The following is a 60,948-nucleotide window of genomic DNA, read 5'->3' on the forward strand; positions in this document are numbered from 1 at the left end:
GCTTGTTTGCCTCAGAAAAGAGTGAACCCCTCCACGAGAAATATGAACCCAGATGAACCAACACCCTAAAGACCTTCTGGCCCTGACCAAGTCACATGCAAAAGCATCATCGCTCCAGAGATGCCAGCAGGCAAGGAGTAAGAGTCACAGCTGGGCTCCTGGGTAATTCCTGGTCATCACAAAGGGACTGGACTGGGAGGGAATAAATGACACTTGGGTACGATCACCCGCCATTGTCATTCGAATTCAGTGTGGCTTAAGACAAAGCACATCAAAGAGGTAAAATCATCTTCCAGGAAGGACAAGCGGCAAGATTCATCCAGTTCCAAAAATTTCAAAAGGGCCCCCCCCTTTGCCCTGTATTCAGGCATGCTCCCTCCAACCCCACCCCACCCCACCCCGGTGATGCTCATACTTGGTTCCCATCCAGTCCAGTTCCCAAAAGGACGAGAGTGATGGCTGCGTGCGGGTTTCTCTTAACACTCTGGAGCGCCAAACTGTATTTCCTGATCTGGATTCCGAGCTCCGGCAACGCTGCGCGTTAGCACTAGGGGGCATAGCAGACCGTCACTGAGCATCGTCTCTGCCCGCTGGGTATCCCCTCGCACGGCACTTGTTGCTGCATCCCTCATGCTCAGTTTGTGCAAGCAAAGGGAAACCCAAAGAGCGCATAAAAGAAAAGTAAACGCTAGAGTGGACTTGGAAACGGGAAGGTCTTTCTCCCAGACAGACACTTTTTAAAGTGGTTCGGCTTGGACTTTCACCTGGCTGGAATAAAAACAGAAACCAGCTCCCTGCATTTGTCCACCGATCTGCCACGCAAGCACAAATTCTTGTTTGGGGATGACATCCGGAGGTGCTCAGGGCTACGCCAGTTTCAAGCTAAGGGGACCCAGTGTTGAGGATGGAACCTGAGTTCCTCGTGCAACGCCTGTGCTCCAAACTTTGATCCCTTTCTGACCCCAAACACAACTCTTGTCTTTTCTTATTTGAAGGTGGGGGAGTTTAGTCCATACCTAGACTAGACAAAGATCACTCATGATTGTGCACTGGGAGAAGCCCAGATAGGAAACAAAACTGGGGCTGGCCACATGCAAGGCCAGCTCCATTTCCACCCTTGCACTTTCTCCAGCCGCCAAATTTTCTGGGGGAAAAATGGTTTCCCCCAAGTTAATCTCAGACATCTTTTTTTTTTTTATTGTGGTCAAAATGAATTACAAATCTTTCACAATAATATTTAAGATACATAGTGACAATGAATCAGAGGGTATTCCCACCACCAGTATTGACCTCCCTTCACCGGTTCCTAGCATGCATCCCACATCTCCCTCCTTTACTCCCCTACCCCACGTAATGCTAGTGCAACTGTTCCCCACTTGTACAGCTTGTTGTAGACTGGGTATCCATTCTGTTGTCATTCACTTTGGATTTGGTATTCAAGTCTGATCATTTTTTGGTTTTTTTTGGGGGGGGCCACACCCGTTTGATGCTCAGGGGTTACTCCTGGCTAAGTGCTCAGAAATCGCCCCTGGCGTGGGGGGACCATATGGGACACCGAGGGATAGAACCACAGTCCTTCCTTGGCTAGCGCTTGCAAGGCAGACACCTTACCTCTAGCACCACCTCACCGGCTCCCAAGTCTGATCATTTTTATTTCCACCAAATCAACATATGACAGTATGTTTTTTCCCCTCAAATTATGAGGCTGATCAGATGATTCCAGTTATGTGGTTCCAGATATGGGAGAAGAAAAGGAAAAAAGGGCAAACAAAAATGGTGTCTAGGTGTAATAAATATCCATTTAGAAGATGAAAGGGAATAAAGAAGAAAAAGGTAACAAAACAAAACAAAACAAGCAAAAACAAAAAACAATAAGGGAGTAACAACAAAAGTACAAAAATAATATAAAAAGAATAAACCAAAAACCAAAACCATCAGCTATGAAAAAAATAAGCAAAAATAGGGAGGGCAGTGAGATAGCATGGACGTAAGGCATTTGCCTTGTATGCAGAAGGTCAGTGGTTCAAATCCTGGCATTCTATATGGTCCCCCCAAGCCTGCCAGGAGTGATTTCTGAGTGTACAGCCAGGAGCAATCCCTGAGCACTGCCGGGTGTGACCCAAAAACCAATTAAAAAAAAAAAAACCAGCAACTTTTTAAAAAAGGATTGTGAAACTTTTTTGTTTTTTGTTTGTTTGTTTGTTTGCTTTCACATAGGCACAATAAATATTAGGAAAATTAGAATGGGAATTCCCTTAGCCTAAGAGATACATGGTTTCTCCACCCTTGAAGCATACTGCCATGGGAACAACTACAGGCCCCATACTCACTCATTTACACACCCCTAAGGTCTTTTTATGGTGTCAAAAAATTTTCCACTCAGATGTGAGTGATGACATCCCGCCTCTGTAGCTGGAGATCTTGTTATTTGCATAGGTCATAGGGCAAAGGCTAGGAGAGAGTTTTTCTTTACGGTTCTAGGAGTTCTGTTTCATCACTGTTGTTGTAATCAGTCTTCTGTAATTAGTGGACTTGTTTTTTGCTCAGATCCTAGGACAGAGCCGAGGCTATAGTCTTTCAGCATGTTTCCAGAAGTTCTGCTTAGTCGCAGTTGTCAAAATCAGACCTCTGGGATTAAAGATCTTGGTTTTGTATAAATCCTAGGCCGAGGCCTAGTCTAGGAACTTCCTCGTTGGTCCCTTGATAGGTTCTGTCCAGTCCATGTTTGTCAAAGTCAGTCTTCTGTAAATAGCGATTTTGGTTTTTGCTTAGGGCAAAGGATGACATGTCTTCTGGTTGCATCATACCATTAGGTGATGAGATAGGACAACCCTCATTTAGATCAAGTTGTTGCTGTTCCCTCATCTCAGGATGTCATGTTAAAATTGGTGCAAGTTGGTGCCAGGACAGTATTCAGAGTTTCTCCGGGAGAAGTCTGGTTCCTGGTGTTGGGACCTGTGTTAATTCCACATCTGGGATCTGGGGTTCTGGGTTGGACGGTCACTTTTCAGTCACCTGGAGTCTAAGTTGGGTCCACATGACACATTTCAGGGTGGGAGGTGTCCCTGTATTATAAGAAGTATTGGGGCCAGAGAGATAGCACAGCGGTAAGGCATTGCCTTAGATGCAGAAGGATGATGGTTCAAATCCTGGCATCCTATAGGTCCCCTGAGCCTGCCAAGAGCGATTTCTGAGCATAGAGCCAGGAGTAGTAACCCCTGAGCACTGCTGGGGGTGACTCAAACCCCCCCAAAAAAAACAGTATGGGTTCTTATCCCTAGTAGATAAGAGCTTGTTTCTGTGTATAACATTTCCCTTTATTTAGAGTGCCTATGCAAAAGTGTATGGTGATATATTATACTGCTGGTGGATTTGGAGATGAGAATGCACAATCTCTGTGCCCTGGTTTTTACCTCAGCTTTTATCCCAGGCAAGACTTTTCTTGTAGGTTTTCATACCAAGCAGAACCAAAACAGGTGAGATTGGAGAGAGAAAGAGAAAAAGAATGTGTATATAACAGAATAAACAAATAAAAATACATTTTAAAAAGCCATTAAAGGAAAAATGCGGACAAAAACGGAGGTGTAGGGAGGACAAATTGGTGATGGGAATCCCCCCTGATTTTATGTAAATATGTACCTAAAATATTATTGTCAACAATATGTAAGCCACTATGATCAAAATAAAAATTATATTAAAAAAAAGAAAAAATGCTGTTTATGAGACTTACTTTTGGGAATAAACAGACTAGGAGTTATTATTATGGAGGTATTAAACACATAAAGAAAGTATAGTCTTCCTCCATTGAGTCTTTTGAGATATTCTTGTGGGGGGTGGAATCCAGGGCAGTTTTTCATCACACATTGTGTCTTGTTGGGTTTGTAAAGTTATTTGTAGCCATGAGGGAAGTGTCCTTGGGCTAGGGTCCTTCTTGGGCTAAATCGGTAGCATGCAAATTCCACAATTAGGAGGGTAAGAAGGAGGACCATAAAGCATGAGTCAGCCGAGGCATGTGATGTGGGGCTGAGAGAATGTCCTTTCGGTTTGGGAGCTTGGTGGTGGTTTATTGGAGCAGGAGGTTGGTCTTGGTATCTAATGGGTTAATAACTGAAGGTAAAGAGGGTTAAATAAGGAAGGATAATGAATCAGGATTAGGGGATGAGAGGATAGAGGGATTTCTGAAGGGGGGAGGAGGAGGAGTATCTAAGAGGGGCTATATACATTTTAGGCATGGCTTGTTTTCATTTTAGGTTTGGCAATCAGAGAGGAGTCCACTGAACAGAGGAGTACACTGTCATACCCACATAAAGACAAACATTGGTGTTCTATTCTTAGGTTGTTGTTGGAGGCCTGACCCTCATAGGCTGGGACTGAGCTCTTAAGATATGATTGAGTGGGCCCGGAGAGATAGCACAGCGGTATTTGCCTTGCAAGCAGCCAATCCAGGACCTAAGGTGGTTGGTTCGAATCCTGGTGTCCCACATGGTCCCCTGTGCCTGCCAGGAGCTATTTCTGAGCAGACAGCCAGGAGTAACCCCTGAGCACCGCCGGGTGTGGCCCAAAAACAAAACAAAACAAAAAAGACATGATTGAGTTAAGAAAAGATAATTGGTTAAGACATGGCCTAGGAGAGAAAAGGAGGGAAAATAAAAGATGAGAGAAAAGAAGAATAAATACAGTAAAAATAAGATAAAAAAAAAAAAGGTTGGGCCAGTGTGTTGGTATTGAAGGGTTTTCCTCTTTCGAGGCTCTTCATCACTGACAGGGGTGGTCTTTGCTAAATAAAGATTTCAGGATTATACAGTGGCTGGAGCTTTTTATGATAAGCAGTTTTCACACCTAGAGTACTAAGCAATGTGGTGGTGAGGACTATAGGATGTGGTTGCCCTATGTAGTATCGTCTGCTGCATCTAAATATAGAGGTATCTTTTCTAAGGAGCAACTTACAGTGAGAACTTTTCTTTAATAGACTGAATTGATGAGGAAGAATAAAGGAGAGAAGAAAAAAGGAATTAGAGGGAAGAAGAGAAAAAGAGGGAAAAAATGAAAAAATAAAGGAAGTAGTGATTTGCCAAAATGTGTTCAATGAATAGAAGCTGCAACATAAGTCTTTGGTTTGCCATTGACTGTTCCAGTGGTATGAATGATCATATGCTTTGGGTCCTAATAGAAGACATAAACAAAAGAAAGTGGGTAAATTAGAGTATTTTATCAAGACACTGACATAATGGGCACTGTGTATGGTAACCGGTATGATGGAACGCCGAGGTTTAAAATTAGGATGTCCACCCTTTGTTTCCAAGGCCCCCTGTAGACAAAGAAGCTGAAGGGTTATTTTATACTTGGTAAAATTAAGGCATTAAAACATATTGTTAGTAATCACTGCAGCAGGAGTCCAGGCTTCTGATCGTATTCTGTGCCTGGTTCTGTGGATAAATACATTAGGACATTAATATAGACCTTTGTGGTTAGAGGTTGATTGCATCCCTGTTCACTCAAAACTGCTGTTTCCATTGTTGCTGGTTTCTTTAGGTTATAATGGGTATTCTCATCTTTGTGTTGCCCCCCCTATCCACTTCATTTGAACATTTCTCCTCATCATATGCTAGCACCTATGGTGTTCGGAGTTTTTATGCTTTTGACCCTTGTATTTGTTCATGGATTACTATAGATGTGATTATGTTCTAAATACCTCAAAGAAGTGCTATCATTCTGTATTTATCCTTCTTCTGGCTTACTTCATTTAACATAATACTTTCAAGATCCATCCATGTTGCTGCAACATCCATGATTATATCATTTCTAACTGCTATGTAGTATTCCATTTTGCATATACACCACATCTTCATGATCCATTCATCTTTTGTTAGACATTGAGGTTGGTTCCAATTCTTGACTATTGTGCTGAGTGCTGCGATGAATAGTGGAGTGCATGCATACTTTGGGATGAATATTCTTCCGTCTTGGGGGTAGATACCCAGGAGTGCGATTGCTGGATCATATGGCAACTCAATTCTGAGATTACTAAGCATCCTTCATACTGATTTCCATAGGGGTTGGACCAGGCAGTATTCCCACCAGCAGTGGATGAGAGTTCCTTTCTTGCCACATCCTCACCAACAGAGATTGGTCCCATTATTTTTGACACGTGCCTTCCTCACTGGTATTAGGTGGTATCTCATTGTTGTCTTAATATGGATTTCTCTAATAATGAGTGATGGTGAATATGTTTTCATGTGTCTCTTGGCCATCTGTCAGTCTTCCTTGGAAAAGTGTCTATTATTTTCTTTTCCCCATTTTTATGGCTTTATTGGGTTTTGTGGGGCTCACCTTTCTGAGTGCTTTGTATATTCTAGATATCAATCCTTTACCTGATATGTTGAGTGTAAATGTTTTTTCCCATTCTGTTAGCTGGCTTTTAGTTTTAGCCAGTGTCTCTTTCACCATTCAGAAACTCTTTAGTTTCATGTAGTCCCATTTATTTAAGTTTAATGCTATTGCCATTGGCATTCCAACATCAAAGACTTTTTTGAGGTATAAGTCTTGTAGTGTTCTGCCTATTTTTCCCCCAATGAACTTTATAGATCTGAGTGATTTCCAGGTCTTAAATCCATTTTGAGTTAATTTTTGTGTAGGATGTGAGGTATGGATCAATCTTTAGTTTCTTACAGGTGGTTATCCAGTTGTTCCAACAGCCTTTGTTGAAGAGACTGTCAGACACTATTTCTGAATACAAAGTACAGCGAGGTTTCTCCCTAGTCTATTCACCTTGGTCACCTAGAATCTTTCCAGAGTTTGGGGGGTCAGGGAGGGCTTCATTCTTGGAGTTTCCAAAGGTATAGAACTGAGTGTCTGCCCCTCTTTATCTGGAGGAACCTGTTGTTACCAGGGCAGCTGGTAGCTTAAAGATGCAAACCCTGACCCCCGCCCAGCACAACTCATGCCAGAGTGCTCTTCAAGAAAGTTCTTAGGGGCCAGAGTGATGCACAGTGAGTAGGTTGTTTGCCTTGCACATGGCTGACTCAGGTTTGATTCAGCATTTTATATGGTCTCCCAAGCCTGCCAGGAGTGATTTCTGAGTGTAGAGACAAGGAACCCCTAAGCTTCATTGGATTGGCCCCATTCCCACCAAAAAGAAGAGGTTCTGTCTTGGGAGATTAGCTATGCATTTATGGCCCAGGACTCTTGCTCTTTTTTGGGAGGAGGGAAAATTTATTTTCCTGCCTCCCAGGGTCCTGGATCCCCATTACCCCAGGTAGGGACTGTGACCAGGCTTCCCAGAACCCCCTGAGCACAGAATCAGGAGCAAGCCTTAAGCACGTGTGGCTTAGGTATAGCCCAAAAACCAAAAACTAATCAAGAAGTCATTCCAACCACATTTAGTAGAACTAAAACAATGTAAGTAATGTTAACATGCCCCTAACTTTAGTCTTTCATTTCTCCCTAACCCTTTATTTTGTTCTTTTTGTTTGGTTTGGTCTGGTTTGGTTTTTGACCATATCTGGAGGTGCTCAGGGGTTACTCATGGTTCTCACATGCATCACACTCATAGCTCAGGGGACCACGCAGTGCTGAGATCACACCCAAAGATCCCCATGCATATGCTCCAGTCCTTTGAACCCTCTCCAACCCTTCTAGAATCACTTGGGTATAGTAACACCAGTTGTTTTCTGAAGCAATACCAGGATGCATTAAACATACACGCATACACACATATATAAGCACACACATGCATATGCAGGCATGTACACATGGACACACTCAGCTGCTAAGCTGATCAAAAGGCCCATAATGCCATCCTAGAGAAAGTCCAACATGCAGGACACAGCTCTGGCTTCATGCCTTGCAAAAGGGCAACCTGAACATGAGCTGGTTCATATGGTCACAGCAGTACATGGACCTACCTTCTGGGATTTGAACAGGATTCATCAGACAATGAGAAACAATTCATACTTATGCCTGGCTGGCATGACTACCAGAGTTCTAACCCAGAAACAAGAACAGGAACTGAGCGCCATTCACAGGTCACAATCCCCTCTGATGTGGGTCAGAAAGAGTCAAAGGGCCAGAGCAAGAGCACAGCAGAAAGGGCACTTGCTTTGTAATGTGGCCAACCCAGATTCAATATCTTGACATCCTTAAGCCAGCTAGGAGTGAACTCAAGCACAGAGCCAAGAGTAAGCCCTGACCATTGCCAGGTGTGGCCCAAAATTTAAAAAATAAAATTTGGGGCCAGAGTAATAGCACAGCAGGTAGGGTGTATTGCCTCGCATGTGGCTAACTTGGGTTTGATCTCCAGCGTCCCATATGGTCCTCCAAAAAAAAAAAAAGAAAATAAACTGAATAACTCTATTGAGAACTATCATAACAATGTGAATGAATGAGGGAAGTAGAAAGCCTGCCTAGAGTACAGGTGGGGGGGTGGGGAGGAGGGAGATTTGGGACATTGGTGATGGGAATGTTGCACTGGTGAAAGCAAGTGTTCTTTACATGACTGAAACCCAACTACAATCATGTTTGTAATCAAGGTGTTTAAATAAAGATATTAATTTAAAAAAATAAAGAAAATAAACTGAAGGACTAAATTTAGTGGCATGTTAAAATTTCCTAATTATTTCCACAGGAATTGACACTGATAAATACCTTTGACTAAATAGCTTTGTATAAAACTTTAGTTCTAAGTCAATATATTCAGCTAAACAATTTTTTGTTCAACAGCTTCCCAGACACTCATGCCAAGGATTCATGGAATACAAATTACACTCAATTCACTTTTAATCTTTATTAAAAATGAGGAAAACAGTAAAATAATTAATGTACAACTCTACAACATTTTGAACAGCTTTCTTATTCTTTTAAAGCTTTCAATTTATTTTTTCTACATGATCTATACTTACAAGGGCTCTAAACCATCAAACTTGACCACAGACATGAAATTAGCAGCTTTATTGCACATGACCCCCAGGCACAGTCTGTTTGTTTAGTTCAGCCCATGCCATAAAGTGCTATTCAGCGGTGCGGAAGGAGCAAAGGTACTTACTGGCAAATGGACTAGAATTCCCCATGATATTTTCAACTCAAGTTGAGGCAGAAAAACTAATTTAGTATTAACAGCCTGAATAATAAATTCACATTAAAACATATAAACCCCTTCCTACCAAAGGAAAAAAAACCCAGCAAGACATATCTAAGCATTTAATGAGTCTATGCTGACAATATCCCAAAATATTAAGTAGAATTAGTGCTAAAGGTAAAACGGTCTAATTTAGGAACACCCTACCTTTAAAAACGGTGGGGAAGGAGTTTAAATAAAAATGAACCCAGAGGTTGGAGCAATAGCTCAGTGGGTAGGGCATTTGCCTTGCATATGACCAACCCAGGTTCAATTCCTGGCATCCCAAATGGTCGCCTGAGCACTGTGCCAGGAGTAATTCCTGAGTGCAAAGCCAGGAGTAATTCCTGAGCACTACTGGGGTGGCCCAAAAACAAACAAACAAAAATGAACCCAGACATAACATCTTTCTAAACAAAGGTAAAATCTTGGAAGCCAGAGCAATAGGTAGGTAGGGCATTTGCCTAGCACACTGCCAACCCTGGTTTGATCTTTTTTTTTTTTTTTAATCTTTTTTTGTTTTGTTTTGTTTTGGGGCCACACCCATTTGACGCTCAGGGGTTACTTCTGGCTATGTGATCAGAAATAGCTCCTGGCTTGGGGGGACCATATGGAATGCCGGGTGATCGAAATCGCAGTCCGTCCTACGCTAGAGCTTGCAAGGCAGACACCTTACCTCTAGCGCCACCTTCCCGGCCCCCCTGGTTTGATCTTGAGTCTGCCATGAGCAATTTCAGAGCACAGAGCCAGGAGTAACCTCTGAGCACTCCCAGGTATGGCCCAAAACAAACAAGCAAACAAAAATCTAGGTAACATGTTCTTTAGATTCAAAAATGCTTACCTTTTTAAGGGGATACATACCCATTAAAATTATTATTCCTAGATAATTTAATTTTTATCTTTACTTGCATATAATAAAATTATCAAGAATAAACCAGAAGGAGGATTTGTCCACTCCCCGTGAGCCACCAAATATTGTATAATCTTTAATGATTCTAAAACCAGATCACAAATCTTTCATTACACATGTAAACGTAAACCAGGACAACTGCAATATTTGTGCCCCCAACTGAAAACTATAAGACAGAACCTAGATTAAAAAAAAATAAATATGGGGACAGAGATCTAGTAGAGTAGGTAGGGCACTTGCCTTGAACACACCTGGGTCAATCCCCGGCACCCCACATGGTCCCCAAAACCCCACCAGGAGTGAATGATCCCTGAGCACAGTCTAGTGTTGCTAAACCCAAAATAATAATAATAAATATAACATAAATGTGTCTTCATTGATATTTATAATAAAATATTTGAGGCAAAGAGGGCTGGGCATTTGTCTGGCAGGCATCCAATCCAGATTCAATTCCCAGCATCCTCTATAGTCCCCAGAGCCTGCCAGGAGTGATTTCTGAGTGCAGAGCCAGGAGTAACCCCTGAGCATCACAGAGCATAGCCCAAAAAACAAAAAAAAAAAAGAAAATATTTAATTAAGTTATTTTTCTGAAGAAGAAAAAAATAATAATACCTGGCAGAAGTGCATATAGTTCTCTGAGTGCTGCTTCCTGTAAGAAACCACATTTATGATAGGCAGGTGTGGGCACCCAGCCAAGAAGAATCTTCCAGTCTCCTTAAGCAAATAATTTCTGGTCTCGAGAAACCCTAGCAGTATTCATTTGGCCAGCATTGTACTTGTCATTTAAAATGCATAATTCCTCTTTTAAATACGCTACCATATCTATGGCTTTGTGTGTATGTTAACATATCTCTGCTTTTGTCTTCCTATTCAAAACAAACACAAGACACAGTGCTCAGTACTAATTCTACAATAAGGCATTTCAAAGAGATAGTCTGAGGAGGCCAACAAACAATGATGCAAACATAAAAGACACACACAAAACATTCTGTATCCCACCAAAGGCAGTGGCAACTCCAAAATGTCAGCTGACATTGAGGGACTCAGTTTCCTGGGTCTAAAAGGAGACCCATCCATGCTCATTTCATCACCACTGAGTATTGAGAGGAAGACAGGTACATGCCAGAGGTAAGGGGGCCCCTTGGGGTTTCTGCATTCCCACAAAAAAGCACACACAACAGACCAGGTGGAGGACAGATACTTAGATGATCTGTAATCAGAGTAGCAAACATTAACACTGAGGCCTTATTCCGCTCGTTATTATTTTTTTTTTATCCTAAATCACATCCGGTGCTTAATCTACACATCGTCTTGGTAGTCGAGGTACTTGGCTGTGATGGGTTCTTCAAGCTGGATTCCACCGCTGCCCATGAGCGCGAAGGCAGGGTACATGGTGTGAGAACAGTCCAAGGAGCGCTCATACAGGCATCGCATGTGGTCCATGTCGTAGAAACTCACCTGGCCTTGATCACAGTCCAGGCACACCCCGATGCTGCTGGGCATAGGCAGGACTCGGTTTTCCGTCCCATTCGAAGAAGTAGGTGACTTGGGTATGAAAAATTTCCTCATGCCTAGAGTGACCAAGGTGAAAGGCTGGGACGAATCGAAGCAGGTCTCCTCACTCCCACTGTCGTGCCCACTGTCTTGTTCATACCTGAAACACAACAGGTGAGAATCTGACCTGCACCATGGACATGGGCTCTCCAGGGCCCCACTAGCCCTCCCAAAAGCCAAACTGATCCTCGCCTCTAGATGTTCTACCAGGCTGGCTGGCTGTGTTTTCATTTTCTCTTTCTCTTCCTCTTTTCTTTTTTTCTTTTCTTTCTTTCTTTTTTTTCTTTCTTTCTTTCTTTCTTTCTTTCTTTCTTTCTTTCTTTCTTTTTCTTTCTTTTCTTTCTTTCTTTTCTCTTTCTTTCTCTTTGTTCTTTCTCCTCTCTTTCCCCTCTCTTTCCTCATTCCCTTTTCTCCCCTTTTCTCTACCCCTACCCCTTCTCTTTCTTTTGGTTTTTGGGCAACACCTGGTAGTGCTCAGGGCTTTCTCCTGGCTCTGCATTCAAAGATCACTCCTGGCAGGCTCAGGAGACCATACGAATGCCAGGAATTGAACCCAGATTAGCTGCGAGCAAATGCCCTCCCCGCTGAGCTATCACTTCTCTCACTGATTGTTTAACCATATAGTTTATGAAATTACAAAAACGTTTCCAAAAAAGGAAACTGAGGTAGCACCAAGATCATTAAGTAGCATCCACGTGGACCCCATTTCCTCATGAACTGTTCCATCCCCGCTTTCCTGACTCCTCATCTTCAGCAGTCCCAGGATCAGAGCCACAGACCAGAGAATGTCAGCTCCAGAGCAGTGAGGCTCACACACTGTTGCTTGGCTTCACCTGGCTAACCAGTGGTATCAGTTATTGGAGAGGCCCCAGGGTTTGGGGACCACTGAGGCCCCGCTTAGCCCAGCATTGAACTCAGGGCTGGGGACATCTGGAACACAAGCTCTGGACTCCAGCTGCCCTTGAAATGCATGACCAACTCTCCAGAAATGGGCGCTACCTGGGGCTGCTGGCATCCGAGGGCGAGCGGAACCACTCCTGCAGCTTCTCACTGGAGGCGACGCCCACCTTGACGAGGTAAGAGTAGGGCTCCACCCGGAAGGCCCAGAAATGCTTCCCCGAAGTGATGCCCACATCCCCCACGATGTAGTCCAAAGTGATGTACGAGCCCGCCTGGATGCGGTCAGCCGAGAGCAGGAGGTTGAAACCAGCACGGCTCTCCACTCGGTCCCTCTTCAGGCTCAGGAGCAGGTGCTCGTTGCTGTAGCCACACTTCTCGTCAAAAAGGAAGCTGAAAACTGTAGACAGCGCTAAAAATTAATCTGAGCCTGCTGGGCAGGACTGCAGTTGTCAGACACAAATGCGTTTCTTCAAATAAACAAACTAGGAAGGGGCCGGAGTGATAACACAGTGGGGAGGGCACTGACTTTACACATGTGGCCAACCTGAGTTGGATCCCCAGCACTCTAGATGGTCCCCCTGAGCCCACCCTGAGCACAGAGCCAAGAGTAGTAACCCATGAGTGTGGCCCAAAAACAAACAACACAAAAATAAGTCAGTAATACCATTCTTCACTCTTAGGCTGGTTATTCCTCCTGATAATGCTTTGGTATTTTTAATTTTTCTTTTATCACTTTTTGGGGGGTGGCATATTTAGCAGTGCTCAAGAATCCCTAGTTTGCAAAATAAATTTAAACACAAATTCCTTTACCCCTCCCCCTCCACTTAGAGACTAAAGAAATGTCTAGATTTCTCTTCCACTTTTAGGCAGAGACGGGAGAGGAAGCGAAGACAATCAAATATTTTTGTAAGCAAACCCATCCAGAAGTGCTTTACTGGGTTTTAGTCAAATTCAAGGAAAAGAATGAAGCTAATCTTAAACATTTTACCTATAGGTTCAATTAGCTACGGTGCAGAGGAGAAACCAAAAGTGAAGAACACAGTTTGGATTAGAAAAAGGGAAGGAAGGGCAGAGAGCACAAAATATGGGTACAGAAGTCGCTAAAAATGGATGAGGAATCAGGATCTGAGAGGGGGTTGGGCCTACACCTGGGTTCCACATGCCTTCCCGAACAAGTGCCTACTGTCCCCTTGACCAAGCCTCCACCTGGAAACCAGAAGCTCTCAGCATGCAAGGAAGTTGGCCCTGAGCCACAGCAGGCCTTGCAGATCTGGGAACAACCAAGCCAAAAAAAGCACAGAGGCACAATGTGGGTGACCCCACTAGTTCATGCAAAGTAAAATGTGAACTCAGAGATAAGACAGTACAGCACCAAGGGTGTTTTCCTTGCACACAGCCAGCCCAGTTTCAATTTCCAGCATCCTACGTAGTCAGTCCTCAGAGCACCACCAGGAGACCGAACACCAGTTAGCTGTGCAAGGCAAGCACCCTACCACAGTGCTATCACTCAGCCCTGATTTTAGGGAGTTTTATGGAGTGTTCCCAATACCTGAAGCTGGAGGAGTGTGGAGAATCAGCTCACGGCTATTGGGGCTGCAGACGGAACCCTTGTATGCTCTGACCCTGAAAGCATAGCTACAGTTCTTTTCAAGATCGGAGATAACTTTACTGGTTCCGAGCACTTCTACCTCATTCCAAGACATTATTTCCTCATCTCGGGTGATCTTTCGGTACTCCAAGACATAGTTATCTGCCTTATCCTTCTCTTGATGGTCCCAACTTATCAAAGCATTGTTGTACATTTTGCTCTGTTCTTCATTGATCTCTGGAACATCTATGCCTGAAAAAAAAGAAAAAATATTCACCAAGAGAAAACAATGTGAAAATATGGTTACTGCAGAACCTCAATCTGTTCCTAAGAAATGTGGTTTTAACAATACCTGACAGCTGTTGTACTGTCCAGGAATTTTTCCAGAACATCTTGTATAAGGAAAAAAAAAGCCTGCTATGTGCAACAATGCAGATGAATGCTGAGGACCATGTTGGGTGGTGTGAATCAGGCAAAACAATAAACTCATTGTGCACCACCTAGATGCAGGATCTAAAATAGCCAGTCTTAGAAACTGGAATGGTGGGTACCAGGGCTTGTGGGGAAAGGGGAGAGGAGACAGGCATTATCAATCAGAAGGAATAAAACACCAACTGAGCAGGAAGAACAAGCTCTAGAGACAGACAGTATAAAGGCATTTTGAGTGGACCAGGATGCAAAAGAGCAGAGCAGGTGGCATGTGTGATGGCAGGAGGGGAATGTGGAAGACTAGAGAGAGAATGTCATGCTGGATCCATATGAGTCCAAGTTAGAGCCTTAGCAACACACACACACACACACACATATATTTACATCAGAACAGAGAACGAAGTCTCTCTGCTTCTCCTGATGCCCACCTCCTAACAGTGAGTCTATGAATCTGTAATGGTATGTTCGAGCACAGCACCATCATGAAATCTGACAGTTTTGCAAAAAACACATAGCTTTCATGCAAAAAGACAAGGAGCCTGCTTTGTCTGTGGCTAACTCCAGCTCAATCTCCAGCCCTGTTGGATGCAAGGCTCCAACTAGTTACATGATCATTTATAGAGAAAAGATTTCTTATATATAATATGCAGTGTGTGCTCATATATGTATAAATATATATAAATATATATATACTTTTTTATGTAAACTTGAAAAATGAGCCTATCCACCAACTAGAAGCTGAGAGCAGCGCTCATCTGACTTCCTGTTTGGCTGGTTCTACTCCTGCTGGTATAGTCTAGTTGACCCACCCCAGCCTCCTCTTCTTACCAAACTGTTTAGGGGGAAGGAGGAACTTAACTCATAAAGAAACTGGCTCGATTTTTAAAAAAATTGCTGCAGCGGGCCGGAGAGATAGCACAGCGGCGTTTGCCTTGCAAGCAGCCGATCCAGGACCAAAGGTGGTTGGTTCAAATCCCGGTGTCCCATATGGTCCCCCATGCCTGCCAGGAGCTATTTCTGAGCAGACAGTCAGGAGTAACCCCTGAGCACCACCGGGTGTGGCCCAAAAACAAAAACAAAAACAAAAAAAATGAAAAAAAAATTGCTGCAGTGATAAACACAGCAGAGATGGTATTTGCCTCGCAGTCAACCTGGGTTCAATTTCTGGCATTTCATATGGTCCCCCAGCTAGCCAGAAGTAATTCTTGAGCTCAAAGTAAGTCTTGTGTGGTCATGTGTGGCCAAAGGAAAACAGCATCAGAGTACTTTCCAGAACATCAGAAGGATCAATGCTTATGGAACATCTCTGCAAATGTAACCTCTAAATAGAAACAGAGGCTATACAGGCAAATAAGCAGATGCCTGAAGGGGATTCCAGTGTTGATCTAAAAGGAAGTGAGGTCACAGTAATCTCTGATCATTTTCAGCTTTCATCCATCAAAAGTTTTTTGGCTGAGTCCAACTAATCAGACTCAAAGGGAAGTTTGCTCAGTCACCAGGGAAGAAATCTGAGGCAGAGGAACAAGGTGGGAAGAGAAAAGCTCCTCAGTCCTGAGCGGCCAGAACTTGAACAAAAGCCCAAGTGGTGAATGAACTGTGCCTCCCCACAACTCCATCAAGATCCCTCATCCCCCACTTCTGAATGTGACTATTGGAGGGACACAAGGCCTCAAGTTCCAAAGGGAAGAGAGAAAACACACAAAGTTACAGCAGCACAAACAGCTGAGATGGCAGCTCTGGAACCTGTGACAATATCAACGAAAAAAAAAAAAAAAAAAAAGCTGTACAATGATGACGTACCACTAGAGAAAAAGGACAATTCCCCCAGAAGTTCTGTCTGCTTCGATATATTGACAACATAGTCTTCGAAAGAAGTCTGCGCTGCTGGCCTGAAGCTCTTTAAAGACTCCGTGGCTTTCTGTATCCTGCAGACAAACATACTTCCAATGAGGATTCTGAAGTCAAGTCAGGCTAAACGCCTAACAAAGAGATGAACATAAATTCTATTCCCAGCAACCTAGGGTGTACCTTAGTAACCTAGTGTAGCTTAGGGTACACTGAGCCCCTCCAGGAGGATCCCTGAGCCCCTGAGCCCCTAAGCACCTAAGCACAAACACATACATACACACACACACACACACACACACACACACACACACACACACACACACACACACACTTAATAAATTACTTCTCTAAACTTTGGGTTTGGGGCTACATTTCACCTCTCAATTTTTTTTTTTTTTTGGGTTTTTGATTTTTGGGTCACACCCAGCAGCACTTAGGAGTTACTCCTGGCTCTACACTCAGAAATCGCTCCTGGCAGGCTCTGGGGACTATATGGGATGACGGGATTCGAACCACTAAACCTCTCAAATTTTTTGATCTTTATTCTAGCTCAATACTGGATGAATATGTTAAATAAAAAATAATAAAAACATTTTTAATTTTAACAGAACAAACAAAAAAAGAGGTGGACATAAGAAAGCACCACAATACAGAGGCCCAAGAGCAATAGGACAGTGGGAATGGCATTTGCCTTGCATGTAGCTGACCCTGCTTCGATCCACAGCATCCCATATGGTTTCCTGAGACAGCCAGGAGAGATTCCTGAGTGCAGAGCCAGGAGTAATTCCTAAGCACTGTCATGTGTGGACCCCAAACAAAAACAAATCACCACACCACACGAGAGCTGAAAAGCAATTAAGATGAGAGAGAAACAAGGACACAAGCACACACAGCAGCATTTGGTGGTGATTGGACATGCTCCCCATACCTGTGGTGGAGCTGTTTTGCTGTCTGGACAAAGCAAGAGTGATCCGTCTCCTCCAGCACCTCTTGAGCATAGCCTACCAGTCCACTGTTCTCCAAGAGCCCCTGATACTCTTCCACTTGAGTCTGGAATTTGTCGAGTCTCAGCTTCTTAGATGCATCGATTGCTTTCAAAACCGACATTTTCCTCTCTTCTAGGAGCTCATGGAGCTTTGCAAACTGTTCGACTGCTTCTTCTTTCGCTCTCTCTCCATTACACTATTATAAAATGAAGCATGACTGTATCACTAGATCCAACTGTCTCCATCCTACTTCGTGCACATGCTGGCCAAAGAACCACAGTTCAATAGAACCAGCCTAAACACTATAAAGAAGAAAACTCTTGGGTTGAAGTGATAGTACAGCAGGTGAAATAGTAACATGCAAGTCAACCCAAGTTTGATCCCTGGCACCCATATGGGGCCTTGAGCACCTCCAGGAGTTATCCTAGAGTGTAGTAATGAATCACTAAAGCACCACTGGGTGTGGATGAGAAACAAAACTCAGGTTGTGGGTGTACCTCAGTGGTCCAGGGGACAAACAATCAGATCTATGAGTTCTGATTCAAATCTGAAGCGATGGAACACAATGCAAACATTTAGAATTCAAATAACCCTGTGCCACCATCTTTAACAATATTTCTTAGGCCAGAGCAATAGTATAGCAGTTAGGACATTTGCCTGGTATATAGCCCAACCTGGGTTCAAGCCCTGGCATCTGATATCATCTCCCAAATCTGTCAAGAGTAATCCTGAGGGGCCGGGCGGTGGCGCTAAAGGTAAGGTGCCTGCCTTGCCAGCACTAGCCTAGGACGGACCGCGGTTCGATCCCCCGGTGTCCCATATGGTCCCCCAAGCCAGGAGCAACTTCTGAGCGCATAGCCAGGAGTAACCCCTGAGCGTCAAACGGGTGTGGCCCAAAAACCAAAAAAAAAAAAAAAAAAAAAAAAAAGAGTAATCCTGAGTGCAGAGTCAGGAGTAAACCCTGAGTATCAACCAGGTGTAGTTTAAAAAAAAAACAAACAGTATTTCTCAAGTATTACAATCTGTATCATGTGTACATCAGTGCAGACAGAGACTGAGTGACCTGCCAACACATGTGTTCAAGCAGCAACCAAATTAGAGTATCAGCCACATCATAGAAAGTGAGACCCTCCCCATCTCTCTGGCCCCAGCCTCCCACCAGCCCCTCACTTGAGTTCCTACAGAGTCCCATTTCCTTTCTGTTGGGGTTGTCTACATGGGCACTGCTCTGGATCTAGCTCATACAAGGCTTGTGACACCATCTCTTCTGACTGAAGCTACTCATACCCTCTGCCTTATATAGTGGGTACTGGCCAGTTTCTTTTTCACAGGGTACAGAGTCTCGTGACGTGTCTCTCAGTGAACACATGTGGACCTGGACTGCTGAAGTAAACCTACTCTTGCCCACCTACACAACTTTGTCCAAGTCTGACTAACTTCGAGAGTCCAAGCTCTGCTGCCCTGGGGCTGGTTGTGATGGCCTCAGAGTAGCTGCCACAGAGAGTGTGGGTCAGTTACATGTCATATCTCCCCAAGAATATAGATTTCACATCTCCTTGTTCCCAGCTCATCGCATACCCCCAGATTCTGAGGAATTAATAAATGACTATCTAGACAGATAAATAACAAAGATACACCAGCCAGTTTTCTCACTCACCGTAGTTTCTTTCATCAGCAGATTGAGCTCAGATATTTGACTCTTCACCTGGCTCTCCTTACCAAGAAGGTAATTGATGTCCTTTGAAAGCTTCTCCTATTGGGACAAAGTAGGACACAAAGGGACAGAAGCAGAAGTTTAATGGGGGTCTTGCTGAACTGGTGTTTGAACCACAACACTCTCACTTGTGGCCCATGACTGATCAGAATACCCACCATGGTGCTTGTCTCGCAACCCAACCTGTCAGCTAACCCAAGTTCAATCTCCAGCATCACATATGGTCCCCTGAATGCTGCCAGGAGGGATTCCTCAGTGCAGAGCCAGAATATGCTCATCACTGAGCGTTACTGGATATGCTACCCCCATCAAAGAAAAAAAATTGATCATGATGCTTATCATTTTTACCCAGTTAAACAGTTTACCTGCACTCCACAGGCTCCATGTGGAGAAAAGACCCCATCGAACATAAAATGCACAAGGCGGGGTTGGAGCAATAACACAGCAGGTAGGGCATTTGCCTTGCACATGAATGACTCTTGTTCAATCTTCATCATCCCATCCTGAGCCCACCAGGAGTGAATTCTGAGTGCAGAGCCAGAAACTCCTGAGCACTGGGTGTAGCCCAAAACCCAAAAAATAAAAAAAATGTAAAGGGCACCCCCCTTATACACAAAAATGCAAAGTACAAAGCTGAACACATATACATATATGAATGCAAAGTAAATACAGGGCTAAAACTGAAGATATATTAATAAAGCTAGGGAGGAAGCAAAAATTAAAATAGGTAGCAGGCTTATAAATGAATGAATTCATCTTCAGAATATTAAAATTTTAAAAGACATTATGACAGGCTAGAAAAGTCTTACAATGGTAAAGGCATTTGCCTGGCAACCTGCAGAGCCTGGTTAGAGCCCAGCACCATATATCATCCTGAGCACCATAGACAGAACCAAGATAACTCTGAGCACCACTGGATATGCCCCCCCCCCAAATTTTGCTAAGTACCACTGTGTCACTAGCTAATTTACTCACAGATGATTAGACATGCAAGTTGCAAAGAGATCATATTATGTAAGATCAACACACAAAAATCACTTGATTTTTTTTATTCAGACTCATTCTATTCATTCAAGCAACAATAATTAATATCTTAAAATAGCTACTGTCCTGAAAAGTGTGTTTCTGAATCACCCCTCAATATTGGTCAGCAGGCTCTAGACTCATCTATGGGGTGCATCTCATGAACCCTGTCACCCCTCCTTCCTCATCAGGGTGAGAACTGCCTGGCAGGAAAATCCACAGGAGTGTCAACAGAAGAACATAGAAACACGGATACCAACTCTCCTAGGCTCACGCCAAGAGCCACGACATCTCAGGCAGAAAAAAGACATGAAGGTGAGTAACAAAGGACCTCACCAGCCCTACCTTGAGGGTTTTGTAGGCGCTGCTCATGCTAGTAACACGGTGGTTAGAATGGTTCCCACCCAGCTTACAGAGGTGACACACAGGCCTTCTGCAAAGCTCACAGTACATGTTTATTCGCTCTGTCTCATGCTCAGGGCACATCAGAATCTAGGAAAGAAGCAAAGGGTTACAGGGTGGCTGGAGAGCAGCCTGCATCACTTACATGGCAACCAAAGAAGGTTCCCACCGACAAAGATCTGTTTTATAAAATGACTAAATGGGGCCAAGAGCTATCATAAGGGCTAAAGTGCTTGTCATACATCCTGTTGGTCCCAGCCACATATGACCCCACCCCCAGGCTATCAGAGGTCACTCCTGAGCAGAGTCAGGGAAGGACCCACCTCCCTCCACACCAACTCCAGAGCACCACTGGATATGACCTCAAACTCCTATACAAATTAAAACAGATGGAATTACTAAAGCCTTTTTACATGGCCAAAAGCCTAAAAAAAAATAAAAACACATGAAAAAAATTCTATTCACATTGCTCCTCTAATCTGAGGATTCAAATGAGCCACTAAACATGTTGATATTGTTATTGTGCTAAATTTGGAGAGAAGAGGGTATAATTCCATTGCTATTAGACTAAAGGGGGAGGTAATCAAGTCAGATAGGCCCTGGGACCACCAGGACAATGCAAGGCAATTTCTTTTTGTTTGTTTTAGTGAAGCAAGATAGTTGCATTAACGGGCTGGAGAGATAACATGGAGAAGGGTGGTGGTTCAAATCCCAGCATCCCATATAGTCCCCCGAGCCTGCCAGGGGCTATTTCTGAGTATAGAGCCAGGAGTAACCCCTGAGCGCTGCCAGGTGTGACCCAAAAACAAAACAAACAAAAAAGATAGTTGCATTAAATGAAACTTGGCTTAGAAAAATGCAAGAGAGAAAAGGGGAAATGAGTTCAAAGAGAGAACATGGGTTTCTCCAAAGTAAAAATAAAATAAAATAAAATAAAATAAAGCAAGTTAAGAAATATAAAGACAAGTAAACAAGACAATTGTTTAAGAACATGGGCTTGAAGATTGAGCCTGGATGAGAAAGGTCAAATGATGACCTGTACTTTTATTATGAGAGTCCCAAACCGAGACCGTAAGCAAGAGGCTGCAACGTTTACAATAAAAACTTCCAGGGGAAGGGTCCAGAGTAATAACACATCAGGTAGAGCATTTGCCTTGGATGTGGCTGACCCGGGCTTGATCCCAGCATTTCATTTAGTCCCAAGTCTGCCAGGACTGATTTCTGAGCAGAGAGCCAGGAATAACCTCTGAGCACTGCTGGGTATGACCCCAAAATCAAAACAAACAAAAAAAAACCCAAAACTTTCAGGTGCATTTTTTTTACACATAATATGCTCACACATTAACTGAAAGTAATGTTAGGGTTTTAACTGAAAACTGAATTAACTGAACCTAATGTTAGATTTTTTTTTCTAACTTAATTCCTACCTTCTGTTTGTTCTATAATTAATCATAGGTACATTTACTACTTAAAATTCTAATTTCTTTACTCAGAGTCATTAAATTCTCACTTTTTAAAATGGTGGTCCCAGGGATAGAAACCAAGGTCTCACGCATGCGAGGCCTGTGCTCTACTAACTGAACCACATTCATTGCCCCCAAATTCTTAACTCAAAAACACAAGCTCAACACAGTAAATGAGATGAGGTTCTTTAATCAGCTAACAATATTAACCAATTTTTAAGTAAAACTTTAAAATATAAATTGATATCATTAACTTTTAAAAATCCATGACTTGCAGCTATTAGTGACAGCATACTGAGGAGGGACACTTGCCTTGCATGCAGTCGACTCGAATTTAATCCCCAGCATCCCCCATCAAACCCCCTGAACCCTGCAGGAGTGGTCCTTGAGTGCAGAGACAGGAGTAACCCCTGAGCATCACCAGGTGTGGTCTCCCCCAAAACAAGCAAACAAAGAAACCACTGGAGCCTAAGACATATTCAGTGAGTAAGTTATTTGCCTTGCACTTGGCAGCCCCAAGTTGACCACATATGATCCCCCAGAACTACCAGGAGTGGTCCCTGAGCACTTCAGGTACGTGGCCCAAAAACAAGGAAAAAAATTCCACTTGAGATATTAGACAATCTTTTAGTCTTTATTCAGAAAACAATTTGGATCAACTCAAAGAAAAATATGCAAAGAAAAAATGTTTTCCCATGAACTCTTTTAAATAATTAGGGCCTTATCGCATTAAAGCCCAAAGACTTTTTACATTCTGCTTGAATTTCTTGGACCTGCTTTGAAGCTACCTCTTGTGTCAAGCTCTAGGCTGGCAAGGCTTTCTTTGCGGACAACGTCTAACTTAGTGGGCACGTCACTCACCTTGGGCCTAAAATTCGTGGTGGGCCCCACGTACTCATGCTGGGCCTTCACAGTGCCCCAAGGGTGATAGATCTTGAAGCACTCATTGCAGTAGCTCGCGCTACAGTCCATGCAGCTCTTGGTGGATTCTTGGGGTGGAGGTTTACACATGTCACACATTATGGCTGTGGCTGCCCGGGCGGCCTGCCGGTATCGCTCAACAATTGTTTCCAACGTAAAATTCCGGAACAAACCATTGATGCCCCGTTCTCCAAGATCCACATCATGCTCACAGCCAGGGCAAGGAAAAGTGGTTGTTCTGGGAGTCAACGAATTTCGCTTCCAACCTGTGAGGTTAGTAAGTCCTTGTTCAGTTACATCAGTGGGAAAATGGACAGAAGGAAGAAGAAAGGAAGGATGGTATGTTTTGGGAAGATCCGTATTAAAAACCTTCCAAAAACAATGCTCTGTGACATCTTTTCAATCCATTAATATTTTGCATATATTTTTTCTAATTTTTTTTGGAAACTGTTTCTTGGGTACACAAAAGACAATCCTGAGTTATGACATAGCCTTAGTTTTTCTTTTCAAACTATTTAAATCAAGCCAATATTATTTATATTTGTAGTATCCCTACATCAGTGCCCTCCCCACCTTGTCACCTTTATCCCAAGATTCCCCTTCCATGCCCCCAGGAAAAGAAAATATACAGAAATCCCAACAGCCAGCTGAAGGCAAGCAAATAAATCAACAAACCATAGCACAATACTACATGGGTTAAGATCTATTAAAATTATAAAATGAACAGCTCTCATTATTTCTGAATATATTACCCCCCACTCCCACCCCCGCTGAAGAATTTGGCTTCTGTTTCCCTGAGCAGTCTTGGATTACTGCTAGGAAAGCAAAGAATCTTTCATCTGAGGTTCGTGAATAAACTTCAGGAAGATGCAAACAGTTTTACTTCAAATAGTATTTAAACAAAGTGTACATCTATACATGAATCTGTATTTTCTGATTAGGAGACTTTGTGGCTTTTAGCATCCTCTCAAAGGGCTAGGACAGGTGATTGCAAATTGTTCAGAACCACTGTAATCAAAGGTTTCCACTGTAGTATTGTTTAATCTGGGAAGATTCAGCAGGCAAAAACCATGTGTTAACTGAGTGTAATCTACAAAAAAAAAAAAAAAAAAAAAAGAAAAGGAGAAAAGGCTCATTCATAGAATGAATGAATCTAGAATCTAGTCACTTTAAGAGGGACCAACCATTTAAAATCTTCTTAGGACCTGAAAAAAAGAACCACAATTACTTAATTCAGTAAGTCAATAGCTGCCTCAGAAGCTTGAGTACAAATTACAAAGCTTTATAATATACATACTACATGAAATAATGTTAAATATCACAATTTTATCCTATCTTGTAATAAATCAAGATGCCAAGGTATAAGAAGCTTGATTACAAATAACTTTATAATATATATAAAGAAATATGTTAAATATTACAGTGTTTTATCTTGACTTTTAACAAATTAAGATGCCAAGGTAATGTGCTCTTGAGTATGGGGTGTTGCTTGCCTACAGAATAAATCCATAAAACTGAAACACAAACTTCTTAACCTAATAGCCATTGGGCATGCCTGCCTTATAGACAGGAACAAAAAATGCTGGTTTCATCAGCTTACCATTTCCGTAAAGAAGGTCTTTAAACAGCTGTACTAACGTTGCTTCAGCACTTTACAACATTTAAAAGATATTTGAAAGGCTGTCTAGATCATGATATGATACATGAACATTAACAATTAACCCAGATTACGCATTTAAGTGACTTAACAGCATGCAAAATGTCATGGAAAAGCTGATGGATATTTATGCAACTCACATGCACAATACTTTTAGTATCTTAATTTGAAGATAATTTAGCCTTCGTTGTTTTAAACATATCCCTCAAATGCATATAAAACAAACTGGCTTCGTTAAAAATAATTGGAAAATCCTACATAAAATATATTCTTGAAATATTTTTTTTTTTTTTTTTTTTTTTTTTTGGTTTTTGGGTCACACCTGGCAGTGCTCAGGGGTTATTCCTGGCTCCAGGCTCAGAAATTGCTCCTGGCAGGCACAGGGGACCATATGGGGCGCCGGGATTCGAACCGATGACCTCCTGCATGAAAGGCAAACGCCTTACCTCCATGCTATCTCTCCGGCCCCTATTCTTGAAATATTTTTTAAGAAACATGCAAAACATTTCAAGATGTTTCACAGCACATGGTGAATCAGCAGAACAGCTGCTTTTAAAACACATGCTAATAGACAAATTCTTGTGAAAAAAACAAGCCAAACCATTCTCAGAGTGATACTGTGCAGTGGTCAAGTTCAAATGGATGGAAATTCATATTCAACACATGCTCCACCGTGGCGATAGAACTGAAAATAGGTAAATAATCTCAACAGCCCATATTTTTTTAAAAAAAATGGGTTGTTACTGGCTTTATGATCTAAAGATTGTGGTAAATCCAGTAATGGAAGAAAATAGTCCCCAAATGGGCCTATTTTTATTTCTCATGGTTGACATTATACTATTATCTCATCAGAGGTACCGAATAAATACCATTATGACTGACCTTGTGTCTTTTAGAAGAAAAAAAGAAAAAAAAGAAAACAAAACTAAATTATCACAACAAAATTATGCTGTAATCTGTACAGTGGTAACACCCAGACTTTGGCAGTTTGGTTCAGAAATTTCAAAAAAGATTTAAGAAAAAATGCTTCAACTTTTCTATAACCCTCTTATTAAAAAGTAAAGTATCAGATAAAAATAATACCTTATACTTTGTAACCCATACAAACTATTCAACCAACTGATCTTGGCTATTGTCCTAAATAGATTTAAAACATTCTCAAGATTTTTTATGAATTCTGAAAATATACTTCATCTGTCTCAACATGTCTTTCACTGTTTTTATAAAAAAAAAAAAAAAACGGGGCCGGGCGGTGGCGCTGGAGGTAAGGTGCCTGCCTTGCCTGCGCTAGCCTAGGACGAACTGCGGTTCGATCCCCCGGCGTCCCATATGGTCCCCTAAGAAGCCAGGAGCAACTTCTGAGCGCATAGCCAGGAGTAACCCCTGAGCATCACAGGGTGTGGCCCAAAAACCAAAAAAAAAAAAAACAAAAAAACAATACTTGTTCAGAGCAGCAAAGAAAACAAGACCTTGGCCAAGTGGAAGCAAAGATAAACAAATGGGACTACATTAAAGCTTCTACACCTCAAAGGAAATGATGGCTAGATTACAAGGATTACCCACACAATGGGAGAAAACTATTCACCCAATATCCATCTGATAAAGAGTTAGTATCCAAGATATACATGGGTCTAGTAGAGTTTAGCAAGAAAAAAAAAATCTATCCTTATCCAAAAATGGGGAGAAGAAACAAACAGACATTTTCTCAAAGAAGAAATACAGATGACCAAAAGGCACATGAAAACATGCTCCAAATCACTCAGCAGGGAGATGCAAATCAAAACAACAATGAGATATCATCTCACACCACAGAGACTGGCACACATCACAAAAAATTAAAAAATAAATAACAAGAACAATCAATGCTGGCATGGATGTGGGAAAAGGGACTCCTATTTGCTGCTGGTAGAAATACCAACTGGTCCAGCTTTTTGGAAAGCAATATGGATAGTTTTGAAAAAACTAAAAACTGAGCTTCCATATGACCCAGAAATTCCACGCGTAGTAATATAGCCTAGGAGCCCAAAAAACACAATGTAGAAAAGCCCTTTTTAATCCTATATTCATTGAAGTACTACTCACAATAGCCAGAATCTGGAAAAAATCCAAGTGCCTGAGAAGAGATGATGAATAAAGAAATTGTAGTACATCTACACAATGGACCACTACACAACTGTCATGAAAATTGCTTATATATGGAAGGATATAGACAGTAGTATGTTGAGTGAAATGAGTCAGAGGTAGAGGGATAGACATAAAGTGATCTCACTCATTTATGGGATATAAGAAAAAAAGATTGTATGACAATAATATCAAAGACAAGACCAGTCCATGGAACAAAGCTTTCCACAAATAGCAGGGATATACAATTAGAGCAGAGAAGGGACCTCTATGACAATAATAGTTGGAAATGAGCACTTTGGACAAGAATTGGGCTGAAAAAAGATAAAGTGGTAGGCAAAATACCAATCAGTAACAATATTGCAAAACTCAGTGTCTAAAAAGTGGGGGGAGGGGGGTGAAGGAGTGAGAAAGAAAGAGAGAGGGTGGAGGGCAGGAGGGAAACTGGGGGCATTAGTAGTGGGAAAGGTACACTGGTGAAGGGTATTGTACATTGTATGACTGAACAACTATCTACGGGGAAAGAAGCCAAATGTATTAAGAACAACCTTGTATCCAGTTTAAGTAAATTAATTTTTAAAAAGAAAAGAGAACCAGACCTACAAATATTCTAGAAAGCAAAACCTAAAGAGAAAAATATCAAGACAGGGGAAGTAAAAATAAAACAAGAATATTTTCAGGCCCTATAAGTAGACTGTCTAATATAGTAACCATTGGCCAAATGTGAATTATTTAAATCCAATCAAAAACTCAGCTCCGATTCTTGAGACTTAAATGACTAATGGCTATGGAACTGCAGGGCAGAAGGTCAAGCATTTCTTGGCTGTACAATGCTGTATGGCAAGCACTGCTCGAGAACAAGATGGTGAAAAGGGAGCTGTGGCAGCTGAGAAGATAACTGCACTGGAGAGGAGCAATCATATTTGCAAATTATTTGAATTACTGGCCTCTCGGCAGGAATGACTCTTTCCCCCAGAGACCTTTTACCTCAGTGACAGCTGAAACGTCAGCATGAGTCAAGCCAATTTGGAAGTGCAGACTACCAAGAATCTTCAAATGGGCTTAAAAGCAAATTACTTCCTATGTTTCACCACATAAATCAGAAAGTAGGACTCTAAAGTATTTCTAAATCAAGACAGTGCACTCAAATCAGATCCAAACTGCATGTTCCAGCCAAGTTCTAGCCTCAAACTTCCCCACCCTGGTTACAATGCAGGCCAGGTATGGCACCCTGGCATAAACCGACCCACTATCTCTTCCACAACTGGACCCTCAACTGGACCCTTCACTGTGCCTGTGAAGTAGTTACCAGTGTAAGCCTTTACAACTGTCAAAAATCCTCTCTAGGGCCTGGAGAGATAGCACAGCGGCGTTTGCCTTGCAAGCAGCCGATCCAGGACCAAAGGTGGTTGGTTCGAATCCTGGTGTCCCATATGGTCCCCCGTGCCTGCCAGGAGCTATTTCAACAGATAGCCAGAAATAACCCCTGAGCACCGCCGGGTGTGGCCCAAAAACCAAAAAAAAAAAAAAAAATCCTCTCTCAATTACCCTGGAAGCCAATGATTTTCCATAAGCAAACTGCTCTGACCTTTTCTAATTACAAAATTTCCATTCTTACAAATAAAAATCATACAACTCCAAGGGTTGTAGGAATTATAATGTCAGGCCTGAGTAGGAGAAGAGACAGGAATACAGGAAAGGAATAACATTGATTTCACCACTAAAAGGTAAGATGTCCCCCCATCAAGTCATCCAAAAGTGGCCAATTTTACTTGAACAGTCAACTGGAGAAAAAAAAGAGTCTTTGAATATATGTCTATCTTCCACACAAAAGTGGGCCTTCAGAAGGCCTAAAAAGGCAGTGTCAGTGTGGAAGAGATCATGCGGGGTAGAGCATCCCACCAATCCTTCACACTGCATCCGGTCCCAAGCTGAAGTCACTTCAGAGTACAGAGACAGAAACAGCCCCTGAGCATCACGCAGTGGGGCCAGATCCTCACAATAAGTAAACATGCAGTCCCCATTTTTACCCACAAGTAGGCACAGTCTCAGTGTCAAAACTCTGATGCCAGAAACTTGAAAATGTGAACATGTCACATGCATAAAACAAAAGATTGAGCTAAATAATAATGATTAAAAAAACTGATTTGAGAGATAGTACAAGGATTAAGGCATTTGCCTTGTATCCTGTCAACCCCAGTTCAAATTGCCTCATGCCCCTGGCGTTAAAAATGGGCCCCAGAGCACTGTCCGGGGTCACTGCTAAATATGGAAATATGAAAGAACCCCAGAGCACCTCAGGGAAGATAGCCCTTAATTTCTCCTCCCTCAAAAAAAAAAAAAAAAAGACCTTGAAATCAGAACAAAGTACTGGCTCATCTAACCTTTCCCGGAAATGTGGCTGTTAAGGTAAGCTTAGTTCCACTAAGCCAACATAAAGGATTTGGTGGTATCAGTTAACAAATGGGAGCGTGTTTTTCTTCAAAAATATCTGCCAGGCCCACTGACAAATGCACTGATCAGAAATGATAGGAAAAAATTTCTTGCAAATTTAGTCCTGGTGACCTTTGAAATCATTTCAGCCAATTTTGTCCCCTCTCTAAGATAATTCTGAAGACTTGACCACTGATGTTTAAAGACCTTGTGGACACACACAAGACCTTGTGGACACACACAAGATTATTCTTTCTGCGGCCACACAAGCAAGAAAGCATTTTCTACCTCTCCACCCCAAAGATCTCCATGGGGAACCTGGAAACAATGAACAGAAAGCTAGATTTAGAATTTAATGTCAGAGAGAAGAAGTCATGGCTTGTTAACAAAAGAGAAAGCAGTAACTGTCCCGTATATAATACAATGATTGCGTTAACAGTTTGAAAAAACAAAACAAAAAACAAAAAACGAGATTTTCCTGGTACAATGATATTTTATAGAGCCACCAATGTTAAAAAACATTCAGCCAAACAATTTTCTTAGAGTTCCAAATTGATCACTGTTGATGCAGCACTTAAAAGAATTATATGTTATCATCATGTGAATTTATTTTTTAATTGCAGTTAATCATCTCTTTAAGTAAGTTTGTTTCTGATGACTTTTAAAAATACAAATATCACTGCAGGGGCTGGAGCAATAGCACAACAGGTAGGGTGTTTTCCTTGCACACAATCCAGGTTCAGTCATCCTATATGGTCCCCAGAGGTTGAAAGGAGTCATTGCTGATTACAGAGCCAGGAGTAACCCCTGAGTATTGCCAGGTGTGTCTCCTCGCCCCCCCTCCAAAAAAATAGCACTACAGTATCTTGTTTGTAATTCATAATCTCCTAATGGAAGTCTTTTTTTTTTTTTTTTTTTTGGTTTTTGGGCCACACCCGGTGACGCTCAGGGGTTACTCCTGGCTATGCGCTCAGAAGTCGCTCCTGGCTTGGGGGACCATATGGGACACCGGGGGATCGAACCACAGTCCATCCTAGGCTAGCGCAGGCAAGGCAGGCACCTTACCTCTAGCGCCACCTCTCCGGCCCCCTAATGGAAGTCTTAGGCCACACACAGAAGTGCTCTGGGCTTACTCCTAGCTCAGAAATTAATCCTGATAGGCTCAGTGGACCATATGGGATGCTGGGGATCGAACCCAGGTCAGACGTGTGCAAGGCAAAAGCCCTCTCCACTGTACTATCACTGCAGCACCTGATGGAAATCTTAAGCTACATCTTTTGACAAAACCATGTTACCTACACAAACCCTATTCTCTTTCCCAAGCATCTGTTGACCTCTTACAATCAAGTGACCAAAGCAATGCTACCTAAAAGGCAAATATGAGGACGGCTATGTTGGTCCCATTGCTGTTATGCACTCTTCCAGTAGCTGTGCTAAAAAGCAGAGGGAAATGAGTGCAATTAATTGAGGTAATACATGTTCTTTAGCTCAGTGTATCCAAAATGCTATCATTGCTAAAGGCAACCCGAGAGAGAGAGAGAGAGAGAGAGAGAGAGAGAGAGTGAGGGGGGGGGGGGGAGGGAGGGAGGGAGGGAGAAGGAGAGAGAGAGAAGAGAGAGGGGGGAGAGAGAGGGAGGGAGAGAGAGAGAGAGAGAGAGAGAGAGAGAGAGAGAGAGAGAGAGAGAGAGAGAGAAAGATATCAGGGAACCTTTCTCATTTCTTGTATATACTTGACTCTAACACATCTCAGCTCAGACCCAAGGTTTCAAGAAACAGCTCTCTTAAGGAGAGGCCACAAAGCGGGGAAATCAAGGCTAGTTAACCATTCCACTTTCTTATTGTTAAGGTTATGGGCCACATCCTCAGTGCTCAGGGTTTTTGTCTTTGGAGATTTATCCTGGTGTTTTTTGCAGAAGGACCAAGAGGAGGACCTGTACCATGTTGTATAGGGATCAAACCCAGATCTGCGTGCAGGTTTCAGCATGTGCTCAGGCCACTGGGCACTCTTCAGCCCTTAGTCAATCCCCTCACTAAAACAACCCAAAAGGAATTTATTAGAATCTACTTTGACCACACCAATTGTTTGGAAAAGAACATGTGGCTCCCTTCTCTAATATGTCTGGAACTGATCAGAACAAGAGGGACAGAGACAGAAATGGCTCTGTCATGTGTAGGACCAGTGATACACAGCCAGGCAGCAACAGAAAGCCAAAAGCAAAATAACAGAACCTCAATCAACAAAAATAAAATTAATTGGAGCCTGGAGCAATAGCACAGCAGGCAGGATGCTTGCCTTGCATGTGGCTGACTCAGGTTCAATGCCCCACATCCAATATGGGTCCCCAAGTCCTCCAGGAGCCAGAAGTGATTCTTGAGTACAGAGCAAGGAGTAGCCTCTGAGCACAGACGAGTGTGGCCCAAAAACAAACAAAAATAATTTTTAAATAGTCTTCCAGAAAAAAATTGGGTGGAGGAAGGGGGCAGAGAAACATTAGCCATGAATTGATCTTTGAAAAGGGAAAAAAAGGATAAGCAATGTCCTATTTGTCATACAATGACTCTCCACATGCTTTACATGTTTGCGATTCCTAGGATTTGATCCCCAGCGTGTCCCCTCTCTCTCTCTCTTTCTCTCTCTCCTCTCTCTCCCTCTCTCTTTCTCTCTCCTCTCTCTCCTCTCTCCCTCTCTCCCTCCCTCTTTCTCTCTCTTTCTCTCTCTTTCTCTCTCCTCTCTCTCTCTCTCTCTCCCCTCTCTCCCACTCTCCCACTCTCCCTCCTCCCTCCTCCCTCCTCCCTCCTCCCTCCTCCCTCCCTCCCTCCCTCCCTCCCTCTCCTCTCTCTCTCTCTCTCTCTCTCTCTCTCTCTCTCTCTCTCTCTCTCTCTCTCTCACGCACACACACACACTCTCAAATAGCCACCAGTGATGAGGAGAACGAGGGTGATGCAAAAGCCACATTCTTCGGAAAACCCCCTCCAGGAATGAGGAAGTTGCCCACATCACTCTGCATGTCACACTATCCAAGGCACATCTGCTCTGAATCTGCCATCTATTAACTTGCTCTCTCTGTTCTTGGTGAAGGACTGAGCTTTAGTCATTGCTGCTCTTAGGAAATTGTCCAAAGTTAGGCTGTATGATTCCTTAAAAAATAAAAAAAATAGAAGCAGAGCAATAGCACAGCATACCCAGCATCCCATACAGTACCCCCAGCACCCAGGAGTAATTCCTGAGTACTGAGCCAGGACTTAACCCCTGAGCATCGCTGGGTATAGCCTAACAACCAGAAAAACATTCCTTTTAATTAAAACTAAACTTAAAAGGGGCCGTAGCAGTGGCGCATGCAGTAAGGCATTTCCCTTGCACACGCTAACCTAGGGCAGACTGTGGTCCGATCCCCCGGCGTCCCATTTGGTCCCCCAAGCCAGGAGTGATTTCTGAGTGCATGCCAGGATTAACCCATGAGCGTCACCAGGTGTGGCCCAAAATCCAAAATAAATAAACAAATAAAAAAGATGACGATGGAGGCACAGCAAGTAGGGTGCTTGCCTTGCACGGGGCTGATCCTGGTTTGATCCCCAGCATCCCATACGGTCACCTGAACCCACCTGGAGTGATTCCTGAGCACAAAGCCAGGAATAACCTCTGAGCACTGTCAGGTGTGGCAAAAAAAAAAAAAAAAAGGATAAAGATGATCTTATTCATTTAACGCTTCTTAGCATTTAGCTAGGTCTGGCACCAGTATATCACAGAAGTATTTGCTGATGGAATCAATACAACCAGCACTCAATAAAGCAGAGTACGTGTTAGGGCTGTGAAAGATACATTCTTGTCAGAAAAGCAGAGGGTCCACTCCCCGAAACAGAGTTCTCCACTACAATATTTGCAAATCTGGTCATCCACTCATTGTGCCAAATGTAGATACCAAACACAGATGACCCAAAATGGCAAGGCTGGAGTCATCTAAAATGATACTTAACTATCAATAACTTTGCAACATGGTGATTAAATAAAATTAAATTAAATAAAATGCTTCAGACAGTGCTGCCCTGCACTAAACCAGCCAGGTGCTTTTAAGTAACTGAAATTGGCGATTTTTTAAAAACAAAACAAAAAAATCTGGAGTGATAGCACAGCAGGTAGGACATTTACCTTGCACAAGACCAACTGGGTTTGATCCCCGGCATCACACATGGTTCCCCCTAAGCGCCACCAGGAGTGATTCCTGAGTGCAGAGCCAGGAGTAACCTCTGAGCACTGCAAATATGGCCCAAAAGCCAAGGACAAAAAAATTGTAAATAGTTTTCACATCAAAACCACACTCATATTTGGGGCGTGGCAAAAATAATAATTTAGCATCTTCCATTTCCCATTATCACTGGTACCAGCTGGCTACAGCCCTTTGTACAAACTTCCCATCCCAGCACAAGCCAAGCCCAGTCTTCTCTGGGCAAGTTTCCTCCCTGTGGCTGAAGGAGATGCTGCAAAAGGCAAGAGCACAGGCTTTGCATGGTGGGAGGTTTGAATTAAAAAGCCTCAGAATGCCCTGAGCCAGGCACAGACCTAGAGTATCCCTGGGTCTGGCCTGAAAAGCATGGGGGGAGGTAAATAAATTATTAATTCTCTCTCTCCTCTCTCTCCTCTCTCTCTCTCTCTCTCTCTCTCTCTCTCTCTCTCTCTCTCTCTCTCTCTCTCTCTTCTCTGTCATCTCTCTCACCTTTCTCTCTGTCATCTCTCTGTCTCTCTCTCCTCTTTCTCTCTTCCTCTGTTCTTTCCTCTCTCTTCTTGTCAGAATCAATATTATGAAGCCTGGGGCCTGCCCACTTCACAAAGGTACCTATTTGGCCCCAATTGCATCTAAAACAAAATTGAGCCCTAACTTAAACAAGGCCAAGTGACAAGGAAGCTGATTTAATGAAACCACTTAGGTTTTATTTTCTCTGGGGCTCAGTAGAACTTAATCTCCCTAGTTCACCTGCTTATGGCTGGGAAACCTTTGCCCTAAAGACAGTGCCATAAAACAAACCTCACTGTCCATGTTGACACTTAGCTCCAAGTTAAACACTATCTCCATGCCCTGGTCTTCACAGAAACGTTTCGAACTCCCCACTCCCCTGGAACATAATTTAACTCGAGAGGTAATCTTAAAAATATAATTTCAGTGGCCAGATATGTTATAGCAGGTAGGGTGCTTGCCTTGCATGCAGTTGGCCTGGATTCAATCCTTGGTATCCTATATATTTCCTTAAGCACTACCAGGAGTAATCCTTGAGCACAGCTGGGTGTCATCACAAAACCAAAAGAAAAATAAAAGTTTGTGAAGTAGAATATCACTTATAAAACATTTATCTTTCTAGTAAACTTAAAAACAATTTTTTGGTGATTTGGGGTCACACCCAGTAGTGCTCAGAAGCTAGAGCTACTCGCCCATTTAGTATTTAAGGGATCCAAAATCAAACCTGGGCCTCCTACATATAAAGCACAAAGCACCCACACTACTCTTGAGTCATCTCCTGGGTGCCACAAACCAACAACTGGGATGAAATGCAAGGACATGAATGGCAAGCTGGGGAGATGGTATTTCCTAAAAGACAAGTAAAGGGAAATCTTTCTCAACAGTTTTGTAAAAAGAAAACATAGGATTTAGAAGTTACTCCTTTGGGGCCAGATCAATAACACAGCATATATAGCACCTGCTTTGCATGCGACCGACCCAAGTCCAATCCCTGGCATCCCATAAGGTTCCCCCAAGCCTGTCAAGAGTGATTTCTGAGTTCAGAGCAGGAGTAACCCCTGAGCATTGGTAGGTGTGGGCTCCCCAAAAAATAAACAAAAAATATTAGTCCTTCACTGTGACAAAGGGAAATGAACCAGGTGAGCTAAGAGATGAAACTTAAAGCTTCCAGTGCCCCATTGCCCAGAGCTGATGCCCTGCACTTGGGGACATGGAGCACTGTTTGGCCTCAGCATCCCTGTGGATAACACCACCTGCAAACTGTCCATGGACCAGCAGGGATAAGCAAGGACAGTGGTTTTCAAGCTTTCCATGCCTGTGGCTACATATACCAATCCATGCCAGTGGTCAGAGAACATTAGTTTGGCACCTGCCAGCCCTCTCCTCCACATGCCCTCTGCTTCACAGGACATAAGGGCATTTTCACTGATACTTCTGCTCCCTCAGTTCTCAGCAATCATCTTGGCCCTCAATTCCCAAGCGATTTCAAGTTAACACTGAGCCACTGCATACTGGGATGGATATTTATGCAACAGATACACCATCTGACAGGCAATAAATAATTTACACACTGCATACAAAATTATGGTCGAGGTTAGGCCTCCCACTCCACAGTTCAACAGAACCTTGGGCAGAATTTAGTCCACGCTCACAATATCTATTTTCAATCATGGACTCAAAGGAGCCAGAGAAAAGTTGAGGGGAGGCTCAAAATGATGGAGCACAGATTTGGCATATAAGAGCCCCGCTCAGTACTGCCTGGTCACTAAGCCCTACCAGGTGTGAACCCAACACAACAGTAAAATGAGTTAAAGCAAATTAAAACCTTTGGGTAGAATAAAATTCCTGCCCATTTGCAGGGATAGTAACTCTACAGTCTTCTTTAATTCTGCCCATGGACTCCCACATTAATCCTGCTGTTTCCCACGTATTGTAATGCCCCATTACCTGAGAACACCCCTGAAATCAGATACAGTTGATAAGGGTTTCAGCACAAAACTGGTGTTCAGTATCCATTTTAAGTGCAGAACAAAAGACTAGAGGTATTTATCATGATATCATAAGCTGCAGTGGCAAAGGGGGACAAGGCAAAAAGCCTCTAGAACCAGAGTTTTAATTGCCTCACATGGAAAAATTAACTCTGGGGTAAAACACATACACACAAATTAGGCTTAGAGCAGGTAGGGTACTTTCCTTGCATGTGACTGCCCTGGGTTCAACCCCCAGTATCCCATATGGTCCCTAGAACTCCACCAAGAGTTAATTCCTGAGCACAGAACCAGGAGTAACCCTGGATCATCACTGGGCATAGCCCCAGAACAAAAACAAACCACAATTATTTCCCTTCCTGTGTCACTGACCATATATCTTTGTCAATGATCTCCCTTAGTCCCCCCATCCCCCCACGAAGGCCCTCCCACACCCCCACACACCAGGTCTGCAGACTCTGTCCATTCTGTCAATGCTGGGCGAGGAGAGGCGGACCCGAGGGCTGCTCTGATTGGAGGTGTCGGAACCCACATCGTTGAAGGAATCGTCTAGTGTCAGTAAGAGCTCTTTCACACATTTGTGACAGATACTGTGTTGACAAGGGAGAATCAGAGGGTGGGTAAACAGCTCCTTACAGGCTGGGCACACAAGCTCCCGTTCGATATTCTTCATGGTAACCTGCAAGGGAGACCAAGAATTCAGGGTGAAACATATGCAGGGAACAAAGGCTGTCAGTGTGCTGGATAGAGGGAACCATATTGTACCTTATAGAAAAGAAGCAAATTAAGAGCTGGGGTGCAGATCAAGGGGAAAGCACATGCCTTGCATGCATGAAACCTGGATTCGATTCCCAGCAACCCCACAAAAAAAAAAAAAAGATAAAAAGGAAAAGACAGGCCCAGAGTGGTAGGGCATTTGCTTTGCATGTGGCTGACCCAGGAAGAACACGGGTTCGATCCTTGGCATCCCATATGGTCCCCTGAATCAGGAGCTATTTCTGAGCACAGAGCCAGGAGTAACCCAAGCACCACTGGGTGTGTCCACACACACACACACACACACACACACACACAAAGACATTTTTAGGTGCCAGAGAGTATATGATACACAGCAATTTTGGTTCAATCCAATACTACATTATAGTCTCCTGAACCCCACCTAGGGTGACCCCTGATCATAAAGCCAGGAACGAGTCTTAAGCACCATTGGGCAAGGCACCAAACTACACACACACACACACACACACACACACACACACACACTATCTTTAAATTGGTTCCTTTAACACTCCCCTACTTCAACTTCCATGACCAAAAGCTAAAATGTAAAAGAAACATATGATGGGGCCGGGCAGTGGTGCTAAAGGTAAGGTGCCTGCCTTGCCTGCGCTAGCCTTGGATGGACCGCGGTTCGATCCCCCGGTGTCCCATATGGTCCCCCAAGCCAGGAGCAACTTCTGAGCGCATAGCCAGGAGTAACCCCTGAGCGTTACTGGGTGTGGCCCAAAAACCAAAAAAAAAAAAAAAAAGAAATATATGAGAAAATTTGTATAAGACACTAGAGAACATGGGGCCGGTGAGGTGGTGCTAGAGGTAAGATGTCTGCCTTGCAAGCACTAGCCAAGGAATGGACCGCTGTTGGATCCCCTGGTGTCCCATATGGTCCCCCCAAGCCAGGGGCAATTTCTGAGCGCTTAGCCAGGAGTAACCCCTGAGCATCAAATGGGTGTGGCCCCAAAAAACAACAACAAAAAAAAGACTAGCTAGAGAACCAGAGAGATAGCATGGAGGTAGGGTGTTTGACTTGCATGCAGAAGGACAGTGGTTCGAATCCCGGGATCCCATATGGTCCCCCGAGCCTGCCAGGAACAATTTCTGAGTATAGAACCAGGAATAAAACCCTAAGCACTGCCGAGTATGACCCAAAAACAAACAAAAAAAGACACTTAAGAACCATAATAATACATCAATTGTGAAGTTATACAAATTATAGACCTTTGATTCAATAATATAGAATGTCAGTAAGGGAGCCAGAGAGATCCCTCCAAGGGGTAGACTGCAAGTCTAGCATGGAAGAATCAGTAAACTGGGCTCTATCCCCAGAAGACCTAATTCCAAGCCCACAGGAAGGAAAGGAAGGAAGGAAAGGAGGAAGTGAAGGAGGGAGGGAGGAAGGGAAAGAGGGAAGGAAGGAAGGAAGGAAGGAAGGAAGGAAGGAAGGAAGGAAGGAAGGAAGGAAGGAAGGAAGGAAGGAAGGAAGGAAGGAAGGAAGGAAGGAAGGAAGGAAGGAAGGAAGGAAGGGCAAAGTGATTGTACAGCAGTAAGGTACTTGCCTTGCACACAGCTAAACTGGATTTGATTCCTCGGTACCCTATAAAATCCCCAGAATCTACCAGGAGTGTCCCTAAGCCCAGAACCAGGAATAAGTCCTGAGCACTGCAAGGCGTGGCCCCCAAACAAACATAAACTAAGAAAATCTAACTGTAGATCTAACTATGAAAATCTAACTGTAGATCACTTCAATAAAAATTAGACTGAGGGGCCGGAGAAATAGCATGGAGGGTAAGGCGTTTGCCTTTCATGCAGAAGGTCATTGGTTCGAATCCCGGCGTCCCATATGATCCCCCGAGCCTGCCAGGAGCGATTTCTGAGCATGAAGCCAGGAGTAACCCCTGGGCGCTGCCGGGTGTGACCCAAAAACCAAAAAAAAAAAAAAATTAGACTGAATATCGGGCCCGGAGAGATAGCACAGTGGTGTTTGCCTTGCAAGCAGCGGATGCAGGACCAAAGGTGGTTGGTTCGAATCCCGGTGTCCCATATGGTCCCCCGTGCCTGCCAGGAACTATTTCTGAGCAGATAGCCAGGAGTAATCCCTGAGCACCACCGGATGTGGCCCAAAAACAAAAAAACAAAAAAAAAAAATTAGACTGAATACCAAAAGCAAGGCTCTAGCCCAGGTGTTAAGCAAAAGCAGATCAGAGTTAGCAAAATCAGGGTTTACAAGTAACTATAATGGGAGGAATCCAGTGGAGGAGCATTTTGGTTGCTTTTGGTTCTGGGCCACGCCCATACAAGCCAAATTATTCTGTGTGTACATGCAGTGCAGGAATCTAGCCCATATCTCCCGCATGTGAGGCCTGCATTTTTCCACAGAGCCACACCCCCGGCCACAAACTGAATTATTGAGATTCTCCAGCATCAAATGTGGCCCCTCTGCACGTGCTGCAACCTTAATGCAGGTAGCATGCTGGAGGTTTGCACGCCAGTAGCAAAGCAGTTACCTAAAAGCACTTCATGAATATTGAAAGGCTATTTGAGGGCATTAGCAGACACCATAAAAAAGCTCTCCATCCTGCAAGCCTAACATTTTTAATACAAAATGTGAGTATTTTGGGGGGACAACCACAGCCAGAAACATTCACGGGGCTACTCTGGGTTAGGTGCTCTGGTGTGTAGCACCCCACCTCACACCAATCCTGGGGTTCCTGCATGAAGCCACAGACCTTCCTTTATGCCACAGAATCAATCCAGACTCATCACAACTGGAAAGCATTAACTTCTCGGAACTAATTGCCCCATCTTTCCCCTATGCAGGTTTGGTCTCCAGGTTCCAGGTGTCCCAAACTTATGGGGCTGAGACTATATCAGAGATATTCCATATCTCTGAAATTTTGATGAGTCCAATTTTCTACTTGCAGGGAAAGAGGTGATGGGGGAAGGGTTGAGCCACACCCAGCTGTGCTCAGACATTACTCCTGGATCTGTGCTCAGACAATGCTCCTGTTGAGCTCAGCTTGGAACCATATGAAGTGCTATGGGTCGAAAGAGTTTGTGCAAGGCAAGCTCATTTGAGCTCAAGTACAATTTGAGCCTGAAAGTCCAACGTAAAAGTATTCATAATCCTTAGAAAACCATTGCAAACACCAGAAATGTTTTAATGCATCACTTTTTTTTAAATAAAAATGCCTAGTCTACTTTTAAATCTACTTTTAAATCTCCAACAGGGTCCAGCAATAGCACAGCAGCAGGACATTTGCCTTGCACACAGCCGACCCAGGACAAAGCAGAATCCTATATGTACCCCCCCCCCCACACACACACACACAACCAACACACCGGCCTGCCAGGAGCGATTTCTGAGCACAGAGCCAGGAGTGCCCTAAGTGCCACTGGGTGTGGCCCAAGAACAAACAAACAAAAATATCTACAACAAAAATAGCCCCACAGCTGACTTATTCTATGTTTGCAGAAGGGACTTTCAAGGCAGTGTGTCTAGCCGTTTTCAACATGCATCTAGTAAAGCTCACAGCGTCGCCTTTTCTTTTTTCAACTTGGAGACAGACTAGCCACGCCTTCCCATCCACATCAAGGATCTCAGGCAATCCCGTCGTCTCTCAGGTCACAGGGAACCCGGCAGCTCACTCAAGCACACGCCTAATTCCCTTTGCACCTCCCAGCCGGCGGCAGGTGCAAGTCTTTCCCTGCGGCTCGCTGTAAACAGAGAGCCCCTTAGTCGCAATCCCCAGAAACTGTTGGGCATGGGGGAAAGCCAGGGTTCCTTTAACACTCGCTGGGGTGGGAAAACTGGCTCCCCTAGACTGTCTCCAGATAAAGGAGGTTCGGCAGGAACTTGATCAAGTGCGGGATCCTGGTTTATCCAACCACACCTGTCAAAAACGCCCCCAAACCCCGACAGGTGGCTAGAGCGGGGGGGGGGGGGCAAGCACCCAGCTTGGCTGGAGGCGATCACTGCGAGCAAGAGGGTCGTGGGGAGGGGAGGGCACCCCCCAGGATGCTCCCCACAAAGTGTCTCCGGACACACACACCCCGAGTCCCGGCAGCGTGTTCTTTCTGCAGCCGGATCCTCACAAGGAGCCCCGACTGCCCGGAGATGCCCAGGTTGTCCTCAACCTGGAATGGCCACACCCAAGGGGCACCCCGTTCCTCGACCCTCCGAGGGGCAAAAAGGGGCGCCCAGGGTGAATGTTGTGCATGCCCCTGCTGGCTCCTCCGGCGGGGCGCTGGGGGGACGGGACTCCCCTGAACCGAGCCGCCACTCACCCTCGCGTCTGAACCGTCCCCCTCCATGGCAGCCGCCGGCCAGGTGTCATCCACCGAGGGGTCTGCGCTCTGCGCGGCGATCGGCCCCTGCGGCGGCCGTGGAGCCGGGCGGGGTGCGGAGCTGGTGAGCCGACCCGGGCCGGCGACCGACCGAAGGCGAGGAACACGCCGGGGCGGGCGAAGCCTCCCACGCACGCGCCTAGAGAGCTCGAGAGCGAGCTCCGCTCCGCTGCGCTGCGCTCCGCGCGATGGCCCCGGAATCCCGCCCCACGGCCGGCTGCGGCGGCGGCTCCGACGGACTGCGGCGGGGCGGGCGGGGCCGCCGACTCGGGGAGCGGCGGGCAGGGGCGGGGCCGGGGGCGGGGCCGTCGCCCGGGCAACGAGGCCCACCGCACAAAGGGGGCGTGGCGGGGCGGGGCTGCTGGCGGGCGGCACTCTGTGCGCCGCACAGGCCGCCCGGAGGAGCGGGAGCAGCAGGAGGGAGCTCCACGGGGTGGGCGGGGCGGGTGGGGCCCGAGTGCGGCGGGAGCGCAGGGTGCACCGACCCCTTGTCGGCTTCCCGGACTCTGCACGGCTCGGAGGGAGACCTGGGCGCCCTTCTCTCCCGTGTCATCGCACCCACCCCGCTTGGCACAACGGTGCGCTGCCCTGGCCCGCTCAGCGCCATCCTGCGAGAAGAGCGAAGAGCTAGAAGCTGGGGGATCCCCCTCGGAGCCCGGTTCTTTCTTTGCTGCCTCCGGGTCCCACGTTTCCCTGGCTAGTCCTCTTCTCCGGACCTCGGGGGATCCCCCCGCCGGATGCTGACCAGGAAGGGAAGCAAGAGACCGTGGCAAGGGCGCGCCCTCCATGCACCACCACCAGGAGCCCTGCAAACCCTCTGGGCGCCCACTGCGCCAGCCGCCGCCCGGGGAACATGCCAGCCTCTGAAGTGTTTCTTCGTCCCATTTTCAAGCCAAGGGGAAGTGAATTAGCCTGAGTTTGATGGATGGTTAGAGCACGCTACCGCTTCCAGGGCCGGGCCAATTATTCCCTCTTTACGGACAGACTATGCGGACCCAGCTCTAAACTGCCCAAGGCGGGGCCCGAGAGATAATATTGCGGGGAGGGCACTTGCCTCGCTCGCTTCGGACCCCGGTTCGATCCCGGGCTCCCCCTATGGTCCCTCTGAGTCTGCCAGGAGTGATCCCTAAGCACAGGTCCAGGAGTAAGCCCTGAACACCCGTGGGCGTGGCCCCCAAACCAGAAAAGGAATAAAACTGTCAAAGGGGCCACTTTTGAAATCATTCCCACCGGCAGGCGTTCGGGCTTTGCTTGCTACAGGAAGCTGGTTCTGAGAGTGCTGCGCCCCCCCCCCACAACACCCCAAAGTCTCCGCTTTCATACGTTTATTTGCTATTTTATTTGCTATACAAGTGCTTCCGAAGCACTGTAGGCGGCAGCACAGTTAACGGCAGACAATTAGAAGTTTGTAGAATCAAGAACAGTGAAGACGGTGAAGCCACCGAGTTCCCGAATTTCCCCAGAGCTGCGGGTGGTGGGCGCCTCGCTGGTCACAGCGCAGCCACTCCAGCCACGAGGGACTAATCCTCCCCCACGGCCTCCCCTACATTTCTTTGGGGGCAAATGAGGGCCACAATGAAGATCTTAAGAATGTGGATGTGCATGCAGACCAGGCCCTGCACCAGTATCCAGTTCAGGGTTAGAAAGGCTCCACCTATAGCAGGTAGGGCACCTGTCAGTTCTCCAAGCATGGGGGGGAGGGAGAGAGAGAGAGAGAGACAGAGAGTGAGAGACAGAGAGAGAGAGAGAGAGAGAGAGAGAGAGAGAGAGAGAGAGAGAGAGAGAGGTGAGGGAGGGAGGGAGAGGAGAGAGAAGAGAAGAGAAGAGAAGAGAAGAGAAGAGAAGAGAAGAGAAGAGAAGAGAAGAGAAGAGAAGAGAAGAGAAGAGAAGAGAAGAGAAGAGAAGAGAAGAGAAGAGAAGGGGAGGGGAGGGGAGGAGAGGAGAGGAGAGGAGGAGAGGAGGGAAGAGGGGAGGGAGGGAGAGAGAGAGAGAGAGAGAGAGAGAGAGAGAGAGAGAGAGAGAGAGAGAGAGCACTTGCCTTATAAGTCCAGAGTTTAATCCTGAGCACTAGGGGCAGGAGGATTTTTCAATTTTTAAAAATGAGCTGGAGAAACAGCAGACCGTATGCTTGCCTTGAATATAGCTAACCAGGGCTCGATCCTGCCATTTCATATGGTCTCAAGAACACCACCAGGAGTAATTCCTGAGTGCAAAGCTAGGAGTAAGCCCTAAATATAACTGGGTGTGGGAAAATAAACTACTGTTAACATTTTTAAAAGCATATGAATTCTGTGTTACCCTGTGAGTGGGGGAGAAGACAAAAGGAGAGAAGGAGAGAACTCAGTTCTGTGCTTAAATGAAGTCTGAGGAACAGATAGATCCTTGTGCAGGTGGAACACATACACCATTGCAGGCCAAAAGGAGCAAGAAAGTCTGACCTAAGACAAAGGCAGAGAAGGGGATGAAGTGATGGAAGACTTTTCTCTCACGATGTATTATATTGTTTGATTTCACAATACATGCACATTTACTTCTAGAACATTTTCTTCCCTTTTTCAAAGGGGAGTAAGGAGGAATGGAACTCTCCCAGCATTCAGGGGACCATAGAGTACTGAGGATCAAATCAGGGTCAGATGCAACTAAGGCAAGCACCTTAACCCTTGTTCAATCTCTTAGGTCCTTAGCATAGTCTAATCTGTAAATGTTTAATTCAATGTTTATTTAACCAATTAACCAATAAATCTTTAAAAGCTAAGAGAGAAGGCTAGAGAATACCATGAGTAAGGAACTTGCTTTCTCACTGCTGACCCAATTTGAATCCCAAGTACCCTATAATGTTGCAGAGCAGCACCAGGAATGATCCCTGATGAGCACAGAACCAGGCCTAAAGCACCACTAAGTGTGGCCCCAAAACAAAACAAAACACAAAAATAGGAAGGAGAACTCAAGAGTTTCTCTCTCCAGCAACCACACCTTTCAACCTCTTAGCTACCAAAGACACCAAACAGCTCCTCTCAAGGGACAATATTGCTGGGGATTGAGGATTGAACCTGAGTAGGCTGCATGCAAGGCAGATGTCCTACCCACTCTAGCCCCTTGGATCCTTTTTAAATCCTTTTCCTTCCTCTTTAAACTCTTGCTCAGACTCTAAGTCCTCTGGCTATTGCTCCCCTCTGGTCCTTTCTTTTTTTTCTTTTCTTTTTCTTTTTTCTTTTTTGGTTTTTGGGCCACACCCGGTGGTGCTCAGGGGTTACTCCTGGCTGTCTGCTCAGAAATAGCTCCTGGCAGGCACGGGGGACCATATGGGACACCGGGATTCAAACCAACTACCTTAGTTCCTGGATCGGCTGCTTGCAAAGCAAACACCCCTGTGCTATCTCTCTGCCCCCCCCCCTCTGGTCCTTTCATCCCCAAAAGTAATACCCTGCCCTCAGAAACTTCCTCTGACAGCCCCATCATTGACTTCCCACCAGTCTGTCCTGAGGCTCCATTTCTACAAGGGTGGTGGGGTGGGAGAGCCACTGTGCTTAGCAAGGGAATAAACTGCTGTGTATGCACAAGAAAGTCCTCCAACACTTGTCAGTGGGGGGCAGGGTTCAGAAGCTAGGCAGGCAGTGGATTTGTGCTGACACAAAATCACTCTCATCTGAAGGACCTGGAATAACCAGCTTCTTTTCTGCAGATGCTGGAATTATTTTTTGTTTTGTTTGTTATTGTTTTGGTTTTGTTTGGGGCCACACCAAGCTGTGTTCTGGACTTACTCCTAGTTTTATGCTCAGGAATCCTTTCGGGCAGGACTTGGGGGTCATCTGAGATACTAGGGAAATAAATCTGGGTTGGCTACATGCAAGGCAAGCACCCTACCCACTCCAAGCTCTACCTATCACTCCAAGCCCCAGAGGCTGAAATGCTTTTAAAGTCTTATGTGAAAATAAGTAGAAAAGACAGTTTTCTTTCCCCCACTGGAACTGCACAGGACTGAACTCTTCCAACTTTGGAATATACCAACACCTCCTTTCCCAATAGTTTCTTTCCAGTCATGTCAAAATACAATACTAAGAAGCCTGTTTCTGGGTTTGGAGAGATAGCACAGTGGTAGGGTGTTTGTCTTGCATACAGCTGACCTGGCTTGATTCAATTCCCTGCATCCCATATGGTCCCCAGCCTGCCAGGGGCGATATCTGGATGCAAGCTAGAAGAAACCCCTGAGTGCCACTGTCGGGTGTGGCCCAGAAACCAATCAATCAATCAATCAAAAAAAAAGCCTATTCCTTACCAATCACACACACACACACACACACACACATATACACTGATGTCCTGTGTACTTGCCTACTTTCTGATTTAATATACACTTCTGGGCTGTTGAATTATTCACCTATCACAAGAATGGAGATGTGTCATGCTGCATAAAATCCAAAAGGTTAGAGAGTATGTTCATTTCTTTTCAAAGAGCAATTCACACACACACACAAACACACACACACACACATCATTCTAACTTGGTAAAATACTCAATAAATGTTTACCTGCCACTTTACATAGAAACCCATCATCCTTTAGATGACCCACAGCTCACTCCACTGATCCAATCTCTCTCTGCAGTCTTCTCATTCCCTGCAAGATATTTGATTCCTGTTCCATCCTAATGACCAGGCTTCACATTTCAGAGTGTGCAGCGAAGCACTGCTAGCTGAGCACTGTGGGATTAAACGACAACTGGGAACCATTTCATAAGCAGGTCCTGATCAGGGAGGTAAGATATGGCCATATACTCTTAAACCTCATTCTGGGTCAGAAAGTCTGAATCACGGATGAACCAATATGGGTACCAAATCCAGAGGTCCCTAGAAGTAAGAATATAAGGGGAGGTGACAAGGAAAGCAAATGAAAGTAGCCTGGTGGGCTAGAGAGATAGCAAAGCAGTAGGGTAGCAGTAGGGTGTTGATCCTAATCCAGGACTCACTGAGGTTCTATCCCCCAGCATCCCATATAGTTCCCTGAGCATATAGCCAGGAGTAACCGTTGAGCGTCACAGGGTGTGGCCCAAAAATCAAAAACAAAAAAAGGAAAGTAGCCTGTCCAGGTGGGAGCAGAGGATTCCAGCTGAGGGGATAATACAAGACATGTGTCCCTAGCCAGCCTCTGCATAGCCAAGTTGACCTGTCATAAAGTGTTTCCAGAGGATCCGCCTACGAACCATTGCCCAGAGAACAAGAAAGTTCAGGTTTCTACTGCTCCACTAAATCCTCCTCAGCTTTCAAGCTGCAAATCTCAAGCCCTCTTCCTCATTGGACTACTGTCATTGATCTGTTTCCTTTACCGGAATCCTTCAGCACTTAGGAGTCCTGCTGCTCAGTAATCACCATTACACATTAATGTTTGATGTCTTGGCAGCCTGTTTTGTTTTATTTTGTTTTTTTTTTTTTCTTTTTAGCTTTGGCATCACACCCTGCAGTACTCAGGACTTACTCCAGGCTTTGAGCTCAGGGCTCTCTTCTGATGGGGCTCCAGGAGTCATATATGGTGCAGGGCGGGGGGTAGAGAGGAACATCTGGTTAAATATAAACTTCAGATACATACTTTAAAGTTCTAGTATAAGTCAGAGTGATAGTACAATGAGTACTTGTATGTGGCTGAGCTGTGTTTGATCGCTGGTATCCCACATGGTCCTCTGAGCCTACCAGGAGTAATTCCTGTTTGTAGAACTAGGAGTAACCCCTGAGCATTGCTGAATGTAAACCAAAACAAAAACAAAATTTAAAAATAAGTTTTAATGTAAATATAAGTGGTGCATACTTACATTAAAAATTTTGAGAACAGAAAAAAAAATTTTGAGAACAGAGAGAGAATACAGTAGGTAGAGTTAGAGTTAGTCTTGTTTGTGGCTGATAATATAATATATATTATATATAGATATATATAGCATATATTCTATATGCTCAGAATACATGGTCCACTGAACTCTCTGGGAGTGATCTCTGAATAGAAAGCCAGAACTAAGCCCTGAGCATAGCTAGGTATGACCCAAAAAGAAGAAAAGAAGGAAGGGATGGAAAAGGAAAAGGAAAGGAAGAGAAAAAGGAACAAAAATGTGAAAGGAAAAGAAAGAGGTAAGGGTAAAGAAAAGGAAAGGGAAGAAAAGAGAAGGGAAGGGATGGGATGGGATGGGATGGGAAAGGAAGGGAAGGAATGGGAAGGGAAGGGAAGGGAAAGGGAAGGGAAAGGGGAGGAAGGGGGGAAGAAAGGGGAAGAAAATGAAAGGGAAAGGAAAGGGAAGAGATGAGAAAGGGAAAGAGGAATGGAACAGGAAAAGGGAAAAGGATAGAGAAAAAAGGGAAGGGAAAATATATATGGGGAAAGAAAAGGAAGGGAAAATAAAAAGGAAAGGGAAGGAATTTGTTGGAACCCGGGCAGAGACTCAAGGTCTGAGCTGGTACCAAAGCTGAGTAGCAATGTGGTGGCAGTATTAGAAGTATGTCCTTAAATCCAAACCACAGTATACTAGCCAGAATCATGTAAATAGTACTAACTGGAATCATATAAAAAGAAAACCCAAGGACAACTAACACGATGGCTAGTGACAAATATAATGTTTGCCCATGTGGTACCAATGAAAAGAATCAAAACTGAGTCCAACTGTGTTAGCAAAAATGTTTTAAGTGTGAGCCAGTTAATCTGCTAAAGGTAATTTCACCCACTTTTGAATCAAGTGGAAAAGTTAATGCTTCAGTCGATTGATTCCCTGGATCACATGATAGATCCAGCATCATTCTCCATTGGTCCTTACAACATTTGCTCCTCAAATGCTGGTTTGTGAAAGTGACTCAAGAGACCTAAAAAAAAAATGAATCAACATCCTAACAATAAGGAGACTGGAGTGATAGTACAGAGGGCAGGGAATTTGCCTTGTATGTTGTTGACCTGGATTCAATCTTCAGAACCCCAGATGGATGCCCAACTCCACCAGGAGTTATCCCTGAGCACAGCCAGGTATTTCCCAAAATCAAACAAAATAAAAAAAAAAAGTTTACAATAAAACCTAGAGGAAATATCAGAAAAATTGATGAGGGGAAATGCATATTAAATAGCTAGCAGACAAGATTTATTTAATCTTTTATAATGTTTGCAAATGTGAAGGTAACTAGAGAAAATGGTTAAGGGAAATAAATGGACACTAGTGAAAAAATGGGTGTTGAACAATATATAACAAACTCAACCATCAACACCTTTTTAACTATCTCCTGGTGAGTCAGCAAATTTTAATAAAATAAAAACATTTGCAAATGGAGTCAGAGCGGTGGCACAAGAAGTAAGGCAGTAAGGCCTTGCCCACACTAGCCTAGGACGAACCATGGTTCAATCCCCTGGCATCCCATATAGTCCCCCAAGCCAGGAGTGATTTCTGAGCACATAGCCAGAAGTAACCCCTGAGCGTCACCAGGTGTGGCCCAAAAACAAACAAACAAACAAAAAATTGCAAAAACTGTCAAGTTTTTTTAGATTACAACTTTTTGTTTTGTTTTGGGGCCACACTCAAGGATGCTCAGGGCTTACTCCTGGTGCAGAGCTCAAGGATTACACCTGGCATGGCACAGGGAACCACATGGGGTGTCGGGGATCAAACACCATGCAAAATAAGCACCCTACCCACTCTGACCCCTACATCACAATTCTTAGTACTGGCATCTTAACAGGTGTGTATTCAAATAAAAATATTCTCCCCTGAAATTAAAAAAAAAAACAAATTTAGGAGCCAGAGTGATAGCACAGTAGTTAGGACATTTGCCTTGCATATAGCTGACCCAAATTCGATCTTTGGCATCCCATATGTTCCCCCAGAGCCTTCCAGGAATGATTTCTGAGGGCAGAGCCAGGAATAACTCCTGAGCACCACTGGGTGTGGCCCCAAAACAAATAAACAAAACATTTTAAAGGGTGAGTACGTGTTTTGCATGCAGAAAGCCTGAGTTCAATCTTTGGCATCATTGGTTGCCTGAGCATCACTAACTAGGAAAACCCTTCAGCAGTGAGTTGGGAATAGCCTCTGAACACTGCCCAGCAAGGTCCTCAATCTTTTTAAAGCATTTGGTGCTTATATGAAATTCAAGTTATATTAGAAATCCCATATTTTACATAGCAGCTCTACTTTTAGTTGTTTGGCTGTAAGAGGTCTCAACTTCCAACTCATCATAGTATATGGAGATGGAATGATGTTTGTCTTTGTGCCGAGTATAGTATTTGATACTGTGCATAAAATATTCACACAAGTGGCAAGAGAGATAGCACAGTGGAGAAGGCACTGGCCTTGCATCTGGCCAACCAAGGTCTGATTCCTGGCATTTCATTGGTCCCCCCAAGCACCTCCAAGAGTGATTCCTGACCACTGAGCCAGAAGTAAACCCTGAGCACCATCAGGCATGAAAAAAAAAAAATCACACAGTAGGCTTTAAAATAAATCCAATGCCTTCAGGTGAGACTGAATTGTTGATCATCACCATTCTCCCCATCTTCCCCAAGATACCCTCAGCAAGACCCTCAAGGTTAGATGCCAAAGAGCAACAGTTCCAATCTGGCCTTCTCCCCAGTACACCCTGCACTGTCCACCACAGTAAGGATAAAACACATAACTGACAGCATTACTTAAAATAAGAATTCCTGGGGCTGGAGGATGGTACATCAAGTAAGATGTTGGCCTTGCTTGCAACTGACCCAGATTTGATCACCAGCACCCCAAAGCCCATTAGAAGTAATCCCTGAGCAGAGTCTGGAGTAGACCCTGAGAACAGCCAAGTGAGGCCCCTACCCAAAATAAAAAATGGGTCTATATGAGTAAGGTCCTGTGTTTGATCCCTGGCACCACGCATCGAAAAAAGATTTTAAAATTAGGAAAAAAGGGGCCGGAGAGATAGCACAGTGGTAAGGCGTTTGCCTTAGGCGCAGAAGGATGGTGGTTCAAATCCCAGCATCACATATGGTCCCCCGAGCTTGCCAGGAGTGATTTCTGAGCATGGAGCCAGGAGTAACCCCTGAGCACTGCCGGGTGTGACCCAAAAACCAAAAAAAAAAAAAAAAATTAGGGAAATGGTGCGAAAAAGCTAGAGTCTTTTGGGTATGCAAGAGCCCTGAGTTTGATCCTGAGCCGCATCAGGAGTGACCGGTTGCCCACCAAAGAGCATTAAGCACGGTGATGCCCACGTATAAAGTGGCTCACACTTGAATGTGGTTTAATGAAAACTGCAGCATCTGCTGCAAGTATAAAACTTTTTTTTGACCAAGTAGTTTTTTGTTATTTGTTTTTTGCTCTTTGGGGCATATCCAGCAATGTTCAGGAGTTTTTCCTGGCTCTGCACTCAGGAATTGCTCCTGGTGGTGCTCAAGGGACCATATGGGATGCCAGGGATCGAATCCAAGTCAGCTGCATGCAAAGCAGGTGTCCTACCTACTGTCCTATCTATCACTCAGCCCCCCCCCCAAACTTCTACCAACTAGTTCAAAGTAAGGCCTCCACCACTGAGCATAGCTCCCAGTGTTTTTTAAATATTAGAAGAAAATTTGTGACAGAATGATAATACAGTGATAGTTACCTGTTTTGCCTATGGCTAACCTGGGTTCTATATCTAGCATCCCATATGGTCCCCAGAACCCCATCAGGAGTGATCCCTGAGTGCAGAGCCAGGAAAAAGATCTCAGTTGTGGCAGGTGTAGTCCCCAAACAAACAAAAAAATAATAAAATAAAATAAAATAAGAGGAAAGTTAATATGTATATGAATTATCAAGCAAAAGCCTAAACCTTTGGTCTGCTTCCCAATGCCCACAACACACATTTCACCCACCTCATAAAAGAAATGTCTGAAAGGCTCCTTTGCAGCAGACACAACCGTAGCATTATCACCCACTTAAGGTTTCCGTGATGAGAACAACTGTCTATTGGGTCTTCTGAAACACATCATTTGCTGGTATTTTTGCTTTGGGGGTGGGGGAGAAGTTCAGGGAGATGTTTAAGACTGCGTGTTACTCTAGATGTGAAGATTTTCCAAATCTAATTCTTTCAAGGCAGCTCTCTGTCTCGAAGTCTATTTTGTGTTTCTAAAAGTTCTTGTTTCTTTGGATGCCTCACAGATATTCAAAAGCATAAAGAATAATAACTCACCAAGAAATGCAATCATGGCCTATTTGAAAATTCAGTCACTTTTCCAAAATCTCTTATTTTGCTCAAATCACTATATTCCCAGAAAGTACCTGAACAGGAAATTATTGAATTGTGGAAAAGAAATAGGCATTTTTAACTATCTATAAACACAAATGTTACATAGCCTAAAGAGTGAGAGATACCAAATTTAATATTTTCTATGCCCCTTATCATAAAATTTGCAATATATGATCCCAAAAGAGTGAATAATGGGGTGAAGGGGAAATTTTATAACGATGATGAGAGTAAAATGAGGTAAGCAAATTTTTCTAAAGATAAAAATAATTTGGGCCCGAAGAGATAGCACAGCGGCGTTTGCCTTGCAAGCAGCCAATCCAGGACCAAAGGTGGTTGGTTTGAATCCCGGTGTCCCATATGGTTCCCCGTGCCTGCTAGGAGCTATTTCTGAGCAGATAGCCAGGAGTAAACCCTGAGCACTGCCAGGTGTGGCCCAAAAACCAAAAGAAAAAAGAAAAAAAAGAAAAGAAAAAAAGAAAATAGAGCTCAGAATTATCATTGATATTGACCTAAAAGCTTTCTTAGGGCTCAAATTGATGAGCAATGAAAGAAATAAAAAGCAGCTCCAGAAATGGTACCAAGGGCTTGAGGGTGTGGTTCTATAGTAGAGCACCTGCCTTCCATGTCAGAGGCCCTGGGTTTGATCCCTCACCCTGTTTCTGATGGCAACATGTACGGAAACCCCTTAAAACTGATTTTCAAGGCTAGAGTAATAGTGCAGCAGGTAGGATGCTTGCCTTGAACCCACACAGCTGACCTGGGTTCAATTCCCAGGACCACCTGTGGTTTCCCCAAAAGGCCAAGAGTAATCCCTGAGCTGGGAGCCAGGAGTGAACCCTGAGCACCACTGGTTTGGCCCCAAAACAAAAAAGAAACTGACTTTTGTGACTCTGAAAACTACCTGTAGGTAGCCACTAATCACATAGAAAGACCACAAGGCTGAGCTCTCTGTATACTTTCAATTTTCCAGTAATCACAGTGGGGAGAAATATAGGCTATGTGCCTGTGGGGTTATGGGGTTCTGGTTACCTTAAAATGAGAGGCTGCTTCAGCTCCCCCATTCAGAAAACACACCATAAGCCCATTTAATAAAAAAGCTACACAACTACCAGAAGCCATAGTGGGAGGACAAGGGAGTAAAGGTGTGTTTAGGTAAGTTCCTCTCTTTATTCAACAGAAGCCCTCAGTGAAGATGAAAGATGCTACAGCAAGTCTGTATTAATTCTGTAAATTTTGGGTTAGTTGGTTTGGTTTCAGGCCACCCCAGTGGTGCTCAACTCTAAACTCATACACCCCCAGTGGTGCTCTGGAGACCATTCAGTGCCAGGAATTGAACATGGGTCTCTTTAAGCAAAGCCTGTTCTCAGCCCTTCAAGCTACCTTGCTGGCTCCTAATTGTGGAACATTTTAAAGCCATCAGAAGTGAAAGAAACTATGCTGATCAATGCAATCCTCTCAAAATTTTTCCTGACTTATGGCCATGTTGGAGATGGAACCGGGGCCTCACACAGGCAAGGCAAAGTATCCTACCACTGAGCCACATCCCTTATCACTGTTCATGTCTGGAAGATAAGGAAGAAAAGACATGAGCCTCTGCGGCCTTGAACTCCAGGAACTCGGAGACCTCAGACCATTTGCATGTCCTTGACATTACTAACCTGAACCCCAGAGAGAACCTAAACTTTTGAAAGAAAACCAAGCCATACTGAGGTTGATTAAAGGGACTGGGACCCCCAAAGCTTGCAAGGCCTCACCCTGAATCAGCCCATTTATCAGACAGGCCTGAGATGAAGCTGGGCAGAGGAGCTGAAGTTCAACTCTCAAGATGAAAGGGATTCTTCCCTGCCTTGAACCCCACAGGTCTCCCAGAAAGGCAAAAGGGAAACTGGCCTAAATTCTCTCTCCTCCCTCAGGCACCTCTAAGGAAGCAGCTGAGAAAGCACCTGGAATACTCATTCCCACAACCAGAGCCTTAGAGGACAGGGAGACGGAGAAATGCAGGAGGCTCCTTCTAGCTTACTAGGGTTTTTTGCACCTGGTGTTGTAGTGGCCTTAGGACGTGTGTGTGTGTGTGTGTGTGTGTGTGTGTGTGTGTGTGTGTGTGTGTGTGTGTGTTAGTAGAGGGATCCCTTCTATCTGACTGGCTCTTCCTCCTTCCTAGGTCTTAACCCTTTGCTTCAGGAAACTGATAGTTTGGCATCCATTGTCAAGGAAGCCTCACAGGCTGTCAATATAATGTGCAAAAGACTCACTCAGCTGACCCAGGTTCATCCCTAGCAACCTCAGGCACTGCACTGTAAGAATGATTCCTGAGTGCAGAGCCACGAGTAACCCCTAAGCATGCCCCCCCCCAAAAAAAAAAACCTGATTTCCCATTAAATGTCCATTTGATTAATTTAAACCAAAATTTCCACTTGTAACATGTTCGGAGAACACAAAAAAAAAAAGTGAAAATTTGAATCACGTTTTAAAATTACTTGTCAAATTAAGTCAAAGTGACTGTAAGCCTTATCCCAGAAAATTGTTTGTGAGCAAAGGGTTTTAAAACACTTCCTGGGCCCCGGGCCAGCGCTACTTACTTTGGTCTGCTAGCAAAGATGCCGTAGGCCTTAAGCATCCTGGGTCCCTTGCAAGTGTGCCCTGCCGAGGCCTAAACTCACCTCTTTTCATTCTACTGGACCACCTCTCTGGGCCCTTGATTTATAATCGGGGGTGAGCATCCTTGCTCCCCTGGCCGCACCCCACTTGTGGAGGCCACGCCTTTTGCAGGATGCGGTACCCGGCTGGGTTCCCCTTGGAGTGCTTCCTTGGAGTCTTTTTCTCCCCGGCGGAGCAGCGGGTTGTGGCACCTACCTGGGCCCTAAGGCTTTGGGACGAGCGGGCGCGCGGGACGGTGGCCCAACACCTGCGCGGGCGGTGCTGTGAGCTGCGGGGTGGCTCCGGGGTTAGGAGTGGAACCAGGTCCCTCCGCGAGTCCTGACGGGCCCCAGCTCCAAGTGGGGCGCGGGGTGTCTCGAAGCCCTGCCTCTGCCTTCCAGCTTGCATCCTTTGAAGGCGCAAATCCGTGATTTGCAGAACCCAAGAGAGACGTCTGGGCGGGGTGTGGGAGGTCAGGGTCCCCAAATGCCAGAGCAGGGCTGAAGTCTTTAAAAAAAAAAAATCACTCCCCACGCGCGCTGCGCGTAGTTGCTTCTCCAGTTCCGAGCCCTCCGCTGCAGGGTGGCACCCCAGGGTCCTTTCCGAGGACACCCTCGGGAGTTTCTTTTCTCTTCGGGGACCGTCGGCCACTCTCCTCCAAACTCCTCCAAAGGCTCAGGGCGCTTCTCGGCTGAGCAGGACCATCGCCGGCTGCAAAAGCACCGGGGCGCCCGGCGCGAGCACCTCGAGGGAGCAGCGCTCCGCGGAGCCTTTCAAGGGGTGCGGGACCCGCCCCGACCCGCCCAGGAGCGGGCGTGGTCCGGGTTTGTACAGGCAAGAGGGGCGGGGATGGAACCAACCTGTGCCCCGCTGAAACCCCGCCCCTTCGCGTCTCAGACCCCTAAATCCATCCAAAGGGTCCGACCGCGTATTGCTCCGGGCCGGGGACCTGGAAGAAGGGCTGGAAGACCCGATGCGGGACGGACGCGGGGTCCGCCTGAACCTCGCTCGAGCCGGCCTGGCCTCCTTCCCTGCACTCCCTGGCCGGACCCTGGCTCTCAGCGCGCCCCGCGCCCCCGCCGGGGAGGTCACCCTGGATTAGAATATTCGCTCGACGGAGCGCTTCCCCGGCCCTCCTCCTCCTCCTCCTCCTCCTGGCAGGGCTGCGCCCCGCCGTCGCCCAGCTGGCCCCAAAGCCGCCCGCAAGCCCCCCTCGGCTCCTTTCAGAGCCGCCGCTCCAGAAAGCAAAAGCGCCTACTTTGCATTCGACAGCTGCGACGAGCGCGCCATTGAGCGCGGGGCCGGGCTTGGGGGCGGGGATCAAGCCCCTCGCCCTCCCTCGGGGCGCAGGGGGGGAACCGGACTGCACGGGCGCCGGCCAGGCGGCAACCTCGGAGCAACGGGGATCTGGGTTTGGGGTGGGGGGAGAATCCCGCACCCACGGCTCCACGCACTTACCTTGCCTCTGGCTAGCAATTCCATGATGTAGCCAAACTCGCCCATCTCGCCCGGCTCAGCCCGGGGGCCGACGCCCCTTCAGCGACGCGAGCACCCCCGCGGGCGGGTGCATCGACTTTGTGCTTTCCAAAACAAACCCCCCAATGGGATCTCCGTTTGAATCGGAGTTTGGACCGGCGAGCGTCCCGCCAGGCTGCTGTCAAGGAGGAGGAGTGATGGGGAGGGGGAGCGGAGGGGCTCAAACAACGGGGCGAGGGGCGCAGATGGAGGCTGCGGGGCGTGCTCGGGGCAGGCAGCGGAGAACGCTGGGCAGCAGCAGACCGGGCGGCGGCGGCGAGCGAAACCCACCCGGGGCGGGGCCTGCGGGGCGGGGAGACCAAGCCACGCCCTGGGTCGGGCCCGGGGCTCCGCGCCCGGCCGAGACCGACAGACGGACTGACAGACACAAAGCGGGTCGGCGCGGGCGTGGCCCCCATCCCGGCGGGGTGCTCCGAGCGGTCCTGTACTGGACGGCGGGCACGAGCTGTCGGCTCGAGAGCCCGGGAGCATCATCGCCCGCCCGGCACTTTTTGGAGGTGCGAGGGCAGAGATGATGCGGGCAGGCAGCCGCGCACACACAACAAAGGAGCCGGCAGCTGGCGCCGGTGGCAGGGGGTGGCGGGGTGGCGGGGTGCGCCACCGAAGCGAGCCCCAGGAAACGCAAACGCCGCGTCTGCAGGCCACCTTCCTGAAACCCAATAGGTAACAAAGGGCCCGGCGCAGCGCTGCCCAGATGATAGCAAGGACCAGGATTGAATGTCCAGCGCTCCAAGCGGGCAAGGCGATTGCATCTCCCCCGCCGTCGTCTTTAGAGGTCGACTTTCCACTTCGCGAGCCCCAACAACAACAACAACAACAACAACAACAACAAAACCCTCCTTCCTCCCGGAAGGTGCCAGGACAAACAAAGCAAAGCAAAGCAAAGCAAAACAAAACAAAACACTGGCTTGTACCCTGGCTTAGCACTAACTCATTCGTGCCGGGATTTTTCTCCCTCGGTGGAGTCCGGCCCGCAGCGCCTGTTATTCTTCGCACTGGCACCTTCTCCAACTGCAGCCCACCCCACCCCACCCCAGGAAGCAGCCGCTGGCCAGGCCCTTCCGTCGGCCTCCCCACCCCTCTGTGAACTCGACGGTCTCTGCTGCTCCTGGAAAGAAAACTCGGTGGAACAGTCAGTCCTGGCCAGTTCCACCACCCTAAGCAGTCACTTTGCTTTCCTGAAAAGGAGAAAGTGATTCTACGTACTTGGGTTTGTCCCCAAACAAAAAGCAAACCCTGCCTATGATCATTAGATTAGACACCAATGCAAGATTTACGAGATGCAAAAGGAGACACACACACATACACACACACACACACACACACACACACACACACACACACAGAGTGGGGGGGGAGATAGAGAGAGAGACAGAGAGACAGAGAGACAGAGACTGTCCTAAGCCGCTGGGCAGGCCCAGGGCTGGGTTTCAGCACGGAAGTAAGTACCTGGGTTACAGGGATCTGCGGGATGCAGGTTTCTTCCTAAGTGCCTATTTTTATTGTTTCCTAATTATTGGGGGGGGGGGTGAGAGGACAGTGCTTAGTGCCAAGACCCAACTTCTCTTAGTCCGGCCGTACCAGGGATACCCAGGCCATACCCAGGAGTGCTGGAGAGCCTCTTGTGTGGCACTCAGCATCTTTAGGGGATCACGTGATGTGGGGATCCAGTAAGGCCAAAAGACATATGTCTCACTAGCTATACTATATCCAAGCACCCACTTGTGTGTGTGTGTGTGTGTGTGTGCGCGCGCGCGCGCTCGTGTGTTTTCGCCCTTCTCTTCTCTGGCCTTAAGTATAGTATATAGGGCGTCTAGGAGCTGGAGAAGAATTATAGGAGGTAAGGGCCTTCCTTGCCTTACATGGGGCTGACCCTGTTAGAATCCCCAGCACTGCATCTGTTACCCTGAAACACCACAGGGGGGCACTCCTGTGCAGAGAGCCAGGAGCGACCAGTGGGTATCGCCCCCCCCCCCCAATTCCAATTGCCCCAATCCACACATGTATATTTATTTTCTTTGTACACATCTCTTTAAAGCTCTCCTCAAATCAGAACTTGGCTCCTTTAATGCAGACTTTCCTCTCTGAGCTCCTGGAGCAAAACTCCCAAGGGAAAGTGGGGGCCAGGTGTCCAGGAGGAGGTGCTCACAGGGCTCAGGTGCTCACAGGGCTTCCTCACATGGTGCTTATCTTGCACACAGCTGACCCAGTTTCACTCTCCTGTACTACATATGGTCCCCAAATGATCCCTGAGCCAGGCTTAATATCTGAGCATCGCTTGCTGTCACTAAAAATCAGAAATAAATACAGGAATAAACTAAAAGTTTATATAAATAAAATAAATAAATAAATAAAACTAAAAGTTTCTCCTCCCCAAGTTCTGGAGAAGCTTGTGTACATGCTTTGCTTCCATAAAGAAGCCTAGTAGAAAAAAATAAAAAGAAATAAAAGAAACCTGGTAGAGGGCCAGAGTGAGAGTACAGCAGGTATGATACTTGCTTTGCTTGTTGCTGCTGACCAGGTTTGATCCCCAGCATCCCATATGGTGCCCTGAGCATACCAGGAGTGACTCCTGAGTGCAGAGCATAGAGCATCACTAGGTGTCCCAAAATTCAAACAAAGAAAACTACCACGATTCCAAGTAACATTCATGAAGGGGCTGTCCCCAAGATTAACAAGAATTATAAAAGGTGCCTTTACTAGTGAAAATCTTTCACAGCCAAAACAGATTCTGGCCTGAGATGATCTACATGTTGGGTGAGGTGAGCATCTAACCACAGACCTAAGTTAAGAATGAACGAGAAGGCAAAGAAGCTGGCAGGTTAAGTGCTTCCTCAGTAAAAAAAATGTCCCCCTGAACTCCATGCACTGATCTCTATACTGCAATCTCCCTGGTGAGAACTAGTCTAAATGTTGGCTGCTACCTGCGAAGAAATCTGGAGAAGTAATTATTTTACCCAGGGAACACTTGCACTCTAAGCAAAAGCCCTACTGGCTGGTAAAGAAGAGAGAGACATAGATATCAGGTAGGAAGCTGTTCATTTCTACTGTTCCTGGGTCAGCCCATTCCATTCCCTATGTTTTTGCTTTCTCTTCTGTCAGATGATTTGCAATGAAAAAGATTGTTAACTCATCCTTCCTGCATTGAATGCTGAGTTCTGTGATCTGGGGATTGCTTGGCTGGCTGGCAGCACCAACCATCTCTTTTCCCCTAAAAAGCAATTACTATTGTGAAAGCTCTGCCCACCTGATCTTTGCTATGAGGAAGTATTTCCTACCAAATAGATTTATCAGTAGCCTGGATTTTTACCCAAGATCAGGCCACAGGGGCCAGAGAGATAGTACAGTGGGGAGGGCCCATGACATGCCTGGAGCTGACTCAGGTGGTACCATTGTCAGGACTGATCCCTGAGCACAGCCATGTGTAGCCCTGGAACAAAACAAAAAGCAAAAAACAAAATCGGGACACAGGTGGACCAACAGCTTAGAATTGGTTGCTGCAGTGGCACAAAATTTCAAGGCAAAGAAGGTAGAACCTGGATGAATTCCAAGAATCAGTTTTAACGCCTGTTGGTCATTTGCCCAATGTTACTTTGTTTGGTTTCTTCTTTCTCTCTTTCTTTCTCTCTTTCTTTCTTTCTTTCTTTCCTTCTTTCTCTTTCTCTCTTTCTCTCTTTCTCTTTCTTTCTCTTTCTTTCTCTTTCTCTCTTTCTCTCTTTCTCTTTCTTTATCTCTTTTCTCTCTTTCTTTCTCTTTCCCTCTCTTTCTCTCTTTCTCTTTCTTTCTTTCTCTCTTTCTCTTTCTTTCTCCTTCCGTCCTTCCTTCCTTTCTCTCTCTCTCTTTCTTTCTTCTTTCTTTCTTTCTTTCTTCCTTCCTTTCTTTCTTTCTTTCTTCTTTCTTCCTTCCTTTCTTTCTTTCTTTCTTCTTTCTTTCTTTCTTTCTTCCTTCCTTCCTTCCTTCCTTCCTTCCTTCCTTCCTTTCTTTCTTTCTTTCTTTCTTTCTTTCTTTCTTTCTTTCTTTCTTTCTTTCTTTCTTTCTTTCTTTCTTTCTTTCTTTCTTTCTTTCTTTCTTTCTTTCTTTCTTTCTTTATTTCTTTCTTGTTTTTGGGTCACACCCAGCAGTGCTCAGGGGTTACTCCCGGCTCTATGCTCAGAAATCGCTCCTAGGCAAACACCTTACCTCCATGCTATTTCTCCGGCCCCAATTAAATCTATCCTGTTTGTTTTTAATTATTGTAAAGACATTCAAAGATGAGAGGCTCTGGCCCAAGGCTGGGCATGAGAGTCCGCTGTCAGTTTCTCACCTCCCAGAGACCACCTCTTGCACCAAAAAGTGATGACAGGTCTATTAAAGAAACCCCATGTTTAATTTTCCCTGGGGCCAGAGAGATAGTAGAGGAGTTAAGGCACTTGCCTTGTCTGTGGCTTGGGCTCAACCCCTGCCATCCCATTTTGTTCCTGAGTACAACCAGGTGTGATTCCTAAATACAGAGCCAGGAATAACCCCTGAGTGCTGCTGGTTATGGTTGGTAAATTTCCCCCTCCAAATAATAAACTGTTTCCTGAAACTTTCCCCTTCATATAACAAACTGTCCCCCCCAAAATTGAAGACGCATCAGTTTATAGGTACCCAACGAAACGTTGCTTCATCTTAGTTCTCACAACATAAATTAATACCATTATTTAAAAGGAACCAAAAGTAAAAGTTCGTTCTTCATTCTTCCTTTTTTTTGTTTTTTTGTTTTGGTTTTTGGGTCACACCCGTTTGGTGCTCAGGGGTTACTCTTGGCTATGCACTCAGAAATCGCCCCTGGCTTGGGGGGACCATATGGGACGCCGGGGGATCAAACCATGGTCCGTCCTATGCTAGCACTTGCAAGGCAGACACCTTACCTCTAGCGCCACCTTTCCGGCCCTCTTTTTTTTTTTTTTTTTTTAAATAAGGCACAGTGTTTTGTTTGTTTTGCTTTGGGGCCACACCCAGTGTGTTCCAGGCTTACTCTCTGCTCTGTGCTCAGGGATCAATCCTGGCAGGGCTGGGTGGGGGGAGATATGGAGATTGAAGTTGGAGATTGAACTCAGGTCTATTGTGTGCAAAGCAGGTGCCCTAGCCACTGCACAATCCTAAGAAACCATAAATTACGAAGTTCTTCATAATAGAATTTCACTCCTATAATATTCCAACAACAGTCCCACCACTAATGTCAGCTTTCCGCCACCAGTGTCCCTAGTTCCTTTCACTCCACTTCCTCAGGCTGTCTGTCTCCTAACAGGCACCCTTTGAAGTTTGGAGATCATGCTTAGAGTGTTGTTGGCTCTGTGGTTTAGATACATACATAACACCTTTACCTCAATGTGCCCAAGGCGCCTGTTGCCTTCCATCTGACTCTTTTTTACCTCCCCCTTGATTTCTTTCATTCCTACTTCCTGAAAAGAATAAAATTACCATAATAAAGGCTGAGTGTGAGTGTGAATGTGAGATCATGTAAAGAGGGGGTGCCATGCTGTTCGGGTTTTGTGCCCTGCTACAGAAGCCCAGTAATTCTCAACCCTGTCCTTCTGTGGAAAAGCAGCTCTTGACAGTTTCTAACCAGGAAACCTTCACTGATTAAAAACTTCACCTATAAGAGTTCTATCCTGCCAATGATGAACCCCCCCCAATTGC

The 60,948-nt window shown here is 45.3% G+C and overlaps 1 protein-coding gene across 1 annotated transcript; it reads right to left on the reverse strand.

Annotated features, from left to right (window-relative positions):
* Positions 1-10,670: 10,670 nt before the first annotated feature.
* Positions 10,671-40,924, reverse strand: TRIM36 (tripartite motif containing 36). The gene is made up of 10 exons (XM_049786900.1): positions 40,841-40,924; positions 36,224-36,458; positions 22,791-23,116; positions 20,410-20,556; positions 18,985-19,080; positions 17,270-17,523; positions 16,294-16,418; positions 14,026-14,316; positions 12,576-12,873; positions 10,671-11,676 (listed from the first exon to the last, which is right to left on the reverse strand). The coding sequence occupies exons 1-10, from the start codon at positions 40,865-40,867 to the stop codon at positions 11,322-11,324; spliced, it is 2,154 nt and encodes a 717-aa protein (XP_049642857.1). The 5' UTR covers positions 40,868-40,924; the 3' UTR covers positions 10,671-11,321.
* Positions 40,925-60,948: the final 20,024 nt, after the last annotated feature.

Source organism: Suncus etruscus, chromosome 14 (assembly GCF_024139225.1).
Source record: "Suncus etruscus isolate mSunEtr1 chromosome 14, mSunEtr1.pri.cur, whole genome shotgun sequence".
Taxonomy (NCBI): domain Eukaryota; kingdom Metazoa; phylum Chordata; class Mammalia; order Eulipotyphla; family Soricidae; genus Suncus; species Suncus etruscus.

Coding starts and splice junctions, on each gene's coding strand:
- TRIM36 (XM_049786900.1), bottom strand. CDS start 40,867: ATGGAGGGGGACGGTTCAGACGCGAGG. Junction 19,081..20,409: donor GCGCCTACAAAACCCTCAAG/GTAGGGCTGGTG, acceptor TTGTCCCAATAG/GAGAAGCTTTCAAAGGACAT. Junction 16,419..17,269: donor GCAAAACAGCTCCACCACAG/GTATGGGGAGCA, acceptor GTTTGTCTGCAG/GATACAGAAAGCCACGGAGT.